At 33.9% G+C, this 72,089-nt stretch overlaps 2 protein-coding genes and 1 pseudogene across 3 annotated transcripts; all 3 read left to right on the top strand.

The window, feature by feature from the left end:
* The first annotated feature begins 26,172 nt into the window (after window positions 1-26,172).
* LOC127077514 (uncharacterized) lies at window positions 26,173-26,272 on the top strand (annotated as a pseudogene).
* Window positions 26,273-38,711: 12,439 nt separating this feature from the next.
* On the top strand, window positions 38,712-39,325 carry LOC127076209 (agamous-like MADS-box protein AGL62). Its single transcript, XM_051017795.1, has one exon. The coding sequence runs from the start codon at window positions 38,767-38,769 to the stop codon at window positions 39,289-39,291; it is 525 nt and encodes a 174-aa protein (XP_050873752.1). The 5' UTR covers window positions 38,712-38,766; the 3' UTR covers window positions 39,292-39,325.
* Window positions 39,326-39,844: 519 nt separating this feature from the next.
* LOC127076208 (AT-rich interactive domain-containing protein 4) lies at window positions 39,845-62,575 on the top strand. Of its 2 annotated transcripts, none has more exons than XM_051017794.1 (16): window positions 39,845-40,163; window positions 40,251-40,405; window positions 40,536-40,724; window positions 41,447-41,500; window positions 41,660-41,748; window positions 42,171-42,444; window positions 42,616-42,672; window positions 42,928-42,959; window positions 43,133-43,268; window positions 50,481-50,654; window positions 56,392-57,027; window positions 57,840-57,977; window positions 58,065-58,163; window positions 59,286-59,386; window positions 61,851-61,941; window positions 62,060-62,575. In XM_051017794.1, the coding sequence occupies exons 2-16, from the start codon at window positions 40,259-40,261 to the stop codon at window positions 62,180-62,182; spliced, it is 2,340 nt and encodes a 779-aa protein (XP_050873751.1). In that variant the 5' UTR covers window positions 39,845-40,163; window positions 40,251-40,258; the 3' UTR covers window positions 62,183-62,575. The 2 variants fall into 2 exon arrangements, with proteins under 2 accessions (XP_050873751.1, XP_050873750.1); XM_051017793.1 differs by having other exon boundaries at window positions 39,846-40,157.
* Window positions 62,576-72,089: the final 9,514 nt, after the last annotated feature.

Here is a 72,089-nt window from a genome sequence, read left to right as displayed (position 1 = left end):
GCACTGCAGGCTCGGGCTTGGAAGAAACTGTTAGAACAAGATTTGGTTCTGCATATATACCTTGAGTTTTGATGATAACAATGGTGTATTTATGTGACAATAATTTGGTACCCTAATGGTTTGTTTTTGTGTAGCTTTAACAGTCAGTTTTGATTCTGAGTATATGAAGTGGAACGTCATTAGTTTCTAAACATTGTATTCTGAATTCCGCTTCTCCGGTAATCATGAGAAGTTCTGAAAGATCATAGGTTGCTGCTGCAATTCTCTTTCTGTTTCTATGTTGATTCACTCCTGAGAAGTTTCTGAAGACACGATATGTTGTTGTTGCAACGTTCTCTCTGTTTCTACTTCTAGATGTGACTCTAATCGTCAAGCTTATGAAGTTTTATTACTTAGATGAAGATTCTGAAGATCTCTAGCCAGACTGCTAACATTGTCAAGGTTTTGACTGAAGATTCTGAAGTTTCTGAATCTAGTTGTGTGTTTCTTGTTTTCATGCTTCATCAATTGTTTCTCAGAAGCCAATGAATTTGAAGATAAGATCAAGTCAATATGTGATCAAATAGTACATAGTACAAATCAAAATTTCTTCCACTCCTTAATTCGTGTGCGAAGGATTGTACTATACATCACACATGTCACTAAAATTATGGGTGAAGGATTGTACTATGTATCACTCCTTTCACCAATCCAACAGTGGAAAACTGCTCTTTTGGTATCCGAATTTTACCCTCCAATTGTCTCCTTCTTATGCTATATAAGTGAGACTTGGAGACTTGAAGAAAAACTGAGAAGCACTACAATATTGGAAAAGTATGTTTCTACGTGAAAAATTATCAATTATTGTACACAGTTTTCTTTAAGTGTTTGTATTTCATTTGTGTAAAATTTGCTCGTGTAGAAGCAACTTGTAAACACAAAACCTTTATTCAAACTTGTTGGTTGTGATTCCTTAAGGAAACTAGGGTATAGTCGGATCCTTGAGAAGACAAAGAAGGTTATTCTTTGTGATTTTTATAATCAGTTGATTATAGTGGATTAAGTCCTTGTGTATAAGGAGAATTACCTTGGCGGATGGACTGGAGTAGCTTTGAGTTTCAAGAGAACCAGAATAAAAATAATTGTGTTTTATATCTTTGTTCTTAGTATTTGTGTGGTGTTCTTGAGTTGGTAAAAAGCTTTTGTTTTAAAACCCAATTCCCCCCCCCCCCCCCCAATTTTCTTGTGTTTTTCACACCTTCATAAATATGGTGGCTCCAACAAATTCAAAGGTAAAAGAGACAAGACTCATAGAAAAAGTCTTGGTTGAACCCTTAAAAGCATAAGGTCGGTGATAGGGTTTCTGAATCCTCGAAAAGAGGAAAAGGAAACTCCTATCATAAAGACAAAGAGAAAAAAGGTGTGTAGTGCTATAACTGTGAAATGTGGGGTCATGTGACAAAGAATTGTTTGTACAATAAAGACAGGGGAGCGACAAAAGGAAAAGAGGAAGGAGCGAACCTTGCACGCCAAGATTCAGATGATTTTAAAGATATGGTGGTTATGGCTGCAGTTGTAGATGACCATGTCGACTCCAAGATATGGTTTCTCGACTTGGGTTGCTCAAATCACATGATTGGTCAAAAAGTGTGGTTAGCAGATTTCGACTCGTCGAAGAAGAGCAAGGTCAAACTTACTGATAATAGCTCGTTGCAAGTAGAAGGTACTAGTGAGATAGTTTTTCAAAGGAGTAATGGACGAAAAGCTATGATTAAAGATGTACTTTATGTACCTGAAATAAAGTGCAATTTGTTACCTGTTAAACAACTGGTCGAAAAAGGTTTCTTAGTGATTATGAAAGATGGAGCCTTAGAAATGTTCGACACTCAGAATAATTTGGTATTGAAATCTCCTTTGTCGAAAAATAGGATATTCAAGACCATGATCAGCTCGGTTGAAGTACAATATCTAAAAATTGTTGTCGACCACAAGCATAATTGGTTGTGGCATTTGAGGTTTGAACATTTGAACTTTCGATCAATCAATCAAATGACTACTCAAGATATGGTAATTGGTATACCAAATATGGATATTCCCAACATACTCTATGAAGGTTGTCTAGTCGGAAAACAATCCAGAAAGTCTTTCGTTTCGACTATACCAATGAGATCCTCCTGCATACTCGAAGTTATGCATTCAAATGTATGTGCTCCTCTTGAGGAGCTTGCCATTGGTGGAAACAGGTATTTTGTTTTGTTTTTCGATGAGTTTACTCGAAAGCTATAGATCTATGTGATCAAGCGAAAGGATAAAGTATTCAAAATCTTTAAGAGATTCAAAATGTTTGTCAAAAACTAGAGTGAGAAGAAGATCAAAGTTCTTCGAACAGATGGAGGTGGCCAATACACATACAAGATGTTTGAAGAATTATGTGTAAAACATGGTATTGATCATGAGGTAACTACTTCTTACACGCCTCAACATAATGGAATATCAGAAAGAAGAAACAAGACTATATGGGACATGGCAAGATGCATGTTGAAGCAGAAAATGTTTCCAAAATCCTTATGGGGTGAAGTTATTTCCACTGTTGTTTATATTTTGAATAGGTGTCCTGCCAAGAAGTTGAAGAACAAGATTCCTGAATAAGTGTCGAGTTGCAAATGACCATCAGTGAGTCATCTGAAGGTATTTAGCTCTATTTGTTACAAGCATGTTCCTGATGCTAGAAGAAGGAAGGTTGATGACAAGAGTGAACCTATGATTCATAGGATATCATAAAACTGGTGCATAAAGGTTGTTTAATCCGATTAATCAGAAGATCATGATGATTCAAGATATTGTGATTGACAAAAATTTTGCATGGGATCGGAATTCTAGTGATGCAATTGATAAGCCATTGATGAGCTATGATTTCGACGAAGCAAGTAATGATGTTGAAATCGAAGATATTGTCAATATTCCAGTCGAAGTCGAAGCATTTACTGACATGTCTGACATTGTCGAAATCGGATATTGTGTAGCTAGTACTAGTCAAAGACCTCAAATAACTAGAGCTCATTCAGCAAGACTTCAAGACTATGAAGTAACTAGTGATTATGAAGTCACACTAGATGGAGAATTAGTTCAATTCGCCTTACTTGTAGGTGTTGAACCAATCAAATATAGAGAAGCCTTAAACGATAAACAGTGGAAGTCAACTATGGTTGAAGAGTTATAAGTAGTCAAAAGAAATAACACATGAGAGTTAGTCGAATTGCCAACACATATAAAAGTTATCAAAGTGAAGTGGGTGTTCGAGTTGAAGCACAATCTTGATGGGTCGATAGCAAGACATAAGGATAGATTGTTAGCTCGTGGTTTTATTTATAGAGAAGGTGTCAACTACTTTGAAGTATATGCAAATGTAGTAAGATTGGAGACTATTCGACTAGTAGTTGCCTTGGCATGTAAGCAAGGTTGGTCGATATTTCACTTAGATGTAAAATCAGCATTTTTGAATGTTCTTTTAGAAGAATAAGTTTATACCACACAACCTCTTAGGTTTGTGATTCAAGAGGAAGCAACGAAAGTATACAAGTTTCACAAAGTGTTATATGGTCTCAAGCAGTCACCTAGGAAATGGAACAAGAAGATCGACTAATACTTAGTCGAATTGGGATTCGTCAAATGCAAATCTGAGTATGGTTCCTATGTTCAGGTTGTGGCACAAGATATAACAATCATCTATTTATATGTCGATAACTTGTTAGTAACTGGAAATAGCTTGGAGAACTTGTCGAAGTTCAAAGAGTTGATGATGAGGGAATTTGAAATGTTGGGTCTGGGTAACTTGTCTTATTTCCTAGGCATGGAATTTCAAATGTCGAAGCATGGTATGGTGCTACGTCAAAGAAAGTATGTCAAAGAGATACTCAAGAGATTTAACATGGATGATTCGACTCATGTATCTTCTCCTGTCAAACCAAATTTTAAGTTGGAGAATCATGGAGAAGAAGAAAATTGGATGCAACTTTGTTCAAACAAACTATCGGATCTCTAAGATATGTGTGCAACAATCGACCTGATATAAAAAAATTCAGTTGTATTCGTGAGCGGATACATGAGTGAACCAAGGGTGTCAGACATGAAGGTTGCAAGAAGAATCCTGTGATACTTGAAAGGATCGATAAACTATGGAATTCTATTTCGATGAGACTCTGAATGCAAAGAAGTTATGGTTAGTTGTTATTCAGATATTGGTCGGTGTGGAGATAAGAAAGATTGAAGAAGCACAACTAGGTATTTCTTTCAAGTATTTGGTGCCCCAATCACATGATGCTCGAGAAAGCAACATGTGGTGGCATTATCATCGTGTGAGGTTGAATATATAGCGGGATTATATGTTGTGTGTTAAGCAATTTAAATCAGATTTGTGCTGGAAGAGATGGAGGTCGAAGTGAAGAAACCTTTGGTGTTGCAGATCGACAACAAGTTAGCCATAAATCTTGCAAAGAATCCAATTTTGCATGGAAGGAGTAAGCACATCGAAGCTAGATTTCATTTCTTAAGGGAGAAGGTAAATTGAGGTGAATTTGAAGTAAACATTGCTCAAGTGAAGCACAATTAGAAAATATTTTCACTAAAGGATTGAAGATCGACAGATTCCTAAATTTGAGAAAGAAATTAGGAATAGTTCAGATCGACTATGATTAGTGTATGTTCGACAACTTGGATTATAGGGGGATATATTGAGATGTGTAATATAGTCCAAGTTGTGTGAGGCTCAAGTCCAAAGTTAATTAGGGTTTAGAGTTTATATAAATGTTACTTAGTAGTCAAGTCAGTTAGGTGTATATAAATAGGTACTTTGTAATTCAGTTCTGTAACACAGTCATTCTTAAATAATAGTAATTCTTATTTCTTTATTCTCTCTCTTTTTCTCTCCTCACCAAAAGTGCCTCACGCACTAACAATACTAATGGGAAAAACCGACATAGAGAAAATAAAATAACACAATAACAACACAAAGATATAACGTGGAAACTCCAAAATCAGAGAAAAACCAACGATCGTTGTCAAACGATAACCACAAAACTAAGCAATGTGAGACTTCTTCAACATGTATATTTTCAATCAACCCCAACAATCTCCGCCTTTATTAAAAATAAGAAATAAGCTTTCATTGTCTCCACTGATAATCATAGTTCAAAGAGAACTATCATACTCCATCATAAAGAGTATAATCACTTGAAGCTACACCACTCCAAAAATTTCCATATTGTCTTCATTGAGAATCATAGTTCGAAAACAATCATATTCCACCATGAAGAATATATTTCACTTGAAGATAAATCACTCCAAAAAATTTACATTGCCATCACCGACAATCATATATTATATCATAAAGAATATATTTCACTTGAAACGTAATCATTTCAAAAACTTCACATGTCAAAAAGTAGGCTGAAAATTTATGGTGCAACTTTCATGTTGACAGAAAATTCTTCAACCGCTGACATATTCTCATAGTGCACCTTGTGTAATCTGGATTGTATCAACATATTTTTTATTTGAACTTTCCACAAGTCAAAACAATTCTTTCGTCAATTTTCTCTAGCCCAAACTACACAATAAAACTTGTGATTGCAACTCAACAACTCTTTCATAACACCACTCTTCTTTTATGATGTGCAAGATTCTTCTTTTATGATGTGCAAGATCAGACAAAACTACAACCACAAAGCATACAAAAAACTCAAATACCCAGATCAAACCAAAAGGTTTAATACTACTTGTTGAAAAAAACCGACATAAAGAAAATAAAAGAACACAATAACAAAAGAAGGATATAACGTATAAACTCTAAAACCGAAAAGAAAAAAATTCATTATCATTGACAAATAACAATCAAATAATACCATTATGTAAAAATTATTACAATATAATATACCATCAAATACCTCAAACCACACTTTTTCAAAACAAATATTAAATATATGTCAAAATATTCTAACACATTTATAAGGGTAATATTAAGTGTTACCTTAATAACAAATTATTTTCTTCTACGATACTTTTGTCTATAAAGGAGATAATTTAATTTAAAAAACTGAATCAAATCACACGTCAAGCAATCTTTATAGTGAAACAAACACAAGAAATCTAGTTTTGCTAGAAGAAAGTATAAAAGAATAAATAAATCATAAAAAAAATAACTACCAGGACTTTAATAAAATATTGAGACTAAACTATTAGTTTATTTCGTTGATTTATTTTACCTTCATCTAATAATGCAAACACAGTGATGTTGCATGATTTTTCCATGGTAGAATAACAAAAGTGTAGAGAGATAACATAAAATATAATAAATTTTACTTTCTTGTAAACACCAATAACACATGCTTAATTACAAAATAACCCAGTCATAAAATAGAATAATGTTTACTTTTTTGTAAAAATCAATAACATGTGATTAATTTAGTTGGATAGTTAATTCAATTTATCATCAAAATTGTTAATAATTTAATTATATGAATTATTAAAATTATTTAGCGTGAATTGAACTAATTATATTTGAGTTTAATTGAAATACACTGATAGTGTAAAAGGATTTTACACCGTCAGTTAATCATAGACGTCGGATATTAAAAGAAGTTTGACTTTTATTTTAAAAATCTATAAAGTAATATAAATGGATGATGGTGATGAATCGACGATATAAAATTTTTTATATTAACAGTATATAGTAATTAATCTCATTATATTTTTATATATAATTGTCACTGAACCATATAGAAAATAAGTATAGAAACATTTTTTTAATAAAATAATGTCTAGCACCTATTTCTACAGTTTACACTTTACATTGCTTAATTGTTTGGCCCCACACGTAGGAAAAGTAACAAGGACGGAGATTTATTTTAATTATTTCGAATATATACACGTGGAACAGACAAAGAAATGACGTAAGATAAATAATTATTTCCATTTTGAAATATAATATAGGATGTAATTGAAATATATTAACACTGTAAAAGGATTTTACACTATTAGTTAATCTTAAACGTTGAATATTGAAATAAATTTAATTTTTATTTTAAAAACATATAAAATAATGCAAACGGGTGATCATGATGAATCGACATTATAAATTTTTTTATACCGATGGTGCATAATAATTAATTCCATAATATATTAGTTTAATTTGTAAAGAAATTTTACATTATAAATAAGTTTTAATTTTTGTTTATTAAAAGTATGATTGTAATGCGTCAATTGTTAGGGTGAGAATAAATTGGATGAGAATAAACTGTATCGAGCTATACTTTTTATAAAATTTGAGTTTAATATTTAGAAAATTTAAAGTTTAAGCGTAACATTTATTCTTGTATAGGATTATTTTAAGATTTAAATATTTTTTTTCGAAATTCTAATTGATCTACTAATCTATTTAAAAAAAAAAATTATTTAAAAATATATAAATAAATAATTCAACTAATATTTAAATAGACCAACAAACTAAAAAATTAATGAAACTAGTTTCCATTGAATTATTTGAATTTAACTAATAACATAGATTTTGTGATATTATTTATTTAAGAGTACTTAAGAAAACAACTTATGAGGTTGTTCATAAGATATTACCAATTTATTTTCATAAGTTCTTGAAGATAAATAATATTTATTTTTGTATTTTAATTTAAAATAAAAAATAAAATAATAATAAATTATTCATATTTATTTAAATAAATCGCCTCGATAGGTTTAAAAGATTCACTATAATATTTTTCCTCTTCAACAATAATTAAAAAGTGTTGCCAGAACAGTGAAAAATATTGCCTAAAAAGAATAGATGACTTTTTTCAAACGTATTCGGTGTTAATGTTGCATATTGTTTAAAGGAACATTTATTACCGCTCTTTAACTAAATGTTCTTAAAACGTTACCTAAACTATAGAAAATGGCAATACAAGAAAAATGCATTTTAGCCATAAAATATTAGCGTCAACTTTGTCACCGATGCTAACTGTGTAGATATTACGTCACAAAAATGGACGCTAACATGGTTATTCATTTAATCTATTTATAATTAGCGTCGAAAAAAGCTGACGTCATTGCATTCTCAACCCAGGATTATCTTTGTGTCGAGCTGTCTGTTTTTCTTTTTATGAGGTTTTTAGTGTATGTCATATTAAAAATAATATTATTACACTTTGAAAATAGTAAACAAAGATATTCGAAATTATATTGAAGCATGCAAAGTACTATTGATATTGTGTAATCAATGACGTTCTTTAAGAGGAATGTTGAACATGAAATCTTTATTCGAAGTATTTTCTTTTTTCCTGCAATTAAAAAAGGCGGAACACCTTTTTCTCTCTCTCATATTTAAGTAATAATTTACTGTAACATATTGTAACATATTGAAAGTGAATATTTATCATCTTAATTATAAAGAAATAAATAAATATTCCTATCTTTTCCAACCAATTTTATCTTTTGTATTATTAAATTTCTCCTTATTTTCATTTGAATATCTATTTTTATTTTCTAATTTTTTTTCTAAATCTCTTACTTTCCTTTCATTTCACACTATTGACCAACATTATAAAGAAAGACAACAAAAATATTGCAAATATAATCGGTATTTAATTCACTTGCAATAGAGTCTCGGATGCTACGGTGGCCAATAAATCTATGAAACATCATTAAAAAAGAAAGTGTTTGCATATAATATTTTGATAATCATGAAAATAATAAATAGTACATCACATTTTTTCTTTACTACGAAAAACAATTGCAGGGAAAAAGAAAATACTTCGAATAGAGATTTCATGTTCGACATTCCTCTTAAAGAACGTCATTGATTACACAATGTCAATACTACTTTGCATGCTTCGATATAATTTTGAATGTCTTTGTTTACCATTTTCAAAGTGTAATAATATTATTTTTAATGCGACATACAATAGAAACCTCATAAAAAGAAAAACAAACATTTATTTTTCTCTGTTGTGCGCATTAAAAAGGGAGGACAGACGGGCACGGGAGTGCCCATCTGAATGCTAGTAATCATATAAAATAAACTTCACTAAAATTCTTTTGTATGAAAAAATCTTCTTTTGTATGAAAAATTCTCTCTTAAATAAGTATAGTTCTTTTTAGAAGTTAAAGTTTTGGTTGTTGAGATACTTAAGAGTTTTGAATATATGATATTTCGTCATGTATTTGTAGTTTTTTTAAATCTCAAAAGCGCATTGATAAAGGGATGTATAAAGAATTGATTCGAATCTTTATAAGGTAAAAAAAACTTGATTACACTACTTACTATTAATTTTACTATTTTTTTCTCTAAATTTTTTCTAATTTAAGAGTCTTACATTTTTCTTTACTACGGAAAACAATTGCAGGAAAAAAGAAAATACTTCGAATAGAGATCTCATGTTTGACATTCTTCTTAAAGAACATCATTGATTACACAATATCAATACTATTTTGCATGTTTCGATATAATTTTGAATGTCTTTGTTTACCATTTTCAAAGTGTAATAATATTATTTTTAATGCAACCTACAATAGAAACCTCATAAAAAGAAAAATAAACATTTATTTTTCTCTGTTGGGCGCATTAAAAAAAGCGGACAGACGGGCACGGGAGTGCCCGTCTGGACGCTAGTAATCATATAAAATAAACTTCACTAAAATTCTTCTTTTGTATGAAAAATTCTCTCTTAAATAAGTATAGTTCTTTTTAGAAGTTAAAGTTTTGGTGGTTGAGATGCTTAAGAGTTTTGAATATATGACATTTCGTCATGTATTTGTAGTTTTTTTAAATCTGAAGAGCGCATTGATAAAGGGATGTACGAAGAATTAATTCGAATCTTTATAAAGTAAAAAAAAAATTGATTACACTACTTACTATTAATTTTACTATCTTTTTCTTTAAAAAAATTCTAATTTAAAAGTCTTACATTTTTTCTTTACTACGAAAAACAATTGCAGGGAAAAAGAAAATACTTCGAATATAAATTTCATGTTTGACATTCCTCTTAAAGAACGACATTTATTACACAATATCAATACTACTTTGCATGCTTCGATATAATTTTGAATGTCTTTGTTTTCCATTTTTAAAGTGTAATAATATTATTTTTAATGCGACCTATAATAGAAATCTCATAAAAAATATTTATTTTTCTCTGTTGTGCGCATTAAAAAAAGCGGACAGACGGGCACGAGGGTGCCCGTCTGAACGCTAGTAATCATATAAAATAAACATCACTAAAATTCTTCTTTTGTATGAAAAGTTCTTCTTTTGTATGAAAAATTCCCTCTTAAATAAGTATAGTTCTTTTTAGAACTTAAAGTTTTTGTGGTTGAGATGCTTGAGAGTTTTGGCATAAATATATATTGATTAAAGTGAAAAAATTGATCAAAGTATAAAAATAAACCAAAGTGAAAAAAATAAGCAGATCTAAATCCTATACTATTCTCTTAAATTTGTGGACTTTATTATTTTTAGTTCACTTTACATTGTCTTCAATTCCATTATTTCTTCCATCGGCTTTCAAAAGGATGTATATATTACACACACCACTATTGGTTTAATTACACCTTGGTTAAAAAAAATATGTAAATAATAAAAATATAAAAAAATAAAGGACATCTAAAATTAATATTAGTCACTAACCTTTATTCCCATGGTTTTCCATATATTGTGCATAAATACAAATAAAAGTATGAAATGTGAGAGAATAAATAGCAAAAAAGATAAATAATAAAAGAAATGAAAAATATTTATTAGAGAAAGAAAAATTATAATAATCTAGTAAAAATAATTCATATAAAAAATATTCTTAAAGTTTGAAATTCACTGTAGTATATAGTAGCATTTTCTAAAATCAGTACCTCATAACTTTTTTTTCATGTTTAATGTGAGACTAAAAAAATAGTCATAGAAATATTTAATTTTTTAAAACTAAATAACCCTCTTCTTCCTCACGGGCCATAAAGTCTTTTTTTAATTTGTCTTTTTTTTCTCCATCTTTTTTGCATCTTCTATTTCTAATGGTTGTACGTTCTTTTTTAAAATTATTTCTTCATCTTTCATCTTCTATTTCTCATGTTGTAATTCCTCAGTTTAAATCTCTCTCAAAGATACTGACACAAACAACACATAGACAACATTAATTTTTGATTTTCTTAATTTGTAACCATTGGACAGTTTTGAAAAATAAAATAGGAAATAAATTATATGTTTAAAGGGTGAAAATAGAAGAATTTAAAATCAATCTAAAATACTCTATCTTCCTTGTTTATTGTTACATGAATCTATACTTACTAAATGGTAGAAACTGAATTCTTTATGTGAAGTGAGGAATCTAGTTTCATTTGAAGAGAAAACAGCTCACAAACCAAGATAATAGTAATCACAACCACACAGTTAAGCATTATTGTCTGCAACATAATAACTTTTATAAATTCTCTCAATACAAATAAATAGAAGTTGGGAAAAAAGAATACACATACATACATCTTAAAATGAGAAAATATATTACTAAATGATACTTGTCAAAAAGAAAACATAAACAAAAAAAGAAGCAAAAGAATAGCAAACCGAAAGAGAAACGTAGATGAAGAATAGTTATTTTCTTTATTAACTTTCCACCAACAGTAAATTATGAAATATCATTGGAAGAACATGGTTTTTTGAAGTTTTCACCAACATTAAATTAAATGATATTGGTTTCCACCAATTTATAGTTGTTTTATTATGAGAGTGGATCATTATTCACAACCTTCAATATTTCTCTATTCCTCCACATTATGCAACACCGGAAACAAAAAAAGAAAAACAGAAATTAGAAACGTGGTAGGAACGGTAGATTAAAGAAGACATAGAAAGAAGAAAAGATAGTAAAAAAAAGAATAAATTGTTTCTATATCATTTGATTATCAAAATAAACAATATATAAAGAGAGGACATAATAACTTCCGTTCCACCATTCTCTACCTTTTACAAATGGAAGTTTACAATGAATGTGTGACCGTTGATATTTTGAGAAATAATTTATATGTAACTATATATATATATATATATATATATAAGAGAGAGAGAGAGAGAGAGAGAGAGAGAGAGAGAGAGAGAGAGAGAGAGAGAGAGAGAGAGAGAGAGAGAGAGAGAGAGAGAGAGAGAGAGAGAGAGAGAGAGAGAGAGAGAGAGAGAGAGAGAGAGAGAGATAGGAGAGAGAGAGAGAGAGAGAGAGAGAGAGAGGAGAAGAGAGAGAGCGAGATCTAGAGAGAGAGAGAGAGAGAGAGAGGAGAGAGAGAGAGGAGAGAGAGAGAGATAGAGAGAGAGAGAGAGAGAGAGAGAGAGAGAGAGAGAGAGAAGGAAGGAGGAGAGAGAGAGAGAGATTTAATTGAGAGAGAAAGAGAGAGAGATTTAATTGAGAGAGAAAGAGAGAGAGATTTAATTGAAATACACTGTCAGTGTAAAAGAATTTTACACCGTCACTTAATTATAATTGTTGGATATTATAACAAGTTTGACTTTTATTTTTAAAATCTATAAAGTAATTCAAACGGGTGATGGTGATGAATCGACTGTGCAAAACTTTTTACACTGATAGTGCATATTAATTAACCATATATATATATATATATATATATATATATATATATATATATATATATATATATATATATATATATTATATATATATATATAGATTAATTACTATACACTGTCAGTGTAAAAAGTTTTACACCGTCGGTTCATCACCATCACCCGTTTGTATTACTTTATAGATTTTTAAAATAAAAGTCAAACTTCTTTTAATATCAAACGTCTATAATTAAGTGATGGTGTAAAACCCTTTTACACTGACTGTGTACAATTAATCTCATATATATATATATATATAATATATATATATATAATATATATTATATATATATATATATATATTATATATATTATATATATATAACTGCCATTAATTAATGGTAAAAAGAAAATAAATGAAAGGAATCCCCTAATTTATTAGTGTAAGTGGAAGAGATTGACAACAAATAAAAGAACGGCAAAGGATATATATGAAAGGATAATATACTACATTAAAATAGTGTTTTGCTTTTGAATTTAATTGATATCCACTGTCAGTGTAAAAGAATTTTACACCGTCAGTAAATTATAACCGTTGGATATTGAGACAAGTTTGACTTTTATTTTTATAAAATCTATAAAGTAATGCAAACGGGTGATGGTGATAAATCGATAGTATAAATTTTTTTACACTGATAATACATATTAATTAATCTCTTTGCTTTTTTATAGATATTATCTACATGACGTAGTAACCGCTCAACTGCTCATCCATAATTCAATTTCAATAACTTCCTTATTCTGAAAAAAATTAGTGGATAAATAAAAGGAGAAAAATTGATAGTTTAAGAAGGGCAAAGGTGGAATAAAAAAAAGTCAGTCAATTTTCTTCTATCCTCTTTATAGATAGGTATATATTATTTATAAAAAACTTAGCGTCTTTGTAAGCTAACGTTAAATATTTATTTTTTTGACAATTAGTTAAAATGTTAGCCGCGGTTGTATCTAACACTAAACTTTTTGCCTAAATTTTTATTGGTGCGAAAATTATTTAATTTCCCCCATAATTTTTTGTTACCTTCAAATTTGTCATGCATATATTTATTTATATTTAGCATCGGGTCAGCCTGACGCTAATATGCTCTTGAGACAATACTTTTTCTCAAGTAGTAGTGTCGTCTAACACTGATTATAGGTTTATTTATTTATTTATTTATTTATACATTTATTATTTATTTATATATTTATTTTTTACTTATTTATTATTATTTTATTTAATTACTTAAGATTTAAAAAGAAGTAATTATGTTTGGGTTGAACATTCTCTTGAATTTATTTACTGTTAACAATTTTTTCCGAGTTAAATACATATCATAATTATATACTAAAGTATAATTACAAAAATTAAAATAAAGAAAACAAATATATTATTACATTAATTTACGTCCTTTCTCTAACAGAAAAATAATAGCTATAAATTACAATTATTTTATATTGAATTTGTTAGGATTGATTTGATAATTGATAATATTTAACATACAAACTTTATTCAAAATAAATTATACTTAATTAGGTAAAAATATAAAATTAATGGTTATTTTTTAAAAATTTAGAACAATAAACTACATAAATTCTTTATATAATATATTTAATTTGATTATATAAAAATGTAAAATTCGAACAATTTATAAAATAATTTTGATGTAATTATTATTTCTATATATAATATATAAGTGGATTCAATGTAGATAGAAATTCAAGTAGCTCATTCACTTTAAACTCCATTGAGTTCATTTTATGAGTTTTTATTAACTTCCATTTTTAATTTTTAATGTATGAGGGCCCAAATTATAGGACTTCTTCAGCCCATCACAAATAGCTTTTATTAGCTTATAACCAAATAAAAAGAAGAAATAAAAATAAAAATATAAAATAGGTAAAAGTGAAAACAAACCTAAGAGAGAGATAAACTATGTTTGGATATCATAAAATTAACGGAGCAGAATGAAGTAAAGTGAGACGGAGCGGAGCAGAATGGAGCGGAGCGGAACGAATATCTTATTCTATTATTTGAAAATTTTAGAATGGAATAAGGCAAGTTATTCATTCCGCCCAAATTGGAGGGGAAGAAATATGGTGGTAAGTGATGGAATGGAATTCATACCACTCCATTCCGCTCCATTGAATTTTAAATGATCCAAACAATGGAACATCATTACATTTCATCTCATTCCGCTCCACTCCATCTGATTATCCAAACAAAGCCTGGAGTTTACGGGAGAGAGGGGCACGACAATGATGTACAGCGCAGATCGCCTGTTGTGGCAGGCAAGATGAAAGTAATGGATTGCAGCGTCAAAGATGGAAAACATCTACGCCTTTTTGATCGCGACTTTATGAGTCGAATTTGGGGTACAAACTGCAAGTGCACAGTTCTATCGCGTAGTTTTAAAAGATATCGATCCCACAGGGACTTATGAATCGATATACCGTTATCTAAGGTTACTACGTAAAGCTAAGGTGAATAATGGTTGATTGTTTGGGGGCGAAGCTAAAAACTAAACTAAGATCTAGATTGAATATTAATAAATCGGATATCGGTATGTAGTTCGTCGTAATTAGGGAATCAATTCTTTGTCGGTTTCTTGGTTTTAAAATAAATCGTTTCAGTTAACTTTATTGATTAAAGGTTTTATCTCAAACTCTCGCTCTGTTGAATAAACCATGACTTTATGTTAATGTAGCTGTCACTTATAATTAAGTCAAAAACCACTTTTTGAAAGCAATAAAGTTGCAGAAACTCTTTTTAAGAAAACACTGACCGTTTTAAACACCCTTATCTCAAACTCTCGCTCTGTTGACTTAGGTTATACAATTAAACCCGAATGCTTAACTCTCGTCCTCACATTCAATCTTTAAGAATACTTTTTGGAAAAGGTCAGAATTTAATTAACTCTAAAACTTGCTCTCGCCCTGATCTAGAATTAATGCCTAATTTACACTGTCCAGTTAAAACCTCAAACTCTCGCTCTATTGATTTTAACTTCTTTATGTCTTTTACTTTTGTAAAAAATTCTTGTTATTAAACCTGTAAATTGAGACCGTAAAAAGATTGATTTTAATTTTAAGTTTGATTAGACCGACTTAGTCTTGATCCCTTATTTCGCTTACTTTACATACCGATATCTAGGCGAATTAGCCAGACATGCTAAACAAACAAAAATACATATCATGCATAAACAGACTCATCTCAGGCAGATAATATAAATAAGTAATAAAACAAAGCATTAAATAATAATTAAAGAACCTGAATGCGTTAAACAATAGTCTTGAACACTCTACCACAAGCCAGTAGGATTTGTTCTTGGATTCTTCAATTAAACAACAAATTAAAACGAAGGAAATAAAAACTAGATTCTAACGTAAGGTTAGATCCGGTAAAAGTTGCACAATAGTTTCCGGTGTAGAAACTATTGTGCGAAAAGAATTAATTAAATGCTAGAAAAGAAAATAGAATTGCAAAAAGGTAAAACAATAAAAATTCTGCAAAGTAATACTATAAAAATATAAGCCTAAACTGCTGGAAGAAGAAAAAAAATGCGAAAACGGCAAAAGGCGTGGAAAATCTCCGAACCGAGAGCTTTCCCAATTAGCTGCTATTTATACTGCTACTTGTGTAACTGCTTTCCAAGGGTTTCCGTATACGCGGTCTTTTCGTTCCGAGGGTCAAGCGTGGAAATAGCTTTCAACGTGGTCAGTTGCGTTCCTAGTGCCAAAAATATAGGGGAAAGGTGTGACGTCCGTCACACCATGTGTGACGCTCGTCACAGGAGTGTGCTTAGTGTGACGCTCGTCACAACCTTTGTGACGCCCGTCACAGGCACAACGTGCGCTTTCTTTGGGTTGGGCTTGGTCTTTGTTATTTGTTTCCTTTTTATTCCTTCTTACACCTCCTTTTCTTCCCTTTTTCACTTTTGCTTCAAAATGGATACCTGACATAAATAGAAAGGAAATACCGCATAATATCTGATAAAATGAGATAAATTAAAGTAAATGATAATATAATCTAATTGAATTAAGTCCTAAAATGTGATATAATTTCATGTTATCAAACTCCCCCATACTTAGATCTTTGCTTGTCCTCAAGCAAAATTCAGTATAGAACTTGTTTTGAAAATTTTAGCCAGATGAAATTTCACAACACACATCAATTCGTAATAGGTTGCAAGTGGATTTTGTTTAGAAGCAACTTAAGTTAAATCTTGATATCAACAATTACCGTCACAACCTTGATAACCCTGCATTGTGCAAATCAGTTCAAGTACCCTATGATAGCTATCCTGGTTCCCTTATTCTTATTTCACCCGTTTTCATTCTAGCGAAATCACATTAAGCCCTTTATCTTTTCGCGCACATAGTGGAGTAACCGGTTAGTGATTATGATCCCCTTTTAGCTAGAAGTTCTGGTACATAAGTCGGATAACTTCGTTATTCAGTCCAATGCAAATTGCGGGGGATCGAACCGTAGTCCGCCCTACCGAGTTCAGTACCAGATACCTACTGAACCAACTCATAATGGATCTTTCATATTATGTTTTTGTATGATCTGCAACCTTTAGATTAAATGATCTGGTAAGGATCACCTAACTTAATTAGTGCATTTCCTGATATATAATATATATATTATATATATATATATATATATATATATATATATATATATATATATATATAATATATATATATATATATATATATATATATATATATATATATATATATATATATATATATTTTGTTACTTTGGGAATCATTCACTTATATTCATCGGCTCTCCACGTAGTTTGCTATTAAGATGGTGCTGACTTCTCGTATAAACTACTTGGGGTTACTATAAAACTAAAAGTTCAAGGAATTGGTATAATAGGTACTTATCCTGATCTAACGTGTTGAGGTTCGTTTAGAGTGTTTGGCGGTAGTAGTCTTTGTCTTGATTCGACTCAAGATCGATAAGATGAGCAACATTATACTTATTGGGTGTTGAATTTTGTTGTTGTGGCTCATGAAAGTTTGAGGGAATAGATAATGGAAATTTTTGTTCACACTCGGGACTTAACTTAAGATAATAGATTTTTTTTTTTTTTTTATAATTAAAAACAAATAATAATTGAAATAGCAATGAAAGGAAAAGTACATACTTGAAGAAATGGAAATAGAAAGAACATGGTTTCCCCCCCATACTTAAACTAAACATTGTCCCCAATGTTTTAAGGGAATGAAATACAATATGGAAAGGAAAGAGAAACTACAACTAAGGTTGTCTTCCACCTCTGGTTCTTGGACCTGGTGATCTCGGACGTAAGTCTAAGTTGTCGAACCTGCTGAACAACTCAGTAAACCGCTGGTCGGTTATGGCATTCCTAGCATCCTGTTGTTGTTGCATTTGATGCATTATCTGCATCATCTCGACATTCTGTGCCTGCATACCCTCAATAGCGTCCATGATGTCGTCGTTGGTTGCAGGCCTTCTTCGTCGACGACGTTGGGAGGATGGGCCAGTTGCATTGCCGGAAGGGTTGAGCGGGACTGACTGTTGTGTAGGCGGATGATCACCTTGCTCCATTGCTTCAAACTCGTCTGTGTGCGGGTTTGTTTGTGAAGGCTCGGTGGCTTCGGGAGCGTTTAGATCATAGAGGTGGCGGTCGGGGTTTGTGACATCAGTTAGGGCGATATTTGGTAGAACAACGCTTGGGACTGCCTGGTTGTTCACCATAAGATAATATCCTCCGCCTACTCTGTTCTTAATCAAGCGGCTGGATCGACAGTAGCTGATATCCATAGATAGGGGAGGTAGAGATTCTAAAGTTTGGAGTTTATCCCCTAGGTTTAGGCCAAGTGCTATGGTGGTGATTAATCCACCAATTATAAAAGGTTGCCGGCCTCTAGCACATAAGGTGCGGATATGATGAAATAGAAAGGAGGCGGCGTTTACCTGAGTATCTGGTTCGAAGACGCACTGGAGGAAGAATAGCTCCTTTGAGTTGACCTTGCTGTTGTTTGGTCTTCCGAAAACTGTGTTTTGCAAGATGCGGATAAAGTACCGGATAGTGGGGTTATGTATATGGGAGAGAAGGAGCTCTTCCCAGTTGTAGGTATCTATACCGGAAATTTTCTTAAAAAGGCCGAAAACGCCAACTGTGTTCCAGTTTGAGTTTGGAGGGATTCTGGGGTGTAGCAGACCTTCTATGGGGAATTGTAGCATGGTACTCAATTGGTTTTGGGTTAAGGAGTACTCGGTGTTAAACATACGGAAGGTTGCGGTACCGGTTAAAAATTCGTCTTCACCGGCGGGAGTGGTGTAGTCGTATGAACTTAAGAATTCTAAGGTTAGGGATGGGTAGGTGGGTTGATTATGAGTGCAAAGGAAGGTTAAGTTGGCTTGACGGAGCATCCATTCGATACCTTGGAGTAATCCTAATTGTTGTAAACAAGTTAAATCGGGGTACCTGGTGGAAACGACGCCTCGCTGTTGGAAACGCTCGAATTGCTCCCTTTGATAATTTTCATCTACGGATCGGAAGATGATATTTCCAAAATTCTGATTTCCCGCCATTGTGATGAATGAATTTTGAAGGGGTGATTTGGAAAGAAAAGAAATGTATTTGATAGGAGAGAATGGTTTGTGGTGAATGAAGGAAGGTTTGGTGGGTATTTATAGGAGAAGAATTTGGAAGTTGGAAAGAAGAAGTGGTTGAAAAGTAATTAAGTGTGGTTGAATGGAAATTAATGGGGAAGGTAAAAAATAAAAAGGTGTAACGTTCGTCTCCAACGGCTCCTTAACGTTCACTAGTCTGAAGGGTGTTACGCTCGTCACAGGGGTGTGACGTTCGTAACAGGCACTTGGTGTGCCGTCCGTTATGGATTTGTGTGACGCTCGTCACACATTCCATTTTGGCAAGGCTTCAGTAGCGTTTCACAGAATCAATTTGGTAAAGGATTTTATTTTTGTTATTTATTTTGTTTTGTTTTGCTTATGATTGGTTTATTTTGCAATTTAATTTATCGTGCACGCTTAATCTGCTTTGTATAATAATAAGTCATAGGTAGCAACATTAGAGCATAATAGCTATTGCATAATAAAATTAAATAAACAGCTTCAATAAAATGATCATAATGTAATACAGGAAAGGAAAACAATGAAATGAAAGAGAAATAAATGTGAACATGAATTCAAATAACATTAATGAATAATCTAACTTAAAACTAAATAACTTAGAAAAATAACTAAATTCTATCCCTCTGTACGATCTCTGGCCGGAGGAGCAAAAGAGTTAACACGATGTAGCAACTCGTGAAACTGATCTGTCATACTGCTCATGTATCCTAGAACTTCGTGTCTCATGTTAGTAAATTCTCCTCTGAGGGCGTCTTGTTCTGACATCAAAGCTTCAATGGCGGTGTTATAATCAGTTCCGGGCATATGATGCCGGAGGTCGGATATGGCTGATTCTTCGGTCTGAACAGGCTGAGGAGGAGGGTCAATATCATAATAGCCGGATGGTGTCTGAGGGTCAGATTCCGCATGAGGGATCTGGTCATCATAAGTCTCATAGTCATCACAAATCTCATAGTCCTGGATGGATTCAGTGGATCTAGCAGGAGTGGGAGTTTCGTTCAGGTTATAGAGCAAGTTACTGCGGTTATGAATGCTAGTCCTAGGGTCGGGCATGGTGAATAGGCAAAGAACCTGGTTATCAATAATAAGCTCAAACTCGTCAGACCCTAGGTTTGCTATAAACATAGTGTTGAAGAGGAAGGGTATACTCATAGTAGTAATGCCACAAAAAGGGCTTAGGTTAAGCATAGGCTGACGTAATCCAATAGCATTACCTATCATAGTTATCAAACCGCCTATTCTAATGGGTGCTCGCTCATCCTGGATAAGGTGGTCCAAATTAGCTAACATAAAAGTGGCACCGTTTACTGGACGGTTCTGGGAAGCACAAAATATGATGAAGAGTTCATCACGTGAAACTGAAGTACTATTTGGCTTCTTCCCAAATAAAGTGTGGGTCAGGATCTTATGGAAATAGCGAAAGGTCGGGTTGTGTATGTTTCCAGAGAGAAACTCATGTTCTTCGGGCTCATCATTTCCAGTCAGCTTACCCCAAAAGTGTTCAAGTTCTCTATGTTCAAAAGTTCTTCCTGGCTTACTGTGAATGTGTCAAAGGAGGTAGGAAAACCCAAAAGATTGGTAAAGTCTCTAATATTAAATTGGTACTCCATATTGAACATTCTGAACTGGATAAAACCTCTGCTAATTCCTTTTCCATGGCTGGGTAGATAGATTAATGAGCTAAGGAATTCTAGTGTGAGTCTCCGGTAGGTGGTGAAATGTCTCAGGATAGGGGATGTCTCCCATCCTATCTGGTTCAGCAAATACAGGACACTTTGTCTAAGTCCAAGGGCAGTCATAGCCCAATCATCAGCATATAAACTAGGTAGCATCTCTCTAGTGGCTAGTTCTTCAAACTTTTGTTTCTGAGCCATTCCTCTGAATTTGATACTCATACGATCAAAATGTCCCATCTGGTTAGTGTCAGCTAGAGAAAAGAAAACATGAGTTTTAGTCAGGATTTGGCCAAATGCCGAAAGGAGAAAAAAATATTATTATTATATTATTTTTTTTTCTTTTGAATTAAAATAAATCAGGAATTAATACTAAATAGAAATTAAAAGAATAATTGAGGAAAGAAAAATAGGAAAATGATAATAATAGAATAAGAAAATAATTGTGGGTTGTCTCCCACTAAGCGCTTTGTTTAAATGTCGCAAGCTCGACAAAGAAACTGTTAAGTATAGTCTATAGGTCCTGGGGGCATTTCGTCTAAGTGTAGGATTTGCGAATCTCCATTGGTTTTCGCATAATGATAGTGTTTTAGACGTTGCCCGTTTACGGTAAACGGTTCTGTGGATTTGCCTTTAATTTCTATTGCTCCACTGGGGAAGATGTTAGTGATATGAAAAGGTCCTGACCATCTGGATCGTAGTTTTCCCGGGAATAACTTTAGTCTAGAGTTAAATAAAAGGACTGCGTCGCCTTGCTTGAAGATTTTCCTTGATATACGCTTGTCATGCCATTGTTTTGTTCTTTCTTTATAGATTCTGGCATTTTCATAGGCGTCTCTTCTGAGTTCTTCTAATTCGTTTATGTCAAGGATTCTCTTTTCACTGGCGGCTTTATAGTTTAGATTCAGATTTCTAATAGCCCAATAGGCTTTATGTTCTAATTCTACCGGGAGGTGACAGGATTTTCCATAAATGAGCTTAAATGGGGTCGTCCCTATGGGGGTTTTATAAGCAGTTCGGTATGCCCACAAAGCTTCTGGTAATTTCAATGACCAATCTTTCCTTGAAGTGGCGACCGTTTTTCTAGTATTTGCTTGATTTCTCTGTTAGATACTTCCACTTGTCCACTGGTCTGAGGGTGGTAAGGTGTCGCTATCCTATGTCTCACTCCATATTTAAATAATAATTTTTCGAGTACCTTGGATATAAAGTGCGATCCACCATCACTGACTACTATTCTTGAGATGCCAAATCTCGGAAATATTATATTCTTAAAGAGTCTAGTTACTACTCGGGTGTCGTTTGTTGGGGAGGCTACAGCTTCGATCCATTTTGATACGTAGTCAACTGCCACGAGTATGTATTTGTTACCGAAAGAGGATGGAAAAGGTCCCATGAAGTCTATTCCCCACACGTCGAAGATCTCTACTTCCAAAATACCTTTTTGTGGCATCTCGTCACGTCTAGATATGTTTCCCGTGCGTTGACATCTGTCACATTCCTTAATAGCCGCATGTACGTCCTTCCATATAGTTGGCCAATAAAAGCCGGCTTGTAGGATTTTAGAGCAGGTCTTGGATGTACTTGTGTGTCCACCATAAGGAGCGGAGTGGCAGTGTTGGATTATATTTTCTACCTCTTCTTCGGGTATACATCGATGGAAAATACCATCGGGGCCTCTTTTGAAAAGTAAGGGATCATCCCAGTAATAGTGTTTTATGTCGTAGAAGAATCGTTTCTTCTGCTGGTAAGATAAAGTAGGTGGAACTATTCCGGCAGCTAAATAATTGACTAGATCAGCGTACCATGGTGTGGCAGATATAGCTAAGGTGGTTTCTACTTGCAGGTCGGAGTTGTTCTCTTCCAAAGTAGCTATAAGTTTGTCATACGAGAAATCATCATTAATTGATGTTCTTTCCGGTTCAAGGTTCTCAAGTCTAGAGAGGTGGTTTGCTACTACGTTTTCAGTTCCTTTCTTGTCCTTGATTTCTAAGTCGAATTCTTGTAGCAACAAGATCCATCTTAGGAGTCTAGGTTTAGCATCCTTTTTTGTTAAAAGGTACTTGATAGCAGCGTGATCAGTGTAAACTATTATTTTAGCTCCAACCAAGTAAGAACGAAATTTATCTAGCGCAAATACCACTGCTAGGAGTTCTTTCTCGGTAGTGGCGTAATTCATTTGCGCTTCATCCAGGGTTCTGCTTGCGTAATATATAACGTGAAGCTTTTTATCCTTTCGTTGTCCTAAAACAGCACCTACAGCATAATCGTTGGCATCGCACATTATTTCGAATGGTTCATTCCAGTCTGGTGTCTGCATTATGGGTGCGGAGATCAATGCTTGCTTAAGCGTTTGAAATGCTTTTAAACAGTTATCGTCGAATATGAATTCGGCATCTTTCATCAACAGTCCGGTTAAAGGTTTAGTTATCTTAGAGAAGTCTTTGATGAATCGTCGGTAAAAACCGGCGTGTCCTAAAAAGCTTCGTACTTCTCTCACGGTTCTTGGGGGTTGAAGATTTTCGATTACCTCTATTTTGGCTTTGTCTACTTCAATTCCTCTGTTCGAGATGATGTGTCCTAAAACAATTCCTTCTTGTACCATAAAGTGGCACTTTTCCCAATTAAGTACTAAGTTTACTTTTACACATCACTCAAGAACTCTTTCCAGGTTTTCAAGGCATTCTTCGAAACTTTGTCCGTATACAGAAAAGTCATCCATAAATACTTCCATGATGTTTTCGAGAAAGTCGGCAAAAATTGCCATCATGCATCTTTGAAAGGTTGCAGGGGCATTACACAGACCAAACGGCATTCGTCTATAAGCGAAGGTACCAAAAGGGCACGTGAACGTTGTCTTTTCTTGGTCATCAGGGTGAATTGGTATTTGAAAGAAGCCTGAATAACCGTCTAGATAACAGAAATGTGAATGTTTTGCTAATCGTTCTAACATTTGGTCAATGAATGGTAAAGGGAAATGATCTTTTCGGGTTGCTTTGTTTAGTTTCCTATAATCAATGCACATTCTCCATCCTGATTCGATTCGTTTAGTTATAGTTTCCCCTTTTTCGTTTTCAATAACGGTTATGCCTCCTTTCTTTGGTACAACGTGCACAGGACTAACCCATTTGCTATCAGATATAGGATATATAATACCTGCTTCCAATAACTTGGTTATTTCCTTCTTTACTACCTCACTCAGGATCGGATTTAGTCTTCTCTGGTGTTCCCTAGAGGTTTTACAGTCTTCTTCTAACATGATGCGGTGCATACAAATAGAAGGACTTATTCCTTTAAGATCGGTGATGTGGTACCCTAGTGCGGTTGGATACTTCCTTAAGATATGTAGGAGTTTTTCTGTTTCGAGTCTTCCTAGGTCTGCATTAACTATCACAGGTCGTTCAAGTTCTAAGTCTAGGAATTCATATCTCAGATTTTTGGGAAGTGTTTTCAGGTCAGGGGTTGGTTTGTTAAGACATTGCGTAGGATCCGGTGTTATTGCCAAACATTGGTTAGATCTGTTTTCTACAAGGCAATCAGATGATTTGTCTTCTTCTAACTCTGCTTCTTTTATGCATTCATCGATGATATCCATGAAGTAACATGTATCTTCTATTGCAGGTGCTTTCAAGAATTGGGAAAGAATGAATTCAATTTTCTCTTCACCTACTTCGAAGGTGAGTCGTCCTCGTTTTACGTCTATGATTGCACCGGCAGTTGCTAAGAATGGTCTTCCCAGTATAATGGGTGTAATATCATCTTCTCTAATGTCCATAATTGTAAAATCAGTGGGAATGTAGAATTGACCTATGCGTACGGGAACGTTTTCAAGGATTCCTACAGGATATTTGATGGAACGATCTGCTAGTTGCACAGACATTTTGGTTGGTCTTAATTCTCCCATTTCCAGTTTCTTACATATGGATAAAGGCATAACGCTAATTCCGGCTCCTAAATCGCATAAGGCTTTGTCGATGACAAATTTTCCTATGTGACAGGGTATAGAGAAACTACCTGGATCCTTGAGTTTAGGGGGCATGTTTTGGATTATAGCGCTACATTCGGCAGGGAGTGTAACGGTTTCGCTATCCTCAAGTTTCCTCTTATTAGAAAGGATTTCTTTTAAGAATTTAGCATATGAGGGCATCTGCGTAATAGCTTCGGTGAACGGAATTGTAACGTTTAATTGTTTAAGGAGATCAACAAATTTTCTAAATTGGCCCGCATCTTTGGTTTTAACAAGCCTTTGAGGGTAAGGTATAGGTGGTTTGTAAGGTGGTGGAGGTACATAAGGTTCCTTCTTTTCTAGGGTTTCCTTATTACTCTCTTCCTTTTCCTTAGGTTCACTTTCCTCAGTTGATTTCTTAGGGTTTTGGTTTTCTATTCTTGGATCAGACGGTCCTTCCACTTCCGTTCCACTTCTTAATATAATTGCATGAGCGTGGCTTCTCGGGTTAGGTTGGGGCTGTCCAGGGAATGTACCAGTTGGGGCAGCAGTAGGTGCTTGTTGTTGGGCTACTTGTGATATTTGTGTTTCCAGCATTTTGTTATGGGTAGCCAAGGCATCTACTTTGCTTGCTAGTTGTTTAAGTTGTTCGCCAGTGTGTACATTCTGGTTTAGGAAATCTTTATTGGTTTGTTGTTGGGAAGCTATAAAGTTTTCCATCATGATTTCCAAGTTGGATTTCCTAGGGGCGTTATTGTTAGGCATGGATGGGTTCGGTTTCTGATATCCCGGAGGTATAGCTGGGGCTTGATTTGGAGACTGTCCAGGTGCGTACAAAGCGTTATTGGTCTTATATGAAAAGTTTGGATGGTTCTTCCAATTTGAGTTATAGGTGTTCGAATAGGGGCTTCCTTGAGCATAGTTTACTTGCTCTGCTTGGATTCCTGTCAAGAGTTGACAGTCCGTAGGAGTGTGGCCTTGGATTCCACAGACCTCGCAATTCTGAGTTATAGCAACCACAGCGGCTGGAGGTGATACGTTTAAACTTTCAATTTTCTGGACCAAAGCATCCACTTTTGCGTTAACGTGATCAAGGTTACTTATCTCGTACATGCCAGTTTTCGTTTGAGGTTTTTCCACCGTTGTTCGTTCGGTTCCCCACTGATAGTGGTTTTGGGCCATGCTCTCGATAAGCTGGTAAGCATCAGCATAAGGTTTGTTCATTAATGCACCACCTGCAGCGGCGTCTATTGTTAACCTTGTGTTGTATAAGAGACCATTATAAAATGTGTGAATTACTAACCAGTCTTCCAAACCGTGGTGTGGGCAAAGTCTCATCATGTCTTTATATCTTTCCCATGCTTCGAAAAGAAACTCGTTGTCTTTCTGTTTAAATCCGTTTATCTGGGCTCTTAACATAGCTGTTTTGCTTGGCGGAAAGTATCGGGCAAGAAAAACTTTCTTCAACTCGTTCCATGTGGTGACTGAGTTGGAAGGGAGAGATTGAAGCCATCTTCTAGCGCTATCTCTTAATGAGAAAGGAAAAAGACGAAGTCGAATTGCCTCTGAAGTGACACCATTAGCTTTAACAGTATCAGCGTATTGGACAAATACGGATAAATGAAGGTTTGGATCCTCGGTAGGATTTCCAGAGAATTGGTTCTGTTGCACCGCCTGCAACAGCGAAGGTTTAAGTTCGAAGTTGTTTGCTTCGATTGCGGGCGGAGCAATACTTGAATGCGGCTCATCTTGCGATGGAGCGGCGTAATCTCTAAGAGCACGAGCTGGTTCTGCCATCTCGGTTATCGAAGGAAAAAGGTTTTTGAAATCAGGAAGTTCTATAGGAGGGAGATTGTTTGCAACACGATATTCCCGAATTCGTCGTAAGACTCGGAGATATAGTTCGATATCGTTGATTCGTAAATAGAGCGGTTCGCCTTGTGAGCGAGTGCGTGGCATACAATTCAACGAAAGAAAGAATAGAAGAAAAAGAAACCTTAGTCTCTACAGCGTAACGGAAGAGTTACGATATCGATTAAATAAAAGTCCCCGGCAACGGCGCCAAAAACTTGATCGCGACTTTATGAGTCGAATTTGGGGTACAAACTGCAAGTGCACAGTTCTATCGCGTAGTTTTAAAAGATATCGATCCCACAGGGACTTATGAATCGATATACCGTTATCTAAGGTTACTACGTAAAGCTAAGGTGAATAATGGTTGATTGTTTGGGGGCGAAGCTAAAAACTAAACTAAGATCTAGATTAAATATTAATAAATCGGATATCGGTATGTAGTTCGTCGTAATTATGGAATCAATTCTTTGTCGGTTTCTTGGTTTTAAAATAAATCGTTTTAGTTAACTTTATTGATTAAAGGTTTTATCTCAAACTCTCGCTCTGTTGAATAAACCATGACTTTATGTTAATGTAGCTGTCACTTATAATTAAGTCAAAAACCACTTTTTGAAAGCAATAAAGTTGCAGAAACTCTTTTTAAGAAAACACTGACCGTTTTAAACACCCTTATCTCAAACTCTCGCTCTGTTGACTTAGGTTATACAATTAAACCCGAATGCTTAACTCTCGTCCTCACATTCAATCTTTAAGAATACTTTTTGGAAAAGGTCAGAATTTAATTAACTCTAAAACTTGCTCTCGCCCTGATCTAGAATTAATGCCTAATTTACACTGTCCAGTTAAAACCTCAAACTCTCGCTCTATTGATTTTAACTTCTTTATGTCTTTTACTTTTGTAAAAAATTCTTGTTATTAAACCTGTAAATTGAGACCGTAAAAAGATTGATTTTAATTTTAAGTTTGATTAGACCGACTTAGTCTTGATCCCTTATTTCGCTTACTTTACATACCGATATCTAGGCGAATTAGCTAGACATGCTAAACAAACAAAAATACATATCATGCATAAACAGACTCATCCCAGGCAGATAATATAAATAAGTAATAAAACAAAGCATTAAATAATAATTAAAGAACCTGAATGCGTTAAACAATAGTCTTGAACACTCTACCACAAGCCAGTAGGATTTGTTCTTGGATTCTTCAATTAAACAACAAATTAAAATGAAGGAAATAAAAACTAGATTCTAACGTAAGGTTAGATCCGGTAAAAGTTGCACAATAGTTTCCGGTGTAGAAACTATTGTGCGAAAAGAATTAATTAAATGCTAGAAAAGAAAATAGAATTGCAAAAAGGTAAAACAATAAAAATTCTGCAAAGTAATACTATAAAAATATAAGCCTAAACTGCTGGAAGAAGAAAAAAAATGCGAAAACGGCAAAAGGCGTGGAAAATCTCCGAACCGAGAGCTTTCCCAATTAGCTGCTATTTATACTGCTACTTGTGTAACTGCTTTCCAAGGGTTTCCGTATACGCGGTCTTTTCGTTCCGAGGGTCAAGCGTGGAAATAGCTTTCAACGTGGTCAGTTGCGTTCCTAGTGCCAAAAATATAGGGGAAAGGTGTGACGTCCGTCACACCATGTGTGACGCTCGTCACAGGAGTGTGCTTAGTGTGACGCTCGTCACAACCTTTGTGACGCCCGTCACAGGCACAACGTGCGCTTTCTTTGGGCTGGGCTTGGTCTTTGTTATTTGTTTCCTTTTTATTCCTTCTTACACCTCCTTTTCTTCCCTTTTTCACTTTTGCTTCAAAATGGATACCTGACATAAATAGAAAGGAAATACCGCATAATATCTGATAAAATGAGATAAATTAAAGTAAATGATAATATAATCTAATTGAATTAAGTCCTAAAATGTGATATAATTTCATGTTATCACTTTTGAGTTTTGATTCTTTTCAAAGGATCATGGAGACAAAGGAAACCGCTCGCACAACGGCGACAGAAAGCTCCGCCATCGAGGTGAACAAACTCTTCTTCTATTTTTCTGCTTTTATTTTGGGCTTAAAAAAGGTTTGATTCACCGTGTATGGTGTTGATTCCTAACTCCATTTGAATAAAACTTTTTCGAGTTTTGGTTTGAAATAGGGTTGATGTTTGAATCTGATTTTTGGTTTGAGATAAGTTAATGTTTTGATATGATTTTTTGTTTTGTTTTGGATGAAGTCATATTTGAATTTGATTTTCTGTTTAAGAAGAGTTTGGATGTTTGAATAGGTTAAGAGTCTGTTATTTTATTATATCTTCTTCCTACAACTTGTCGTTGATTTTGTTCTCAGCCACTCTCCCAAACTCCCCCACTATGTCTGAATTTTTTTCTCAATTTATAGACTTTAATTTTATCATTGGTATCCATTAGACCACTCTAAGTTCTGATTTTTATGTTCATTTTACATTGAATTATGATGAGAACTATTGAAAACGTTCATGGATTGAATGTGTAGCGGTAAATTCATGACCATCAAGCTATGGATAAGCTTAACGTCAATAAAACCAGAGTCGCCACCGCACTTTTATTGTTTCCAAAGGAAAAGGGAAAAGTACGAACAAAACCCAAAGATAAAAAGTTTTCAAATCAAAACTAATAAAATGTCAGAGATTATAGATAAGGGGGTTGGTTACACAGAGGGAAGGTGTTAACACCCAAAGTGTCCTAGGTACTCCTAAGGAGTTCTTTTTTATGTGTGCATATGTGTTTGATATAAAAGATGTTTGATAAAAATGGAGTGTGGGGATGAGAAAAGAATTCATTGATTATATTTTTGTGTTTGACAAGACATTCGAACTTATGCCTACGTACCAACATAAAAATGAGGGATCAAAACCTCGTAGTTCGTGGTAAAAAATTCAAAGTTGGTGAATTGTTTTTAACAAAAGTTTTAATAAGAAAAAAGGCACAAAAGGCCCAAAAGTTGAATGAAGTTGTTAGTTCATTTTGTCTTTAGAAATCTTAAGTTAATCTGGTTAAGTTTATTTACAGATTTGATTTAAGAAAAAGATTTGAAAATTCACTGGCATAAGGCCAAAGTTTCTAAACATTTAAACAAAGTCTAAGTTTGAAATCACAAGTAAAGAAGGTTTTCGAAAAGAGTGAGAGATTTTTGAAATTTAAGAAGTGGGAGGAGATTAAGAGACTACCCTAAACATAAAATTAAAAGTTAAGATTTGAAAAGATCTGACCAATGGGATGCAATCCAACAGACAAAAGTGTCATATAGAAAACTCACTTTCCCTTTGGACTTTGAAACAAGCAATAATCAATAATCAGTTAGCAATATCCAGGCATCATGAAGATCAGGGCATCAAATAAAGATAGTCATATACAAGCAAGTACTTCCAATAACTAACAGACTTCTTTGTCTTCTCATGTTTCAGATGAAATATTCCTTGATCAACTCAAAGTAAAGCATCATACATAAAGTCAAAATAACAATTAGCACAAAGATAGAGTAGCAGATGAATTCAAATAAGATCCCAGGCTTGCATCAGATGAGGGCTTAGATCATAATAGCTTGGTCTAAAAATGTTGGCATTGGCCAAGTCCTTTTTGCACAGGGAATGTTTCCTAATTCTAAGTCCAAGAGTTCAGATCAAGATCAACAGTCCACCAGATGTTTTTTAGGGTTTTTGTTATTATTAGGTATTTTAAGGTCATGAGACCACAAACAAAACCAAAAGACACAAACAATATATACAATCACAAGATATGACTCAAATGAGCAAAGTGAAAATGACATAAACATAAACAAGTTAAATGAAATGTAAATGACAATGAATGATAAATGACTGAAATTTAAATTGCATAAAGTAAATGACTTGAAAATAAAGCAACATTAATAAGAATTAGTCAAATGTTAATCAAGAGTTAGTGGTGGTTTTTAATTGATTAAGTCATTCTTTGGAGAACACTCAATCATCCATTCACAAGTATGAATCCTTAAACCAAGACATCTTCCATGAGAAGGGCTCTAACTTGGATAATTCAACAAGTATGCCACTAGTTCTCATGAAAGGAAAAAAGGTCAAGTTTCCACACAATACCATGAAGAATGGGAGACTTACAATCTCACTTACTAGAATGTTATGCCATTAGGGTCAAATTTAGCTTTATGTTAAGCAATCATAATGAACTTATGTAAAAGTCACAACTATCTGAGGTCGGGAAATAAAAATTTAGGTGTTAATGCATGTTAGAGATTTGGTATGAAGAACCAAACTCCTAAAACATGCCACACACTAAAAGAAAAGATCAAGCGGGAGAGACCTATCTCAGTCATACTTGTATTAGTTCATCTGACACAAGGTCATTGATGAACCAACTAGCCTTAAGACATTAGAGATTTCATTGGTTAAATGAAGGGATGGGGAAGAATAGGGATGAACATGAAGAGGGAGGGGAATATAGAAACACAAATTGACCAAGGGAGAATTTTCATCAAATCAAAACCATTCATTCATTTTGGGAGATGAAATGTACATTTCATCAATCCCCTAAATCCAATGGTTTTGATCCAACAAAAGTCAAATCAACCTTGACCATGGTCCAAACAGAAAGTCAAACATCACAAGACCATAAAAGTGGCTCAACATAATTATTACGCATTTAATCAATTAAAAATCCAATTAAAAGTGAAATAAAATACATTTTATTTTGGTTAAAACCTAAAATTCCTTCCAAACACAAAATAAATGGCTAAGGGATTTATCCAAGGTCAAACAAGGTCAAAGGACCTTAGAAATTTTTTTTCACTATTTTTGAAAAGTCATAAGTATTTTTAAACAATTAAAAATATGCACAAAAATATTTAATTCATGAAAAATATCAAAACTAATCCAAAAATAATTTTAATTCAAAATATGAAAGAGAAAAATATTTAAAGATTTTTGGTGAAAGTCACATATTTTTTGGATTAAAAATGAAATTAATATGAATTAAACAAATTAAAATGATTAAATGAAAATTCAGAAAATAAAAAGAAGTTAGAAAAAACAAGGACCATCAGATCTCCCTCATTAATTGAGGTGACATATTTGATGGTCACACACGCGCGTTCCATGGTGGACACAAGTCAAAGTGATGTACGCGTGGTAATTCAAACCAAATGCCATAATTAAAACGTTTCAACATGATCAGATGGCCAGGAAGTGTGCCAATACACCATCGAAGCTAGAGCTTCAATCATCTTCTCCGGTGATCTTCACTGGACTGGTCCAACTTCATCTCAATGAAAAATAAAAAACAAGGACACTATTTCAAAGAGAAAATGTTCGGGATCTCGAATCTGGCATTAATTTTCTCCAATTACAAGTATATAAAAAGATATAGGGATTTGAATTTTGAGGATAATGAATTGAGTTGCTTCTATTTGACCTCAAAGAAACTCAATCTTGTTGCCTACATTGGTAGGACTTCAGCCAACCAAAAATCAAAGAGAATGGTGAAAAATTGAGAGAGAATCAAAGAGATGAAGTTGAATTGGATAAAGGAAAGGCTTGGATTCTTAGAGTTTCAAATTCAAAACTGAAGTGAAGTTGAAACTCTATTTTTAATTGAAAACCTTCAAGTTTGTCCTCTAATGGTGAGGGTTAGGATTGCAGGTTCAAAACTTGGGCAAGGTGTCCCTAATTCTGAGCATGCGGGGTTGTATTTATAGGCAATGCAATTGCTTTCCACACACTTCATTCAAAATACCAAAAATAGAAATTCACTCTTGCATGGTTGCATGAGTGTGTGATTGGCCCATGAAATAATGTAATAAGGTCAAAAACTCATCATGTGCAATGCTGAAAGTGTGTCATGTAATCATGCAATGGAAATTGGAATGTGATCATGAGATTCATCCAAATGGAGTCTTGAAGAGAAGTCATGTTCAAGTCATCTAATTCTTGGCGAAATGATATTATATTGAACATTTTGGAAAGGTGAGATCAAGGGTAATAACTTTCATGTTGAACACTTTTCCATTTGAAGCTTGGATCATGATGAATTTTGAGGTGTAAGTTTGGAAAATCAAACATAAATGAAATTTTTCTAAGTACTAAGCCAAATGTTCACTTCTTCCACCTTGAATAACCTTTGCCATGGGCTTCAAATGGAAAAAGTTCCTTCATCAACATTGTATCTATTTCAAACCTATTCAATTTAGTCATAAATTTGACCTCATTTGGATTTGGAATAAAGGAGTTATGCATTTTAAAAGTTGAGGAAAATCACTTGTTCAATGGTAATGACCCAAAATGACATATAATGTTTCCTCTTGACACATGCCCTTGCAAGTTGAATTTGAATTTCTTATAAGAATAAAATTTTGATAGGACATATTTAATTTGATAACTAAGCTTGAATAGTCTTAATCTCATAAAAATTGAGAAAGTTATGGTCCTTGGAAGTTGACATCCTAACTCGGATTCAGACAAAATGGCCTATAATGTTTCACCATAAACAATGATTTTCCAAGAAAAAATAACTCTTGACTTAAAAATTAAAGTTGTTTGTAATGTCATAAGGAGTAATTTTTATCTTGGAATAATTTTAATATGACAAAAATTGTAGGAGATAGGGTCTAGGGAACCCCAGTTTTGACCAGTTGACTTTCTCTGGTCAACCAACATGAATCATCTTGCAAACTTGAAATTCTATTGATCTCTTGGACTCATGAAGGATGAAATATGTATAATATGATGTAATATGAAGTATCTCTTGAAATATTTGATCAAATGATGAAGAAACTTGATGAGAAAGTCACACAAGATACTCAAATGAATTAGGGTTTCCAAGACAAACAAGCTTCAAACTCTTGATGAATTCTTGACCAAAATGATAAATGAAGATCATGGGGATCCATATATGATGTCTAGAGTCAATGTGAACCATATCTTGATTAATCTCCTTGCACTAAGGGTCTTAAACCCTAGATATGAGCTTGATGAGACCTTGGGGAACACACACACTACCTACAAAAGAAGTAAACTATACATTGATATATTTTTGGCATTTTGGTTAGTAAATAATGAAAAATAAAATATGATACAATCAAATGTGCTTGGTGACCTCTTCCAATGCAATCCCAATGAATGAGGGGTAAAGAGGATGTCAAGGTGTGATCCCAAAGTCAATGCATATGATGAGATAGCATGAGGGATCTTAGGGTCAAAATTGGGGTCTTACACAATGGAGTTTAAAGTGAGTGATTTATTGAAAGAAGTTCAAGTAGATTACTCTCATCAGTTTTCTAAACTTGTAGGCAACACAGTCTCCTCCATCAAATCTTCCATCGATAAAATCAATGAAAACTATAAGGTCATTATTCTCTCAATATTACTTTAGTTTTTGAAACATTAAGTATTGATTATGCCTAATGCTCGTTGATTGAATTTGCAGATTTTCTACTGATTTGACACCAATTTTGTTAGGGACATTTGTGTTGAATGGAGAAATTTTAAGTACTGATTTAGCTTTTGAAACAAATTTTATTTAATATGTATTTTTTTTAAAAATAATTATTTTTCACTTTTTAATCAAAAAAATATTCTTAAAAAAGGTATAAAAAATACATTGTGATTATTACAAAATATTTAAAAAGTCAAAATGGCTAATTTTATTTTTTTAATTTTAATTGTAATTTTAACTTTTCTATTATGTTATTTTATTAATTATTTTTTATTTTTTTTATGTTTTGTTTTACTTTTGGCGACTTTGTTTCAATTAAAAACCATAAAAGTCAAATATTTTGATTCATGGCATAAAATAAAATAAAAAAATAGGTTAGAATCCATTTACATTAATTAATTATTTTATTTTGTATTTATATAATTAAAAAATTTAACCTAATAATTTGATATAAATAGAACAAACATTTTCACACATTAAATGTGTCCCACTTTTAGAGTTTTTCTTCTTTTTATGTTTTTACCTTCACTTAAATTATTTTAAAATTAAATTTTGTACTTTTTAGTTTTTATATTTAAATTTCGAATTTTTATTAATTTATTTTTAATAATTATTATATTATTCATTTTTCATGTATTTTAGTTTGAAAATCAATATAAAATTTAAAAAATCAAAATTCTTTTATCATTACATTTATTACACTATTTTTCATTATTGTTATTATTTATTAAAATTATAAAAATCAATTTCATTTAATCATTTTTCTATTACGTTTTACCTAAGCCATGAATTCATCCAAGTTCATTGATGTGGTCCTTAAGAAACAAATAAGATTAAATCACATGAAAATCTTCCTAATCCAACAAATCCCATTCAATTTTTTGACCTAATTTTTATCGATAAATAGAATAAATTTTTTACACTTTTTTCCATCCACAATTGACCAAATTAAGTATCCTAAAGTTATTGTTCTTCACACTTAAGAACAATAACACTAAAGGATACGTAGGCACGAGATTTCAAGATCTTGGCGAGGATACTAATAAAAAACCTTATTTTTCCCCTTCTGAGGTTTCCATTCATCTCTCTTTTCAATCTCTTTATCACTTGAAGAAAATAAATAACATTAGCTAACTTTCAAACTGCAAATTAGACTAAAAGGTTTCCGTTGAGTATAATGGACATGAGGGGTGCTAATACATTTCCCTTGCATAATCGACTCTCATACCCGAATATGGTTGCGACGACCATTATTCTATTTTTAGAGGTTTTATCGATATTTTCCTATTCCTTCATTAGGATAAATAAAGTTCGATGGTGACTCTGTTCGAACCATTTTTCCGCGACCATCGCGAAGAATCTTATTTTTCGAGATGTGACAATATTCATAAGAAAATCAACTGAACCTTGCCTCATGAAAGATTTAAAAGCTCAAAGTCGAACTCCGACACTTTCCAACTTTCACAAGATCAAAAGTCTCGATTAAAGGAGCACGATATAACAACTAGTGGGTAAAAGGTAATAATATGCACAAACATTATTTAGGAGCCAGGATACGAAATCCCGACAAAATTTTAACGCCACTTACTAGAAAGACTGGCAAAAACTCAAAGTTATTAGCATTTTAATCTTTCTCATTTGATAACTTTCGTGGCAAAAGAAAACTTTCATAAATTGCAGTAACATAAGCAAACTACGATACAACAAGGCATAATTACATCCACAATAGAATAAACCCACTTTAAACATGTAAGAAGAAGAACTTCACTAAATAGCATAAATAAAGTAGAATTACATACACTCTAGAGGAACATACAAAAAAAAAGACAGACACATGAGTCCTATTTAAGAATAGGGACAACCCTGTCGTCTTGGATAATTTGACTCGGACGAATTTTCACCTCGAAATAATCAACAGACATTGGAAATGCTTCACTTGTTGTAGAGAATTATCAAAAGACTCTACAAGCACCCCAAGATTCACAATTGCACATTATTTCGGTTTTTGGGCAACAACTACATATCCTTATAGGAAGAATCAAGAACCTAGGTCTTCTTCTCCAATGATCTCGGCAGACACATCACCTAACCACCCATAGTGCTAGAAAGATTGAACAAAACCAAAACTTTATGTACTTCCTATAGGGAAGCTCAAAATTTATGCAACTCCCTTAGATAAGTATCTCGTTAGGAAGTTAAAATGTTCATATTTTTCTCTAGTCGGCTTTTTTCTTCAGGCGCTCGGTATGTCCAAAGAGCTTCACAGCAGCTAGATCCGGCTAGAGATAAGGCGATATAAGTCTGCCTAGCAGAACGAGTCAGGGTGGTCAACTCCTCTCTTATGGCCTGCTCGGAAAGATTGACAAAGAATGCTCAATCATCATCAAAGATTGAATCATGACTATCACTAAAAGAATCGAGGTGATAATCGATATCCACATGCAAATATAATAATCAAGTTGGTTCAATCATACGGTTCAACCAATGATCTGGTGTGTTTGTTGAACCAATGAATGAGCCAAATTTTAAAAATTAATTCAAGGAATCAATGCTTCATTTCAGAAATTAATGACTCTCTGTCAATATTCTTTTGAGAATTGGACCTGTGGCCCAAATATGGGATTCACCCTCCCTGTCAATATGATGTGAAAATAACTTTTTCTTTTTATATTTTCATTATCTTTGGACTTGGTCATCTTGGTGAATATGTTAACTTTGTTTCATGAAATGGTCTGTTAAGTCTAAATTCAGACAATATAGTTTTGTTGCCGAGGTGGTTTGAGAAAAGCAATAGACAATTTTGTCATAGGGAAGCCACACTCTTGAAACTATAATAAAATGAAGGGAACTCTTCACAAGTTTATGACAAATGATAATAAGTCTCAACGAGAGGCCAAAATAATTTATAGCAAATTCTTAGGAATATTAATATAGGACTGAAATATATTGGTCATGTAAGTTAGGGGTGTTCACGGTCCGGTTTGGATCGGTTTTGAGACAAAATATCATCCGATCCAAAATATATAAAGCATACGGTTTGGTTCGGTTTTTGGATGACAACAAGAAAAATCCAATCCAATCCAATCCAATTTATACGGTTTACTTCGGTTCGGTTGAATCGGTTTTATTCGGTTTTTAAATCAACACTGTGAAATTTAAAACGAATATATTTCAATACCAGTTACAATTATGCCTCCAACGTCTACTAAGACAATATCTAATTTTCATATTATATGGCTATTTGATGTCATTGTTGCAAAGATTCATTATAATATATGGACAATATCTATCCCAACGAAATAGACATTGCTGTAATAAATATTTTATATGGAGACCTGCTTACTTAGTGCTTATAGGGAGACTTGTAATATAAATTAAATATATGACAAATATATATGACAGTAACATACCAAAGCTGCATTAAAGTGAATATAATTAATTTAATAGGATGAGTAAATGGAAGTAATACCGGTTCGGTTTGGACCGGTTCGGTTTTCATGAAGCCAACCGTAAACCGAACCGAACCGACCGGTTATGCAACATGGTGATCCAAATACATCCAAAAAAAATCGGTTTTTTTGGATTTCGGTTTTTTCGGTTCGGTTTTTGTTTTTTTTTTTTGGATTGGATTGGATCTGAACACCCCTAATGTAAGTGCACCAAAGTTGGTGTTTATATTAATTCAAGTAATATTTTGGTTGGAAACTTTTTGCTTTGAAGAAATTAGTCTATTGGTTGTATATTTAGATAAAATTAATTAAACTCTGATCAATGCATGGCATAATAATAAAAGATCATGATATTGGATGCACTCTGCCAGACTACACTCAACATGAAACAAATTCTAATATATTTGCTATATGGCAAACAATATATTGAATATATTAAAGTAAATAGACCCAAACAAAAATAAACACGGTTAAGATTGGGAACATATAATGTGATTGAAACATAGAGATCAATTAAAAGAACAATACATTAAAAATGGCTAAGGATAATCAATAAAACTATTATCACTAAAAGTAATTGTTGATATATGATAAATATTTCATAGATACGCGTTCAATAGAATATTCAAGAAAATGTAGTATTTTAATCTTTGAACTTTCATTAAATTTAATCACTTTTAATGGATATTTGAAAGATACACTTAAAATTTGAAAAATTAATAAGATTAAGAGGTATTTTAATAATATAATAAAATTTTAATGAAATTTTGTGTATAACTAAATATTTTTGAAGGTTTAAATATAAGAAATATTTATATTTCAAATCAGATTAGAGAAATTAATAAGAGCATTTATTAACAATAAAATTACAAAATTTGTTAATGATATAATTATGGTAGGAGATTTCAAAACTAAGAATCTATAAAGATTTTATTGCAATCTTACAAAAGATATTATTTAAAATAAAAATATTTTGTTATGAATTAAATATAATCTTCATAAATGCTTAATGATTTTGATGTGTTTACATGTTTCTATAAAAGGGAGTATCATCTACTACTATTTTATAACAACTACTAATATTTTCTCTTTGTATTTTATTGGGTTTTTTCTTCTATCACTTCTTTTGGAAGAAAAAAAAAATCCAATGAATTCTTCTTCTGAAAACAACACATCAGAAAAACACAACCACACATGCAAGAAAAACCCTAAAATCAAGAAAGTGGAAAAAAGCAAACATGGTGTGGCCTTCTCAAAATGCAAATTAGGACTTTTCAACAAGGTGACAGAGCTATCGATTCTATGCAAAGCAAAAACTGCAATCATCATCACTTCACCAAACAAAGAAATATATACATGTGGTTACCCTAATCCTGAAGCTGTTATTAATCAATTTATTGACATGGAAAACCATGTGATCAACAATGAAATAAGGAAGCAAGATGAAGAAACAATTGAAACCTTAAGTCTTCAACAAGAGGCACTTTTAGAACAATTGCAAGAAGAGAAGAATAATTTACAAGATGTATTAGAGGCAAAAAACAATAGTTTTTATTTTCCTAATTGGTGGAATCATTCTATTGATGACATGACTTTGCAATCTCTTGAGGAATATAAGGATTCTTTAGAAAATTTGAAGCTTAATTTAGTTTCATCTTTAGAAGGAAAATAGAATCAATTCAATTTTAATTTTCAGTTAGAACTCCATATGCTTATTTGATTTTATTTTGTATTAAAAAGACAAAACATGTATTCTTCCAATAATATTTAAAGTTTGTACTATGAGTATATATAAATGGTGATCTCAAATTTATCACTATTAGTTTTGTTTTTATTTTTAGTTGTTGTTTCTCATTATTAATTTTGTCATAAAATCTCTATTTCTTTTTGTATTATTTAATCAATAGACAATCTATAGAGTTATTTACAATAATTTTTTTGGTAAAAATAATTTTTTTAATAAAAATAAAACACAAATAAATATTTAAACAATGCAATTAAGAGAGTCAGGATTAATTAATAAATAAACTCAAATATGGTTGGATAAGATGATTATAAAAAATATCTCTAAATTTGATTTGGATTTTAAATATTGACCTTTTAATTGGAACCACCGGTTTATTTAAAAAAAACAACAACACAACTTTACTTACAATTTCATAATTAAGTTCAAATTCACAAAAATTGTTACTAGTATTATTTATTTTTACAAAACGAATCAGAACGACGTCGTTTAAGTTTAAGAAGAAGAACAACATGAAAGAAAAAAACGTGAATCCGCATCGCTTTCCGAATCCTCTTGTTCATCTTTGTTCAATCTTCATCCTCAAATCCCAATCCACAAATCGCGTTAGGGTTTTCACTTTCTCACACTTCAACTTCTCGTTTCATCACACACGCACTTTTTCCCTTCAATCAACAACTCACCAAACCCAACGATGCAACGCAGCTTCACAATTCCTCCGTAATTTCGCGGTAACGGTGTTTTCCTCGTCGGAGAATACTTCAGAACTCAACCTCATCGATTTCTAGCTTCATGTTCGTGTAATTTGATTCGTATTCAGAAGCTTATTTAGTCTATAACTTCAATTTTTTCTCACTCTCTTTGTTGTTGTTGTTCTTTACTTTTAGCTTAAAAGATGTTGCAGTTTCATCCTCAAGGAGCTTCTAAACAGACTTGTACTGTTCTTGCTGTTAATTCTGATACACGTTCTGTTGAGCAGAAGCACCTGACGGATCATAGAAAATATCCTTTTCCTGAGTTGGTTTCTTCGGGGCGTCTTGAGGTATATAAATTTCACATAAAGTATTGCAATGTAGGTTTAGAAGTTTTTGTTTTGTATTACTAATTTTGTTTGAGTTTAATTATGATGTGATTCTTTTTACTATTTTTTTTGTTTTTTTTTTAAAATGAAGGTGCAAAGTCTCTGCAATCCGGAAAAGGAACAATTTCGGAAAGTTCTTGAATCGTATCAGCCGAGTTTTGTTTACTTACAAGGAGAGAAGTTAGTGAACGAGGAAGTTGGTCCATTGGTTTGGCAAGGTGTGGAATTATCCACTCCTGAAGATATATCAGAGCTCTTCGGTACCACATTGCCAACGGTTGTATGTAACCTGAATTTTAATATGGCTCTTTTGTTCTTTATTTGTAATATAGGGTATTAGGTTAGGCATATAGAGATTAGTGAAGAAACAAATTTGAGAGTTTACTGATGTGTTACTTCCTAAGTTGTTAATTTTTGGTGGGTAGTACTTACTATTATTGATCGCGGGAGAAAGATGGTAAACTGTTAAAATTATAAACTGGGAAGAATGTTAGAGACCATGGTCTATGTGAAAGATGGTCTATTATTAACGTGTTACTTTCTAAGTTGTTAATTTTTGGTGGGCAGTACTTACTATTATTGATCGTGGGAGAAAGATGGTAAACTGTTAAAATTATAAACTGAAAAGAATGTTAGAGACCATGGTCTATGTGAAGTCAGATCACGTGTGTTGCATATAATTTTGTAGTCATGTCAATATTAAATATTGAACTAATCAATAGACTCGATAGTATTCATGCCCAAATGGCAAAAGTGTTGCTGGGCTAATGATTATGAGACGATAAATTTAGGAATAATAGAACATGCATAGATTTTGTGACATATCACCCATTGCTAATTTTTTTTACTTTTAAGGCTTACCTAATTTGCATTTTTATGTTTATATGATCACTTTTTATGTTAAATTAACTAATTAAACTTAACCAATTAAGCACTTTCCTTGCCTCAGTTCACATAGTGGATATGGTATTTTATTTGATGTAATTTGCAAAATATCTTCAGGTTTATTTAGAAATCCCAAATGGAGAAAGTTTTGCAGAGGCCCTTCATCTTAAGGTACTTTTGTCTAAGCTGAGAAAACTTAGATATCAAATGTCAATAGACTATCATTATTGATACTTGATTGTGATTGATGATAAAATGATCACAAGAATACCGTGCATTCTGGTAATGCTATAGGGAATATTGGCTGATTCAGGTTGTTTGACTACACAGGGAATCCCATATGTTGTATTTTGGAAGAATGCCTTCTCTCAATATGCTGCCTGCCATTTTCGTCAAGCATTTTTTTCAGTGGTGCAGAGGTATGACATCATTTATTTGATTGATTGCAACTTGCATGATCATGGTGCTTTTACTACATACAATGGCTTTTTATGTCCTAAATCTAACTGCTATACTGATACAGCTTACTAGTCAGTTTTGATGTTTGATTATGGTTACATATACGTGATGACACATCCATGTAGTGGGTCCTTACGAGAGGAATAATTTCTTGTAAAATTTGTGTACCTATATAGTTTACATGTCATGTTAGTTAATCTATGATTATTTAACTAATTTTTGTTTTGAGTCATGATTGGCCAGAACTTCCAAGCCCAGTATGACTTTTTCTTTTCGCTTTGTGGAAAAAAAACTGAAGAAATCAAAGTAGTTCTATTTGTTAAGAATTTTGAAATTTTGAAATATTTCTTAACATTTAGTGGTGTTTTCAAATTTATTGCAGTTCATGTACACATACATGGGATGCTTTCCACCTTGCACATGCTTCTTTCAAACTTTACTGTGTTCAAAATAATCAAGTACTTACTGATAGCGATATGGGGCCACACCTTCTTGGTGACTGTCTCAAAATCAATGTTGACTCTCCAGAGATTGGTGAAGAAGAAGACGAAGACGACGATGATGAAGAAAGTTCCTCCGGCAGTCTTCCTTCTATACAAATTCATGATGATGAAATGAACTTGAGATTTCTCATCTGTGGTGCACCTTCCACTGTTGTAAGCTTCTTTGGAACTCTACTTCCTTTCTTTTGGTGCTAAAACGACACTTACGCATGCATAATGTTTTGCATAAAGTAATATCCGTAAAACTATCACACCCATAAATGCATGTTGAAAATATATTTTTCTCAATGTTTTCCAATTATAAATATGTTCGTTTCTTTTCAGGATGAGTCATTGCTGAGATGTTTGGAGGATGGACTCAGAACTCTATTAACTATTGAAGTATGTTGAGTGTATCATTTGTTCAAATTTCATTTTCCCAAAATGTTTACTATGAACATTGCTGGGCTATTGTTTTCCCATCATTTTTCAGCCTTGTGGTCTTTCCGTGAAAGGAATAAACATAAACTGATAAAAGACCACTTGTTGTTGAGTGGCTTTTTACCACTCTCCTGTCTGTGAGAGCTTTTCGTAGTAATTTTTCATTCCTTCAAGGTGATATTTCATGTGGTTTTCTTAATTTTCTCATCTTTTCAGATACGCGGTTGCAAGCTCCATGGCAAGTATAGGTATGTTGATAAGACTTACATATGCCTAGTAGTCAAGTACTTATACTTTTGATAACTCATCTCTCGCATTTCTCTTCAAATTATTTTATGATCATTTACTTTTCTTTAGGACTTCATTAGAAATATGAATATGATTGCAACATTGTAATATATACCTTTATGGTGCTTTATAGTGCCCCTCCACCACCTCTTCAGGCAGCTTCTTTTTCACGTGGAGTTGTGACCATGCGATGTGATATATCAACCTGCAGTTCTGCCCATATCTCACTTCTAGTATCTGGCAGTGCACAAGCCTGTTTTAATGATCAGGTACCCTCCAAGTGTCTGCACTGTATTTTTATTGCTGAAACAAACAACTAATTCTATCTGCACATGCTTTTAATTTTTTAATTCCAATCTTACGTTGCTCTTGCATAATAACTTACGGGTACATATATAATAGACTTAAATGCATTTTGGTCCCCCTATTATGACAAAAATGAATTTTAAGTTCACCATATTTAAAACTAGCTTTTTGGTGTCTCTATAAAGCAAGTCTTGGGATTTTTTCGTTTCCCTCCTTTTTTTTTTGTTGATGTGGTGCTCTCATTAATGGGGTGGTGCTTAGTTGGCATTAATGAGTTTGAAAAAATGTTTTCCAAACTATTATTGTTCTAGTTTCTTTTTTTTTTACTCAAACCAAATTAACTCATATTATTATCAAATAAATTCATAATACATTCAGGAGGATAATAAAAATCCCTGGGAGGAGCATAAGAGATAGATGCCCTTGCCAAAGCATGAGCACTATCATTAGCTTGTCATCTAGTAAAAACAACCTTGAAGTTGTTGTGCCTTTTTAGAATATCTCTACAATCATCAATAATAGTCATATTCTAACCTATTATAAGTTATATGATGTATATTATAACCCACTATTTTACAATCTAGCTCGAAAATGACATTTGCAAGACCTGATGCCACAATTCATTTGTAGTGCATTATACAAACCCCAAGCCTCACACTCTATTGTTTGAAGATCACGTGACACCAATCTGTTCTAGCCATAACAAAATGACCACTATCATCTCGAACACACGTTGTTGAAATGTGATACCACCTATATTACATTTGAAAGAATCAGAGGGGGTAGTTAATTATATAATTTATATATTAAAATATTAAAATTAACTTATAAAATATCTGGGAGTAAAAACTCTTAAATAACAATGACAATGAAAAATTGTAAAATTAAAAATAAATTACAAGTAACAATATATGAAAATAACCGATCTTGGCTCATCATAATCCACCTCCTCATCATTATCATCAACATATGAACCCTAGAAGTTAAACTCTTCCATTTGAGTCTTTTTTCTTCACCTTATTTGTTCTTTTACATTCATCTTTCATAAAATTCAACCGCATCATCATTTTTTTTTTATGGAAACTGATACGTAACAGTGAAATTTAATTAATAGTAATTACAATGAGGTTTTAAGAAATTTGAGTCTTTGGTTCTCTCCTTACAAGAGTTCGAGAGCCTAGTTTCTTCCTCCCTAATAACCTCTTCTAATTTTCTAGGATAACTCATCTAACTACGGTTTTCTCATTTTATTCACACACAATAACTACGTAATAAGTGCTACTAAATGTATTTTATTCACACACTCCAAATAACTACTTAATAACCATTGCTAAATGTTACTACCTCCGTTTTTTTTATTATAAGTCGCTTCCGTTTTTTTTATTATAAGTCGCTTTGGAAAAATATTGTGAACCATAATATAAGTCGTTTTATAATATTAATGAATCATTAATGTTATTTTTTCTATTATACTCTTAAATATTTATTATTCTCTCTCTTTTCAATTATGTCAATTTGTCTTAGGACAAGTAACGGCAAATAAAAAGTAATCGTGTGATAGAATGAACAGGCATATTCAGTTTTGATTTCTAGTTTATTTAATGCCAAATTGTTAATAATTAATTGTTAGTATATATTTACACCCTTCTTAGGACTTGAACTTTGGACCTCCAACTCCTTTTAACCCTTAGCTCAACTAGTTCAAAACAGTTGAGCTATCCCTCCCATCCCAGTTTTGGTTCCTAGTATTCTTAAGGTCTAACAGTTTCCTCCCAAATCTGTTGTGACATTAACCCGTACTAGCATCCAGACCAATGTTTAGAACCTTTAGAGTTTACGTAGAACCATTAGAGAATTGAAAAATCGTAACTCGTGGATCGTAAGATCTTACTAATGGTATAAAAATATATTTATATATGTATTATTATATACACATGCCCAAAAAAAGGAAGCTTGAATGAAAGAGGAGGTAGGGTACGGTTCAGAATAAGGAAGAGGAAGTAAATATGGAAGAAGAATTGTGAATGAAGAGAATTTATGTTGAAATAATACTCTTTTTATTTAAAAGAGTTATGATACGTGACTATCTAAATTTCCATTTAAAAAAAAATTAATAAATAAGGATTTTAATATGGTCCGACCTAAATCCATACGTGCTTTAGAAAATTAGGGGTTTTTCTTAAAAAAAACCTCAAAAACAGATGCGCGACGCATCTCTGAAAGAAATCGAGTTAGCTTTTCAACTTGGGCGAGTTCACCGAGTTCGCCACTTATGATTTTACCTAGATCGTAGCATGCTGGCATGCGATTGGAATGTTGGGTCGGACCAGGTTATGAGTTGATTGACAATCCTGCATACTAGTCCATGTAGGCACGACTGTCTTGGCTAGGCATGACAACGGGGCGGGTCGAAGATGATTTTTACCTTCCCGAATCAAATCCGAATCCCCAAACAATCCTCGTTCTCCTCCCCAAACCCAAACGGGATGGAGAATTAAAAACGAAACCCGTCCCAAACGGGTCCGGGTATCCCCGTCCCACCACCATCCATTTAGGGAAATCAATTTTTTAATAGAAATATTTATTTTTTTAAAAATCAAATTCCATTACAAATAATAAAATAAAACAATCTAAAAAAATTCCATACATACATTTTAAATATTTTAAATAATTAATACAAATCAAAATATTAAAACATTATCCACTTATTTAATATTCTAAATCATTAAAAATAAATAATAATGTACATAATAAAATAAACGTGGCGAGTTCGGGGTGGGTACTAGTGTCCCTATTATCCGATTCGTCCCCATATTTTATAATTGGGGAAAACCCAAACCCAGTCAAAACGGATTTTCCCCGTCAATTTTGGGGCGGGTTTGGATGGATATCCACGAATACGGGTTATATAAGATAAATAAAAAGGGAAAGAGGTTACACTATATTGATTTATATACTTAAATATGTATTATAGTCATAAAGGTTCTAAATTAACTCAAAAAGCTTAAAACATCCAAGCAACACAACCAAAGACAAATGGATATGATAATCTCTTAACTAATATCTTGAAACAACTAATTGATGCATTGTATTAGTTAAAATAAAATATAATTGATGCATTTCCTTAGTAAATAATTACAGTTGTGATAATCAATTTATAATCATCAAAAGAGAGTATATTCTCTTTAGTATAAAAAAATATAAACGGCTGATGAAAAAAAAAAGTGAATAAAACAAAGAAACATTATGCGATATAATTGCAACGTCACATTATTTAAAATGTGTGTCTAGAGTTCGAACTAAGATTATTTACTAGATGTTTATTCCATAACAACTATATAAATAAAATTGATAAATCAGCCTAGACCATTATTTTTTTATAAATCAACAACTTAAAAAAAAATTGTGAATAAAACAATGAAACATGTGTGTAAAATTGATAATATTCGACATACATACAAAATTACATTCAATAATATCATGTTACACTTTTTATTGTTTGCATAGTCTCCTTTTATTTTTTCCTCTCTCAATTTTCTCTTATAGAATCTATGTTTCTCCGACACACACTCATGTTTCAAATTTCTCTTACAGAATCTATGTTTCTCACACACACTCATGTTCATGAAGTGGTCTCCATTACATGCCAATATGAGATGCAAAATCAATTTGTCATATTACAAATTTTACCTAACAAATAATTTAAATTAAATATAAAATTAAGCAAAACAATCTTAGGGGTGCAAAACAATCTTAGGGGGTGTTTGATTGATGAATTCGAATTGTATTCCTAGGAATGTAAGGTTGGGAATCCTACATTCCAAGGTTTGTTTCAAATTTTCACAAATCATGTCCAGGAACTTTTTATTCTAAGGTATACAATTTATTCATAAAATTTTAAATATTTATTCCTATGTCAAAGAGTCAAAGAGTGGGAATCTTATATTCCCATGAGAATAAAGAATAACCAACTATAACTACCTATTTCTATATTATTTTAATATATTTTTTATATTTTTAAATTTTTAAATTATAAATAAAATAAAATTCAAAAATATTCTTAGAAATCTTAATAACTTACCAAACAAATGGATGAGAATAAAGTTCTTTCCATTAGCATTCCTTGGAATCCTATTCCCATCATTATTATTACTTGGAATAATATTCCTATCTAATAATATTTCTATCTAAGTGTTTGGCAAAAACTAAATTTTTTAGGAATGTTTATAATATTTATTTAATTTAAAAGTTATAAAAAATAAAATAAATAAATAAATATGAGTAGTAGTGGAAAGTTGTAGTTAGTTGAATTTTATTCCCATGGGAATGTTAGATTCCCACCCTTTAAACCTTGGAATAAAAATAGAAGAACCATGTATAAATAAAATTTCTGGATGTCTTGGAATACTTTTTTAAAAGTTGAATCAAACATTGGAATGTTGCATATATTTTTTACAACTTTGAAACAAACACACTCTAAGAATGACATTCCTGAGATTGTAGTTTTAATTCCTCAAACAAACACACCTTTATAATTTTATGTTTGACAAAAAATTGGTAAAGGTAGTTAATTCTTGTTAAGAGTCCCACATTAGACAATATATGACATGAACATGTCTTTATAAGTGGGGGTAATCCTCACCCTACAAGTCGATTTTGTAGGGTTAGGTTAGACCCAACCACATTTCTTAACATAGTATCAGAGCCTCGTTTAAGATCCGGTAGGCCATCTACTATTAGGTTTCCGCCATCGGGCCACCCATCATTTATTTCCACGCTCCAGATGTCCAGTCCTGGGCGTGAGGGGGTGTGTTAAGAGCCCCACATCGGACAATATAGCCCGAACATGTCTTTATAAATTGGGGCAATCTTCACCTACAAACCGGTTTTGTGAGGGGGTGTGTTAAGAGCCCCACATCGGACAATATAGCCCGAACATGTCTTTATAAATTGGGGCAATCTTCACCTACAAACCGGTTTTGTAGGGTTGAGCTAGGCCCAACCACATTTCTTAACAGTTTTTTGAACCGCCTTTGCAATTTTAATAACAGAGTATTTTAATTAGTTAAAAAAAGTTTAAATTATAAAATATGAGAATGTCTCGCAATTCTTTTTGTTTGCACAGCTCAATCAACCTCCATTGAGGCACATATAAATTTTGAACTAAAGAATACAACTTTTCAACAACAATAGAAAGAAGAAAACACCCCTAATTTTGATTCTTCTTTGATGCTACCCATTTTCCTACAAAACAAAAACACCCCTTACTTTTATTCTTTTTCTAAAATTTACCCAAATTAGAAACAATACAAGCAAAGATGAAGAAGCAGGGAGTTTTGGAGAGTTTTACAATCAAATCCAAAACCCTAACTAACCAATGATCCATCGAAAGTGGTGGCAGTGGCGGATGTGTGACAGTGAAAACTCGATTTTGACGGTGATTATCTCCAGATAAACCCAGATTTGACAGTAAGTTTGTGTCTTCTAAACAATGGGTTCATGAAAGAGTGGGGGAGCGCAATTTTGTTGGTGGGGAAAGGGAAAACGTGAAAAGGAGGAATTAGGTTATGCCGTGCTCGATGATGGTGATGTAAGGAGAATAGGAGAAGAAACTGGGATGTTTCTGAAATGGAACAAAAATATGAAGAGAGACACATGGGGTAGGTGATTTGCTCTGATTATGCGAAGAGAAGTTGGATAGGTGAAAATAAAAGAATGAAGATGAAAGAACTTAATTTCTAGTGTTTTAATTTTCCTATGAAGCTCCGACACGCCTATCAAATGGCGTGTCCCTGCATCGGACACGTATCCGTTGGATACGCGTACGAACCGTTTCAAACACGTTTTTGAAGTGTCCAACGAACAAAATTGAAATACAGCAAACAGGATATGACACATTATTTCAAATAAGAGACATGCCCCAAATCAAATTCTCATAATTAAAATTCTCCACCGGAAAAACAACACGATATTCCATATTCCATATTCCATATTCCATATTCTACCTTTCATATTATCTTTAGTATTCTTGTTTTTTCATCTTTGTTTGTTTTCATCTTCGCTGCACGACGCTACTTGTGTCTCCACAAGATTTTTTCATCTTCTCTGTTTGTTTACATCTTTGTTGCACGCCGCAGCTTCTGTCTCCACAAGGATTTTTCATCTTCTTTGTTTGTTTTCATCTTCGCAGCACGCTGCTGCTTCAGTCTCCACTAGGGTTTTTCATCTTCTATGTATGTTTTTCATCTTCTATTGTAATCTGTAACTTGGTTTTTCTGATGTTTCTGCGTTTTGTTTTTATGGCCGAGTAAAAAATACTTTCACTAGTGTGGAGTGACTATGATATGATTTGTATCATTTTGTTTTAGATAATTTTCCTTAATTGAAAGTACTCAGAATGTTTTGGTGGATTTATGTTTTTTTTTTTTATTGAACCTACTAAGTTTAAATAAACATAATTTTTTTCTTCTCATTTTAGACTCTTCTTAAATTGTGCTTATAAATTGCATTATTTTATTAATATAGAATATGTATATGGCCGTGTTCGTGTCCTATGTTTTTTTATATTAGCGATGTCCTTATGTCCGTGTCGTGTCCGAGTCCAGGGTTCATAGTAATTTTCTAATATTTTCAATTGTTGTTTTTTAAATTGTTTTTAAGCATTTAATTATTTTCTATTTATAAATTAAAATGACATTATTGATTACTATTTGTTTTTTAACAATTTAATATATAAATTATATGATTAATTTCAACAATAATGACATGGAAAACATTTTTTCCAATTCGTTAATACTAGCTAGGCCCCACATCATAAAAAATGGAGGGTATAAAAAAATCTCAAAACTTGCTTAATATGGGACCAAAAAGCGGATTCTAAAAATAGGGGGAATTAATGTTCATTTTTACCAAAATAGTGGGACCATAAGCTGATATGCCTATAGATTATAATTCTAAGCATTGAATTATTAATTTTTTTCTCTTGAATAACGTTTTATAACAATTGTCTTCAGAATTTAAGCTTAAGTTTTGTGTGGAAAGAAACAGTCCTTTGACCAATTTTCCATTAAATATTAAATCAACTGTGTAATATATGCACTGTGCAAGAAACTGTCACTGAATAATTTGGATTCTTATTCTTTGGCCAATCGAGTTTTTTGCTTTTGTCTTTTTAGCTCTTGGAGAATCATATAAAAAATGAGATAATTGAGAAGAGTCAAATAGTTCACGCACAACACAACAACGAAGCAAACAAACAGATTATGTCCGAACCTCGCAGATCTGCTTCAATAGCTTGTGGAGCAACTATATTTGAAATTACCATGAGGCTTCCTCAATGGGCTTTGCAGGTTCTAATAATTCTCAGTCTTATTCACATTCTCTATTGCATTATTATCTGTATTAATTGTAACCAAAATAGAGTATTATTTGTATTAATGTGTCATCCCTTCTTGCTAGTTTCTTATTGGGAGATTCATCAATATTTGAGTCATATATGCTTTACCTGACTTATTTATTTAAATTTTTTCCAAATAGTTTTATGATAAAAACAGAAGCCATGTAGTTGTGTTTGTGATAGGACACTATTAGAGATGCTTTTGTATAGAGTTTGCATGTTAAGAGTATAAGCAAGGAGAGAAGAAGAAATTTTGTTCTTGTATTTCTCAAGAATGCATAGTACAGAGGATCCATATATATAAGGAATTGATAAGGCTAGGCACTAACAAATTCTATGCCAGCTGTACAGCACTAACAAATTCTATGCCAGCTGTACAGCACTAACAAATTCTATGCCAGCTGTACTTAGTGATAACACAATATAAGCCCTATAACAAACTCTACAAAAGCATCTCTAATAGTCCCCCTTAGAACTTGATGGGGCTTCCAGCAACTGTCTTTTGTTGACAACTCTGAGCTTGTTCCTCAGAGGAAGAAACTTCACAGCAGTAAGAGGTTTTGTCAGTGCATCTGTCCACTGATCCTGGGCAGACACATGAGCAATAATTAAGCTTTTATTTAGGACCTTTTCTCTCACAAAAAATATGTCTAATATGTCTAATTCCATGTGCTTAGTTCTGTTGTGAAGCACAGGGTTGTGAGCCAAAGTGACAGTGCTGAGATTGTCACAGAGAATTCTAGGAACCTGAAATTTGCACTTAAGCTCTTGAAGGAGAGATTGAATCCACAATAATTCTGCAGCCAGTTGAGCCATGCTTCTATACTCTGCCTCAGCACTTGACCTTGCTACCAACTGCTGCTTCTTAGACCACCAGGAAATTAGGTTAGGACCTAAGAAAACACAAGCACCGGATGTGGATCTTCTATCATCTGGGTCTTCTGCCCAGTCAGCATCACAAAAACCCAGCAGAGATAGAGGCTGATGTTTAGGAGCAGGCTGAAGTAACAAGCCATGAGTGAGTGTACCACTGAGATACCTGAGTATTCTCTTAACTGCTTTCCAATGCTCCTCCAAAGGATTTGACAAGAATTGACACACTTTGTTGACAGAATAGGATAACTCAGGCCTAGTTAAAGTGGCATACTGCAAGGCACCAACAATAGATTTGTACTGTGTAGGATCAGAGACAGTAGCCGACCCAAACTTAGATAATTTGCTACTAGACACCATAGGTGTGGGCATACCATTAGCAATAGCCCTGTTAACCTTTGCAAGTAAATCACTGATATACTTGGTTTGTGAGAGTATAAGAGATCCATTTGGCATATGAGTTACCTTAATTCCAAGGAAGTAGTCTAGTTGACCTAGATCCTTGTTGAGGCTCTTGACTAGGCTGGCAATAAAGGATGGAGAGTTTCCAGTGATGATTATATCATCCACATAAACCAAAATCATAATGGTTAAACTGTCAGTATGGAAGAAGAACAAACTGGGATCACATTTACTTGCCTTGAAACCATGCTGCACCAGAGAACCTTTAAGTCTGTCAAACCAAGCCCTGGGGGCCTGTTTTAGCCCATACAATGCTTTATTCAACCTGCAAACCAAAGACCTATTAGCAGCTTCAAACCCAGGGGGCTGAATCATGTATACTTCTTCCTCAAGCACACCATTGAGGAATGCATTGTTAACATCAATTTGCTTAATTGACCATTGATTAGTAACAGCAAGTGTGAGGAGTGTTCTAACTGTTACAGGTTTAACAACCGGAGAGAAAGTCTCAGTAAAATCGCTGCCAGCCTGTTGATGGAATCCTTTGGCAACCAGTCTTGCCTTGTATTTATTAATAGATCCATCAGGGTTCTCCTTAACCCTAAAGACCCATTTGCAGCCAATGGGCCTTTTTGAATCAGATGGAGACACCAATGTCCAAGTCTGATTCTTCAAAAGAGCATGATACTCATCCTGCATAGCTTGAAGCCAGTGTGGGATAGTCAAGGCTTGTTTAATAGATGTAGGCTCCATATGAGTGAGAAGAAGAGTAGGATTAAGCCTAGGTTTAACAATACCACTCTTAGCTCTAGTTTGCATAGAGTGAACATTTTGAGGATGGAGAATAGGAGAGATGAAAGCAGGACTAGCAGAAGAATTAGAGGGAGGTAATGAAGAGGGAGAGATTGTACTTGCTTCTGCAAGATCAGAAAAGATAGCATTAGGGGAGGGTGAACTAGGCTGGGATGATGCTACAGGAGTGGAAACATTAGAATTAGCAGCAGTAGTGGCTGGAGTATTTACAGAAGCATTCATAGACTGTCCATTAGAGGAAGAGTTTGCAGAATTAAGGGGTGAGGAAGGACTGGTTGAAGGAGGAGCAGTAGGATTGTCATGATTTAAGGGAGGGATATGATGGACAGTAGGGGAGGGAAACCAGGACATGGCTGAGGGAGCACCAGAGGGAGTGCTAGGGGAGGAACTAGAAGGAATATGGGAGGTGGAAAACAGGGTAGGATATGGAAATTTTGACTCATGAAACATCACATCTTTAGAGATATAGATGTGACCATCTGTAGCGAAACACTTATAGCCTTTATGCACAGTTGAATAGCCTAAAAATACATACTCCTGAGATCTAAAGTCTAGCTTGTGAGAGTTGTAGGGACGAAGAAAAGGGAAGCAAGCACACCCAAACACACGGAGGCTAGAATAATCTGGTGACTGATGCATCAATTTGAAATAGGGGGACTTGTTTTGGAGAGAAGGACTAGGCAGCCTATTGATAAGATAAGCTACAGTGACAAATGCATGATCCCAATACTTGAGAGGCATATTGGAATGAGCAAGCAAGGCTAGATCTGTTTCAATTATATAACGATGTTTTCTTTCAACTATACCATTTTGATGGTGAGTGTAGGGACAAGTAAACCTGTGAATGATGCCCAATTCAGTGAGGTGCTTAGTGAGGGGTTTGAATTCACCACCACCATCACTTTGAACAGTTTTGATCTTGCAATTAAACTGGAGTTCTACCATAGATTTGAAGTGAAGGAATTGGGTGAGAGTATCAGATTTCAACCTAAGAGGAAACACCCATACAAATCTAGAGTGTGCATCAACACATGTGAGAAAGTAGGAGTAGCTACCTGAGGAAAGAATGGGTGCAGGACCCCATAGATCACACACAACAAGTTCAAATGGGTTATGATAAACTGTAGTGGACAGAGATGAAGGGAGTCTGTGTGATTTGCCAAGACAGCAGGCAGAACATAAATCAAGGGAAGGTTTGTGAGGGATAGGAATATTGCAGGCCTTAAGAATTTCTATAAGAACATAATGATGAGGGTGCCCAAGTCTTGTATGCCATAGAGCATACTTGCTAGTGGCAATAGGGGAATGGCAGGTCATTGAATGATCTATGTTAGAAGGATTAGAGTGAGAGACATTAACAATAGGATTCAATGTACTGAGAGAATTAGGAATACTTTTATTTATATAAGAGGCAGAATTACAAGAGGGAAACCAGTTGCAAGTGGCAACTGTATTACAAGAGAAATTAGAGTTTAAGCTAAGTCTATTACAAGAGCTAGGGCTAGAGCTAAAAGACTTGAACTGAGACTTGGACTGAGATGGAGTAGAGGAGGAAGGTGAGGAAGGATTGACAAATCTGTAGAGTCCATCAGCTCCAACAGTGCCACTAAGAAGAACTTCAGAAGAATCCTGCGATTTTACAAGACAAAGTTGAGGATGAAACTCAAAGAAAACGTGACTGTCTTGTGTAAATTTACTGACACTCATAAGATTTTTGGTGATATGTGGCACAAGCAAGAGATTGTTTAGGATTAGGGATGAATTGGAATAATTAGACAAAGGAAAATTCATAGAGCCTACAGAATTGATAGACAAACCTTGACCATTTCCCATAAACACTTATTCTGCACCAGACAAGGAGGAAGCATCAGACACATTTGAAGCATCAGGAGTAACATGATGAGACGCACCTGAATCAGGGTACCACCGCTGATTGTTAAAGCTAGGGTCAGATCCTGCTAGAAAAGCTTGTGGTTGCTGCTGCCTGGGTGGTGTTGGCCGTGGAGTGGGAGGATATCCAAAGGATGGATGAAATGAAAGACATGGTCGCGGTGGTGGTCGTTATGGTCGCGGGCATCTCTAATAGACACCATGGCCCAATGGTTTTGATGGCTTAATCATTCGGCCCAAGTCACACACCTCATGCTCCCACACATACAAAAGTTAGGATAGTCCTTGATTTTAAGGCATTCGCTCTTATAAGAGAGAGAAAGGTAGTGGGAAGTCATTCATAAAGTCAGTTAGCATTTGTTAAGAGTCATATTGGACAATATGTGGCCTGAATATATAATATCTGAATATATAATATAAGTGAGGGCAATTCTCCCCTGTCTGTGACTCTCTTAGTGTTGGTACTTGTTCAGTTAAGATGTACATAGTCTTCAGGGTACGGTCATTACGCAGCAATATATCAAGGCGGTTCTGTAAGGTTGAGTTAGGCTCAACCACAATTGTTAAGATGATATCAGAGTCGGATTCAAGATCTGTTGAGCAACCTACTATCAGATTTCCACTATTGGGCCATCCACCATTTATATCCACACATCAAACACAATAGTGTTGGGCATAAAGGGTGTTTTAAGAGTCCTACATTGGACAATATGTGCCTTGAGCATATGTTTACAAGTGGGGGAAATCCTCATCTTACAAGCCGATTTTGTATATTCTCTACTCTAGGAGCTTCATGCTCTTGGTTAGGAGTTTAAACAACTTTGGTTTAGTTTATTTATTTTATTTTCACCATTGTAGAGCTTTAAGCTCAAAGTTGAATTTTCATCGAAGACACCTCTTTCTCTTTTTAAAAATATTTTAGCAGAGTTTATTAGGACAATTAGCGCTGCTATGAAATGATTAGGATTTGAAATGTCGAGGCAAGGATTTCTTGGATTGAGATAACGGAAAAAGAGTTCCATTGAGGTAGTCTATAGTGTTGGGTGGGTTACTTGAGGTTAGATATATCCTTTCATCCAGCTTGGCTGCTCATAATGTTTTGACATCAAAGTATGTAACAGGACTGATTAGATTGTTGTATTACCATTGGACTGAATGCATGCCTCTGCTTTCATCTATCTTGTCTCATTGCTTTTGCTTTTACCCATCTTTCCTCTTTCAAATGAGAGTATAACTCATTGATTGACCTTACTGTTGGAAGAATGGTTCATAGATAATTTACGGCATGCTTACTGGACTGTATCAATGGAGTTCCTACTACTTATAAGTGCTGTTGTTGATACATTACTCCTGCTAATTCAACCCTAAATTATTGTCTACAGATGTAGTTTTGAATGAAACTACTAGTTACTCATTAGGAAAGGTTGAGCTAGTAAACCAGTAGCTCTATTCCCCTATTTCCTACAGGGTGAATGGGTCTGCTTTCTATAGTAGAGCAGTGAAGTGCTCAATCTGTTTTCAAATTAGATGATCTGCATTTCTACGGTAAATAATGAAGTGGAAACAGGATGTTGGCATGTTGCCAAGGTTTTCTTGCCTATAAATATAGCATCTAAAGTGTTGTATCTTACAAGAATTGGAATTCTATGTCTAAACATATTTACTTGTGATTCGAATTCTTTGCTAAATAAATGTCTTGTTACTCTCTTCAGATTTTGCGACAGCTAGCACCTGATGTTTCTTATCGAAGTTTAGTTGCACTTGGCATTGCTAGTATTCAAGGGTTGCCTGTTGCTTCTTTTGAGAAAGATGACGCGGAGCGCTTACTTTTCTTCTATCAAAGCTCAGAGAAAGACGGATGTGCAAATGACAATATAGTTTTCAGCAGGCCCCCCATTTGGTTGAGACCTCCCCCTCCTACAAGAAAGAGATGTGAATTAAGCCAGGGTGCTAGCCTTGACATACACAATGAGGTCTTCACAGGGCAGGGTGCTGTAAAAAATGTAGATGGAGAGGAAAAGGATAGGAAAATGGTGAATGGGATTAGTACACCATTAACTCCAGCTAGGCAGAGATTAAAAGTATCTGCAATGAGGCCAATTCCTCATGTTCGTCGCCATAGAATGACACCTTTTTCTGGACCTTCTGAGATAGATAGTTTCGGTGGTGCCCATGTTGAAGCTAATGTGCCACTTGTCCCTATGAAGCGCAGTAGTATTGGAACATCATCTGCGGCCCATAGAAAATCATTTTCAAGCTCAGCTCATTCTAAGCAGGTTATTTCATTGAATCCTTTACCATTGAAGAAACACGGTTGTAGCAGAGGCCCAGTACAGACTTGCTCTGAGGTGAGTTTACCTTTGTCAGTTGTTTGAAATAATTGTGATCAATTTGTTGGCAAATACAACTTGATGAGTTTCTATTTTTAAAACTTATTCTTCTAAATGCTACATATGTTGACGATAATGACTGTTGTCATTTTTCTAAAGAGATTTGAGATTTTACTAGTGTTCCAATATTAATGTAATGCAACTTCTCTTTAAAAATTATAATACAGACCTAATGACGAATAATTGTCTTGCAGTTGCTTATTAATTCATATCGATTATCTGACTTTGGAAATGCACGAGCTCAGTAATATGTATGTATTGATTCAATGAGTTATTATGCAAAGATGAGCTGGATAATGTTATACCAAAATATTCTACCACATTATATAGTAATCTCAAAAATGATATAAGAGTCTAAGTTACTTATTCTTGAAGGATGGTGTCTTTTATCTTTCACTTTCTCATAATACATCGGATCCCATCAGAACTCCACATTAAAAGAAAGGGAATAAAACTCACTTTCTCATTGATTTCCTATATATGATTTCTTTTTAGAATTCATATTTTCTAGAAAGATGCTATCCTAAATATTAACAAACCATACTGGGTTTAATAAATCTCTCTATGATTCAAATATTCAATGGAATCCATATTCCCTAAATACGTTGTTTCTTCTTTGTTCGTTTTCAAAAAAAATTAAACCATATTCCATCAAATGGTGTTATCCTTAGTATTACTAAATCATACTGGATTAGTCAAACTCTCTATGACGCAAACATCCAATGAGAATATACTCAAACTTTAAAAAGTTGAACACTGTGTGTGTGTAGGATGAATTTATTAAGGATGTCATGGAGTTTCTGATTCTCCGGGGGCATAGCCGACTGATTCCCCAAGGAGGGCTTTCCGAGTTCCCTGATGCCATTCTGAATGGAAAGCGCCTTGATCTCTACAACCTATATAAAGAGGTGAGTTCAGTGCAACTGTATTCTTTAAGAATTATTATGGATGAATTTTTATATAGATTTTGTTTCTAAATTTGTTGGTTTTCTTAGGTGGTCACAAGGGGAGGATTTCATGTTGGCAATGGCATCAACTGGAAGGGGCAAATCTTTTCAAAGATGGGAAATTACACATCAACCAATAGAATGACTGTACGTTTTACTTTTATGATTTTTGTTATATTGACTTTGGAATTTCACTCTGAAACTTTTACATTGATAAGATAGAAGGCTTTCTGAAGTCTTTAAAAATTCTTCAAACTTCCCAAATAATAAATAATTTAAACATGATTTTCTTGACAAAACAATTCATACTGCTTGAATTGCATTTGTTACCTGTGATCTGTGATGTTTTCCTTCTACAATTTGTAATGATTTTATGTTATCTGCAATGGTTTTCTCTTCTTCTGTCCAAGGTCCGATGATTCTCGAACTTCTTCACAAATTCCAAGAACAAGATATAGTGGTTAAGTTGGTTTAGAACAGATTTATAATTGGTTCACTATAACTGAACTGTTTAAGTACATTTGTTATAAGATAATTCAATCGTATTTTATGAACTAAACCATATGATTGATTTAGGTTTGGTTTTTAGATTAGGCTTGACCGACCCCTAGCATGAATCCTATCAACTAAGGTTTTCATAATCATATTCAATCCAATGCCAACCGTAAATACCTAATTGAAAATGGAAGTAGACAAATATATAAATTCATTATTGAATTGAATTTACTTGTGAATTCAATCTTGACAACCTATTCAATCTAATCAAAACTGAACTTACTTATGTACCCCGAAGCATGGGTACTCTTAAAATTGTGAAGTACCGCACATCATGCTTGTGGTACTTCATTTTTTTCATTATTTAGTTAAGTAGAAATTTGCAGTTTTTTTTTCATATATTAACATTATAGATTTATGTATTTTAGTTTCTTTGTTATAATAACTTAACACGATTTTTATTTTTTAAACTTTTATTGTAGTATTTTATTATGAATTGAACAATCTAGATCTTCACTAATACATCTTATAGAGAAACTCTTATTTTTATAGACGTACCTGAACGTTGATTTTCTCAAAATGCCGTATCTCGTACCAATACTGACACCCGTACTGGGTACCGTACCCTTATCTATGCATCATAGTTTAGAATCGTTAAAATAACAAAAAAAGTTTCACAAACTAATTCAAATTTTATGTAATAACTTGATGTTTGTTTATCATGTCAAATTAACTAGCTGCTAAGCTTTTTTTTCCATGTTGTATCCTGTGCAGGGAGTTGGAAATACACTCAAAAGACATTATGAAACCTACCTTTTAGAATATGAATTAGCACACGATGATGTGGATGGAGAATGCTGCTTGTTGTGTCACAGGTTTGTGCTAATTTTAAAGTCAATGAATTTATGCAATTGATTTAAGCATAATTTTAAAACTGTATTCTGCACCAAACTTTTATGTCATCTAATGGTATTCTGCACCAAACTTTTATGTCATCCAATGGTATTCTGCACCAAAGGTACTGGACGTGTGACTGTGAGATAATTCAACTTTTCAACTAATCTTCTATACCTTCCTTGGACGTGTGACTGTGAGATAATTCAACTTTCCAACTAATCTTCTATACCTTCCTGAGTCAGATAAGGGTATCATACCCAAGATGTTTGGTGCAGAATACCATTGGATGACATAAAAGTTTGAAACTGTTGGGATAAATATTCACATGCATTGTCACTTCTTAAGGTACGAATAGACAAACCAAATTGGGTTCTTATTTCTCGATAAAATTGTTCAAAAATAGAAAACAATTCAGATTTGCTCTTCATTAAAAATAGTCATGTGCAACGTGAAAAATCATTAATAAAAATTACAAAATATCTAGACTCAAAAGTAGACACGGTACGCGAGGGACCCCAAACATCGGAGTGAACTAAAGCAAAAGAGGAAGCAACCCGTTTATTGACTCGATCAGGAAAGTGACCTAACTGCGCATGTATAATGAGTGGAGAATCTGTGGTGGAGCATGTGGTAGATGACATAGAGAAGTAGTAGAGGCCTTGAGACTCACATCCGACGCCAATCGTCTGTCCCAAACTCCGATCCTGCAGAGTAACATTACTATTAGTAAAGGTGATAGAACAATTAAGGGAGCGAGTTAAACGACTAACTGACAGTAAATTAAATGGGAAATTAGGTACATATAGGACAGAAGTCACAGAGAGATGGTAAAATTTGAACAGTATCAATCTCTTGGGATCGGGTTTGAGAACCATTTGTGGAAGTTATACTCGGTAAGAAATCAGAGGTAGAGAGGGAAGAAAAAAGACCTTTAAAACCGGTAACATGATCATACACACCAGAATCGAGGATCCAAGGACTAGGAGATGATTGAAAGAAGCAAACAGATGAAATACCAGTGTGTGCAACCGAAGTCGTGGAACCAGAGGTCTGATTAGTCCGACACCACTTGAGAAAATCCTCGTAGCTTGGCGTAGGGCTCTGAAGAGAAGGTAAAGTTTGCATAGTGTCTGAGTTATCAATTTGAGTTGCATTTATCTGGCGGGGAGGTCTGCCATGTAACTTCCAGCAACGGTCGATAGTATGTCCAAGCCGGTTACAATGGTCACACTTGGGACGAGGTTTGGAGTTGGATGACCCTCCTCGAAGACGATTTTGATTGTTGCCAAGAGATGCAAGGGCAGCAGTGTCAGTGTCACCTGGTGTCAGAGCAACAATAGATGGAGGGGAAACTGGACCAAATGCATGAGGTGTAGCCAAGCACAACAATTGTTCACTACATGCATCATAGTTAGGAACAATAGTATCTGATAAAATCTGGTTACGAACGTACTCGAGTTCTGGTGGTAGTCCCTTAAGTGCCATGACCATGAAAAATTTACTTTGTTGTTCGGAATGAGCCGTAGCATCTTTTGCATAAGGCATGAGGGTTTCGTAACTCGCTTTCAAGGCATCAAGCTTACTCAGATAGGCTTGCATATCCATATTTTGCAACTTCAGTGTGTCGAGTTTGAGGATGACACTGTATAGAAAATGAACGTCGTTGGAGAAGACTTTCTTAGCCTTTTCCCAAACCTCATTGCAAGTGGAGAAGGCTTGATATTGCGCTTGGAGGTTAGGTGCGATGGAAAACCATAACACAGTACACAGAGAGGCATCCGTTTTCTTCCATTTAGCGAGTTTTGCGGCGGCAACATCAACCAATTTTGTGGTTAGGTGATCTTCATATCCCTGACCATGAAACCACATATCGACAGCACGAGCCCATATGTTGTAGTTGGCTGATCCGATTAGTTTTTCACATGGGATAAGCGGAACTTTAGTAAACGAGACGGAATCAACATCTCCCATGGCTTAAAGAAACAAAATGTTTGAACTAGAGCACAAATTTTCGAGAGTCGAAATGAAAAACGGAGACCGGATCTGTGACCGATGGAGGGAGCCAAGTGGGGTGGTTTGAGAAGTGAGAGACAAACCAGAGTGATGACACAATTTGCAAAAAAAAAAAAAAAATCTCACCGGAAGATATATTTAGTAGGCTCTAGATACCATATTGAATTAGGAGAGACTAAGAAACATTTAGGTTAAATCATGTTTTTTCAACAGCACTACGGAGACTTTATTATATATAGAGAGATTACAACTAATTACATGATATAGTCGATGTGGGACTATTCTATATACAAATATTCTCAACACTATATATTTACAAATATCAACAATTAGCAACCAATAGAAGCATGATATTAATGTGTGTGCAAGTAGCAGCAGCTAATCTAATTTTTTGTAAATGTTTTCCTTTCAATCTTTACTGTTCAACAGTAGTGCTGCTGGGGATTGGGTGAATTGCGGCATATGTGGTGAGTGGGCTCATTTCGGCTGTGACAGAAGGCAGGGTCTTGGCGCGTTTAAGGTATTGCATTTGCATCATCACTTGCAATTATACAAGAAGAGTACTGGTTCAATCCTCCAATGCAAAACACTTTATTGTATCAAGGATTCATTTTTTTGTTCTTTCACAACTTGTGCAGGATTATGCAAAAACAGATGGGTTGGAATATATATGTCCTCATTGTAGTATTACAAATTTCAAGAAAAAACAAGGGGTTGCTAATGGATATTCGCAAGGGTCAATGTCATCAAGACCCCTTTGATATAGTTTCCTCCACCCTTTCTGGAGTAGTGGCCAACTAGTTTATCCCTTTGTTGATTGATCTGTAATCTCTGTGTTTTAGATAGATTAATTAGTGAAATATAGGATAAAAAAGAAGAGAGAATTAGGTTTGGTTGACACGTGTCATAGGAGTAGGCTTTTTCAACCCCTTCCCACCTCTGTTCTTGATTAAGGGGGACAAAATATCCTAATTCAGATTATGGAACTCCTTACCAGTTTGGATTATGATCAAGCTCTCCATTACCAGCAGTGATTTGAAGTTTACTTTATTCCCACTGTCCTAATGTATCGAAAGGCAAAATGTATAGTCTTAGGCACTGAGCATGTTTATATGATTTAATCTAATACATTATTTTTAAGTCTTTCTATATCATGCAGACATTTTTGCATACTCATTCATTGTTTAATAATAATACTGGAAAAATATTTAGACTATAACTTAAATGGTGATCATGTTGTATTGTTTGTAGTTCAACGAAAAGTATAACTTTTTAAAGATAATCCGTCCTAGTGACTTACTTAAAATAAACAAAATATTTTAAAATTAATGAATCATTTTAATTTTTAATGTATCTTTTTCAATTCTATTCTACCGTCTAATTAATCTTTCTTCTGATTCTTAATATAAGAAAATATTACTTTTCAAATTTATTAAAAAAATTTGGATTATATTTTTTATGAATATAAAAATTAACATTTTCTTATATTAAAGATAATAGGGAGTATTATTTTTTATAATTTTTAATATATAATAAGGGATATGTCTTTTGCTCACTATTATTATAAATAATAATTTTTTTTTAGATTTATTGAATAATTGATGCATCTGAAATATGATTCATATATCATTTATTCAATAAATTTAAAAAATATTTTATTTTTATAATAGTGATCGGATAATGTACTTTTGTAAATAATTAATGTATCTGATATATAAAAGTATTAGATATATTTTTTTACATATTTTTTCTCTTTTATTTTTTTCTTCTTAATGTGTGAAATTATCTGAGGGAGTAGTATTTATGGACGAACACTTGCTCTTGCTGTTTTTATGTATAGACGAGATTGATGCCGAAAGAATTGAAGTTATTTTGATTTATTACCATAGGTTACTCCACTATTTGAAAACATTTAAATAAACTTTAAACTAAAAGAGATTGTACCCAAGTTTTTAAATTAATATTCTTTTACAAGAATTTATTAATTAGTTGAAATTTTTTTGTATTAACATTTAAATGGTTGAATGAAATTTATTAATTCTTAAAATGTCTTTACAATTGTTTTTTATTAATTCATAGAATGTTTACAAATAGAGATTAAAGGTAGTGTACTGTCAGCGTAAAGAAATATTACACTGGCATCCAATCAAAATATTTTATATTATCAAATCATAACAGTATTTTAAAAATAAAAGTGTGATGTGGCGGGATACATAGGTCTCATTGGTTGACAGTGTAAAAATATTTTACATTATCAAGGCATATTTCTTTTTCTCTTACAAATATTTCGTTACATTAATAAATCAGATACATTAATAAATGAGATCACCCTGCGTAAAAGAAGTTACACTAAGGACATAGGGGTAAATCGTCTTTTTTGGTAACTAGATCATTTTTGTTAGAATGTTGTTCATCAATCACTCTTTGTCAGTTCAACAATTGAACAATTTTATCAACTTTAAGTATTGCTGGAATCTTAATCATTTTATTTTGTTTCAGTTCTAACAAATCTATAAGTATGGTTCTTCTATCATCTTTCACTACATTTACTTTTAAATGTTTTCATAAAGGTTTTTATTTTTTTGTTTTGCAACCCTTTGATAAGGCATGCATAACAATGACCTTTGAGATGGTATAATCTTCCTCCTTATTTTATCACTAGTCATATGATAAATACAGGCATCCTATTATCGAAACCTTCTAAAATAATTTACAGACATCTATCATGCCTTGATCTCAAATCACACAACATGATTTTGTTATGAAATTCTTCACTAGCTGATGATTGTTGGTGCAAAGGTAGAATGAATGATGAACGGAAATATTCTATTAAGAGAATGACGGCTACAAAACATGATAAAAGTTACAATGATTGTCATCCTATTTATAAGCTAAAACTAGGGTTACTAGAATAGGATAAAATACTAAAATACCCTCTAACAAACTTAGGGGCTAAGAAAATAGTACAACTAATAAATATGAATTACTTCTAATACCATCCCTTAATTCATATTCCATTAAAACTTGTAACACCAATTCCATCCCTTAATCTGAGAAATTGATCAGTCTTGATAGCTTTCGTCAGAACATCTGCCAATTGTTTCTGAGTGTTGCAGTGTACAACTTCTAACACTTCCCTCTGAACTTGATGTCTCAGAAAATGATACTTGGTCTCAATGTGCTTGCTTCTCCCATGCAACACTGGGTTTCTGGCAAGATTGATTGCAGACTTGTTGTCAATCATCAGCTTCAGAGGTTTGTTTACTTTAATCTTCAGATCCTGCAATAGATTCAGAATCCACACAGCTTGGCATGCAGTAACAGCACCTGCAATGTATTCAGCTTCACAAGTTGACAACGCCACAACAAGTTGCTTCTTGGAACACCAAGAAATGGGACCTCCCAGAAATTTGAATAAGTACCCAGACGTACTTCTTCTGTCAACTCTGTCTCCACACCAATCAGAATCTGAATAACTCAGAAGTTCTGACTCATCCTTTCTTCCAGAAGGAAATAATACTCCATACTTCAGAGTTCCCTTGATATACCTCAGAATCCTGACAGCAGCTTGATAATGGGACCACTTAGGTTTACTCATGAACCTACTAACCATCCCAACTGAATAACAAATATCAGGTCTGGTATTGCACAAATACCTCAGAGAACCAACCAACTGTTTGAAGGTTGTAGCGTCCACATCCTTTCCATCAGAGTCAGAATCCAGTTTCTGATTTGTATCAGAAGGTGTGACAACAATCTTACAATTCTTCAGATTAAATCTCTTCAGAAGTTCTAATTCATACTTGAGCTGATGCAAAATAATACCTTTCTCAGAGTATCTAAACTCCATCCCTAGAAAGTATGTCATTTTGCCTAGATCAGTCATTTCGAATTCATTCATCAGAACTTTCTTGAACTTGGCTATCTCCTGTTCAGAACTTCCAGTCAGCAGTATATCATCAACATATAAACATACCAGAGTCATATTTCCTTCAGAAGTATGCTGAACATAGACACCGTACTCCATCTCACATTTCTTAAAGCCTTGCTTCTTGAAAAATGAATCAATCTTCTGATTCCAAGCTCTGGGCGCTTGTTTCAATCCATATAGAGCTTTGTATAATCTGTACACCATCCCTTCCTGATTCTTTTTCACAAATCCAGGAGGTTGTGACACGTAAACTTCTTCTTCTAATGGACCGTTCAGAAATGCAGATTTTACATCTAAATGCATCAGAGGCCAATTCCTGTTAGCAGCTATTGCAATCACCATTCTGATTGTTTCATGTCTTGCTACAGGTGCAAACACTTCAGAGTAATCCAGCCCAGGTTTCTGTAGAAATCCTCTGGCTACCAACCTTGCTTTATGTTTGCCAATTGAACCATCTGGCTTTAACTTCTGCTTGAAAACCCATCTGACGCTGATGGCTTTCTTGTCTTTTGGAAGTTCTGTCAGCTTCCAAGTCTTGTTTCTCTCTATAGCATCAAGTTCTTCTTTCATGGCCTTCGGCCAGAGCTTCTGCTTAAGAGCCTCTTCTGTACTTATGGGTTCAGAGTCTACTAACATGGCACACTGAATAACTTCTCCTTCAGAGTCTACTTCAGTGTCTTGCAGCATGTCAAATTCTACATATCTTCTGGGGATATTTCTGATTCTTTGTGGTCTCTGAACTTGTTCAGAGTCTTGAGCTTCAGAGTTTCTAGCTTCAGATGGTTGACTTCCTCCAGAGCTTTAACCATCTTCAGGGGCTGACATATTTCCAGAGTCTGAATTGCCACCAGAATCTGGATTACCATCAGAGTCTGGGTCATCAGAGTCTGGATCATCAGAGTCACCTTCATCTTCTGAGTCTTCTCCAGAGTCAGAATCACTATCAGAATCAGAATCAACGTCAGAGTTTACTCCAACTTCAGAAATTCTTAACTCTGACCTTTCTTCAGAAGTTCTAACATCAGAGTCAGATTGAGACTTATCCCAATTCCAAAATTCTGATTCCTTCACAATCACATCTCTGCTGAATTCAATTTTATTGGTTTCTGGACAATAGAGCTTGTATGCACCTGTACTGTGGTACCCTATCAGAATCATCACTTTGCTTCTATCATCCAGCTTCTGTCTTCTGGCTTCTGGAACATGTTTATAGCAAACAGAACCAAACACCTTCAGGTGACTAACACTTTGCTTATCTTCAGTCCACTTATGTATTGGAACTATTTCCTTCAACTTCTTCGTAGGACATCGGTTGAGTACATACGTTGCAGTGGCAACAGCTTCTCCCCAGAGCTTCTGAGGAAGCTTCTTCTCCTTTAGCATGCTTCTCACCATATCAAGCAAAGTGCGGTTTCTCCTTTCAGCAAGACCATTGTGTTGAGGGGTATAAGGAGCAGTAACCTCATGCTCAATTCCATTATCCTCCCAGAACTTCTGGAACTCTTTGGAGTTATACTCACCTCCACCGTCAGTTCTAAGAATCTTCAACTTCTGACCACTCTGATTCTCAGCCTTCATTCTGAACTTCTTGAATTCATCAAACACCTCGTGTTTAAACTTAATAAGGGATACCCATGTCATTCTTGTGAATTCATCAACAAATAACACAAAGTATTTATTCCCTCCAATCGATGCTACTGGAAATGGACCACACACATCAGAATGTACAACTCCCAAGGCATGTTTTGCTCTTGGAGCAGTTTCTGACGCAAATGGCAATCGTGGTTGTTTTCCTTCCATGCAAACTTTGCATGACTTTTCAGGCTTCTTAATTGCAGGAATTCCATGTACCAACTTCTTTGAATTCAGATGTTTTAAGCTTCTGAAATTCAAATGACCAAATCTTCTGTGCCACAACTCACTCTCCTTCTCAGCACTTGTTGCACTAAGACATTCTGAGTCTGCAGTTCTGACATTCACCTTGAATGTTCTATTCCTTCCCTGTTCTGACTCCATAATCAACTTCTGATTGCAGTCATACAGCTTCAGAAGATTGTCCTTCATGGTAACTGAAAAACCTTTCTCAATTAATTGTCCCACTCTCATCAGATTGCTTCTGATGCCAGGTACATACCACACGTTCTGAATCAATGTTGTTTTCCCATTGTTTAGAATCACTCTGACATTTCCCATACCTTCTGCATTAAGATATTTGTCATCAACACATCTGATCTTTGTCCTCTTTTCAGAGTCAAAGTCAACCAGTCATTTCTTGTTTCCAGTAAGATGATTTGAACAGCCAGTGTCCATATACCACCAGTCTATCAGATCCATATTATCAGATTCAGAGGCCATCAATAGCACAGATTCGTCATCAGAACTTCTGGCTATATTTGCTTCTTCTGATTTTCTCTCCTTGTTTGACCAACAGTCTCTAGCAAAGTGACCAAACTTCTTACAACAGTAACATTGGATCTTCTTCTTGTCATACTTCTCTTTTCCCTTCTGAGCATTCTTTTGTCTATCAGAGGTTGAGCTTTCTGACTTCTGAACACCATCAGATCTTCTCCTGGCTTCTGACTGCTTCTGATACCTCCTATCAGAAGTTGCTTTCAGAGCCTGCTGCTCTACTTCCTTTTCAGAAGTTCTCTCAGTCAAACGCAACTCTTGCGCTTCAAGACTGCTCTGCAGCTCTTCAATTCTCATGGTGCTCAGATCTTTGGAATGTTCTATTGCTACCACAATGTAATCAAATTGAGAGGTAAGGGATCTCAATACCTTCTCCATGATTGTTTCTTCAGAAAGAGTTTCTCCACATGCTTTCATCTCATTAGTGATCAGAATCACTCTGGAGATGTATTCAGAAACTTTCTCATTATTCTTCATGTTGAGATTCTCATATTGCTTTCTCAAGGACTGAAGCTTCACCTTCTTCACTGATGCGTCACCACCATAACATCTAACCAGTGTGTCCCACGCAGCCTTTGTTGTCGTTGAATCTGCAATCTTCTCAAACACATTTACATCAACACATTGATGAATGAAGAACAATGCTTTCTGATCCTTCTTCCTTACTTCCTTCTGCGCGTTTTTCTGTTCATCCGTCGCATCTGCTACTACCGGAACATAACCATCAGTGACAAGATCTAGAACATCTTGAGCACCGAACAGTACACGCATTTGGATCATCCAACGATTCCAGTTTTTACCGTCAAATACTGGAAGTTTGGTGTTCATGTTGCCGTTTCCGTTCATCTTTCTACCTTGCACAGTACACTCAGATTTCTCACACAGTGTTTCCCAACCCACAGAATTAAAATTCTGATTAGATTTTGTTCAAGATTCAACACGAATCTAAGAATCAAAATCAAACACACAAGACCTCACGTTCACTTGTGTTTCCCGTGTTTCCCAATGAATCCGAACCGGAGCTCTAGATACCAATTGTTGGTGCAAAGGTAGAATGAATGATGAACGGAAATATTCTATTAAGAGAATGACGGCTACAAAACATGATAAAAGTTACAATGATTGCCATCCTATTTATAAGCTAAAACTAGGGTTACTAGAATAGGATAAAATACTAAAATACCCTCTAACAAACTTAGGGGCTAAGAAAATAGTACAACTAATAAATATGAATTACTTCTAATAATGATGAGCACAATAATATTGAAACCTTCTAAAATATATATACCATATATTTTAGACCCTTTAGTTATGATTATTTCAACATAAAAAATATGTAACACCTGATGTTCAACTCTAGTTCAATAGTCTAAATCACCAAAAATGCTTATGGATAAAAAAAATTCTCTTGAGCTCTGGCACAAACCTCACATTATGAAGAAGAAACTCACTGTCATCGGACATTTAAAGTTTGACCGTACCAATACCATGGACCTTGCAAACTTTATTGTCACCAAGGAGAACTATCCTACATTGCTTCAACTCAAAGTCTCAAAATCTTCTTTTCTTGGACACATGTGATAAGAACAACCTTAGTCCATGACTTAAAACTCTTCAGTATCAAAACCCGACACCATAAATGCACCAATACTCTCTTAACTATCATCATTGAAGGCAACTGTAATTTGAACAAAATCATCATTGCCCCTCTTCCAAAGATAGTTCCTCATGAAGTGGTCGATTTTCTAACAAGTGAAGCATTTTACTTTTGACTTGTCAAACCTCTTTGATTTAGACATCCATCTACGCTCATTTACTCCTCTTGAGATACTCAGGCCTTCATCATTATCGTCAAACTTCAAACATTTCACCTTTGAAAATTCTTTGGATCTCACAGTCGTCTAGATTTCATCAAAAGTAATAGTACATTCATTACAAAAAATAATGACATCCTTAAAATGGTCAAATGATCTGGGTAATGAGCTCAACAAAAGTAAAACATCATACTTATCATCAATCTTCATCTCAATATTCTCAAAATCATCAATAATTTTATGAAATTCGATTAGCTGCTCCACTATGGATTTGTTTCCTGCCATTCAGAATGAATAGAGTTGTAGTTTCAGATGTAACATAAAATCCAAAGACTTGATCATATGTAACTATTCAAGTTTTGTCCACATCGAAGCCACAATCTTCTCCCTGACGACTTCCCTTAGAACTTTATCTCCGAGGAACGTGTTGAGAAATTTATAGAATAATTAAAAGCATTTCGGTAAAATTATTAAGAGTTCAATCACACCAAAAAAAATATTTTGGAGACAAAGAACGATGTCAATCAAAATAAATGGTCTTCATAAAAAATTAGCTTTTTGTGCAATAAGATACCAATTTAATTTGACAGAAAAAGATAAATAAAGATGATAAACACAATAATTTGTTTATCCAATTCAATCAAACGATCAACTATGGGAAAGATAACAACTGTCAGATTCATTATACTTCGAAGAGTTGTTACAAAAGAGTACAAATGAGTTACAAGAAAACAACCACTGAAGTTTCCAAGAACAAACCCTATATTCTACCTAAGTGTTTTTCAATCTCTCCAACTCTCTCTATATATAATTCACACAAAGTCAAAGTGTTTAGAAGTGATTCTCAATTTCCCTTAAATATCTCAAAGGATTTCTCAAATTTCTAAAACACGCTCTTAAAAATTACCCTTACCTCTCTAAGATTACCACTAGGATTTCAAAATCATTCTCTCTGTCTTCAACTTAATTTTTTTAAAGGTTGTGATAACAACAATACAAGAGATATATATTTATAATTGCTGAAATCTAACAAATCTATAACAAGCCCAAAAATATACTCATTAACGAATGGATCCACGAATAGAAACGAAGAAGCCCAAAATACACGAATCGAGGAAATTGGATAAGATGATAAAAAATGCGAACCTTTGTGAATTATCATGGACATCGCCCAACCAAATTGTCGTCGATTTTTTATTTTCGAAGGTTGTGTCCCGCCGTTGGTGCCCATATTTAACGGACCGCCTATCTGTGGGTCTGACGCCTTCTAACAACATTATGACTGCTTTTATTACTTTTTTGCAATCTCGAAATATATTTTCTTTCTCTTCATTATTTAAGGTTTTAAGGTACACTTAAAAAAAAAGATAATGACACTTTGTGCGTTATCCACCACCTTGGCATTCTCTTCTTTTGTTAGGCGTGCAACCATCAATACATCACCATTCAATACTTCAATACATTTATCTTGAGTTAAGATTGTTTTCATCTTCACTTTCCACAACACACAATTGTTGTCTTAAAAAACCTCTCGGTCTCCCATTTAGAACTTGTGGTGGTCACTTGTAAACAACACATATTTGTCCCATGTTGGTCGTAACTTGTCGTGAAGCTGAAAGGTTCAATCACATCAAGAAATTTGATGTGTAAGGATAAATAACAACGACAACCCAATAAATAGTCTTCAATAAAAATAACTCTCTATGAAATAATACAACACAAGTTCGATAAAAAATAACTTGGAAGAAGAAGATATAAGACAAGAAATATAATAACTTGTTTATCCAGTTCGATCAAACGATCTTTATGGTGGAGAGAGCAACCCCTCTTATTCACTATACTTCCAAGAGTTGTTACAAAAGATTACAAGTGAGTTAAATAAAATAGTCACGCAAATTCCCAAGAACAAACCTTATTTTATACCCAAATGTCTCTCAATCTCTCCAATTTTCTATATATGTATCCCACAAGGCCAATGTGTTTAGAAGTGTTTCTCGATCCCCATTAAATATCTGGATTTCAAAAATTTCAAGAACACATTCTTAAGAACTTATCCTTGACTCTCTAATATTACCACTATGATTCTCAAACCCTTGTCATATTTGTCTTCAGCTCTAACGTTCTAAAGGTTGTGAAGAGAAAAATGCAAGAGATGCATATTTATCAAATTCATAACAAGCGCAGAAACTCAACTCATCAACAAACGGATCCACGAACCAAAACGAAGAAGCTCAAAATATACGAAATGAGAAAAGTAGACAGGGTGACTAAAAACTCAAACCGCTGCAGGCCGACCCAAACCTTTGCCCAGTCGTGCCTTGCCATCGACCAACTTCCACCGCTAACTCACCATCCGCAAAAGCTCCATCGAACCCGAGCCCCGACCACCAGACTTCGCCACTGCGACTCCAGTATGAATTTCTTAAAATCTATTTGTTTTTACAATAATACAAAATAAATATTAAATATTTTTTTGGTATAAAAATAATATCAACTATATTTGAAATTGATACA

Source organism: Lathyrus oleraceus, chromosome 4, assembly GCF_024323335.1.
Source record: "Lathyrus oleraceus cultivar Zhongwan6 chromosome 4, CAAS_Psat_ZW6_1.0, whole genome shotgun sequence".
Taxonomy (NCBI): domain Eukaryota; kingdom Viridiplantae; phylum Streptophyta; class Magnoliopsida; order Fabales; family Fabaceae; genus Lathyrus; species Lathyrus oleraceus.
This window is presented reverse-complemented; position numbering and strand designations above follow the sequence as displayed.

Excerpts from the sequence above, each read along its gene's own strand:
- LOC127076209 (XM_051017795.1), top strand. The coding sequence starts at position 38,767 with ATGAATTCTTCTTCTGAAAACAACACATCAGAAAAACACAACCACACA.
- LOC127076208 (XM_051017794.1), top strand. The coding sequence starts at position 40,259 with ATGTTGCAGTTTCATCCTCAAGGAGCTTCTAAACAGACTTGTACTGTT. Across the intron at positions 42,673-42,927 it reads GAACTCTATTAACTATTGAA|ATACGCGGTTGCAAGCTCCA; the intron begins GTATGTTGAGTG and ends TCATCTTTTCAG. Across the intron at positions 42,960-43,132 it reads AAGCTCCATGGCAAGTATAG|TGCCCCTCCACCACCTCTTC; the intron begins GTATGTTGATAA and ends GGTGCTTTATAG.